Below are 65,547 nucleotides of genomic sequence, written 5' to 3'. Positions count from 1 at the left end.
ATTTTAATTAGGTTTGTGTTTTATAGTGTGCAGGGCGGCTTTAAATCACTCACAAGTGATTAGGCACACACCTGACTTAAACTGTTTGGTAAAAATTGGTTTCAACTGCTCTTTAAGTCTCCTTAGGCAGGGGGTTCACTTACCTATTTTTCCGCCTCCTGTCATTGTTTGCATGCTATCCTCATTAAAATATGAAAACCTATAAATGTTTGGGTGGTTTTAGTTAAAGAAGACATGTTTTTACATCTGTGCGATTTTGACAAAGATCACATCTGATGGTGATTTTATGCAGAAATGTGAGAAATTCCAAAAGGTTCAGATACTTTTTCATACTACCATAACTCTGTGAAATTTGTTATGTACTCTCCCAATGAAAGATTGTCAACCGTTTTTGTTTTTCTGTTAATTTAAACGGTTTTTAACTAAATTTTACATCACACAAACTTGACATTTTAATTGTCACACATCGACTTTTTTTTTTTTTTTATCTACAGAAGACTTTTACTGTATTGTGTATCACAACATTTATTATATTTTCCATTGTATTTTATTCCCTCAATTTCAGTTGTTATCCAATTTAACTCGCTGGAGTTTTTCTGAGTAATTTATGACTAGGTTCTGTACATAGGAATTTAGTTACTGCTTGTTTATTTCTGGTTGTAAAATTGCGCTTGTTAACTTTTAAGCATTTTGTGCTTCAATCTTTAAAGGAATTGCAAAATTTGCAGAACAGGCAAAACTAAAGTCCTGCGAGCTCAGACAATATGGCGTCGACCATGTCCTCTGCAAGTGAGGTGATCACTGACGTATGGGCCAAGAAAAACAAAAAGGGCCTTTGCAAACTGTTGCTTGATGTCCTAATCCATGCCCCTCAGCCCTTCTGCAAACAGGATTCCATCTTTTTCATTTGGGACACTGTCTGTTTTCTTTTGACACTCAGTCTTGAAAGGTTCAAGAGGAGGCATAGCGATAGATATGCTAACTCAGCATATATGATGACATCAGTCTGCGTCAACCGAGAACAAATACATACAAGCACAGCGATAGGCTATTTCACGAGTCACACTTCAGTAGTTTAATGACTGGATGCTGGGATATTTATCATACATTTACGATACAATTCAGAATTACTAATAGGAAAAAAAATAAAAGGTTAAGGCATTTCCCGGTCTTGTTTTCATTAGAAAGAAAGAATAGATAAAATAGTAAAAATGTGGATTGCTTCTTCAGACATTTTTTCTTTTTTTTTTTGGGTGGTAACTTTTCATATGCTTCAACAAACATGAATAAATCACATGCACGAGTCGATTAAATGTCAGACCGTTATTAACATGAATGTCCCAATTGTAAAATTATAATTCCATTAAATGCAGAAATTTGCAAATAATTTAGCATACCTTATTCTTTAGGGTGTCATTCATGGAATGACTAATAATGTATTGTTCTTTTATCAAACTTAAGGAAAATGTTCAATTAAAAATATCCTGTCAGCATGAATTAGACTTCTGGAGCAAGTAGAAGATGGAGAAGACCGAGGCGCTTTGCTCATTTAGACTGTTCTTATTAGACAAAGTTTTTGCCTATTTTAGTCTTGATATGGGTGAAGACAGACCATTCATTCCAAATGAGCCAAATAGCGCTATGGCATTTTGAAGTGATTCATCTCCCTAGATTAGAAGGCATGTGAATTATTTCTTCTTCTAAAGGTAAAGCAGACGTAAGGCTATATGGAAGGCATAAGACCATACAACAGTCAAAATTATGTTTTAGCCTTAGTTTTTAAGTAGGTGTTTGTCCGGGTGTGAAGCATTTTGTAAATTCACCCACTTGTCTTAAGTAAATAAAGTAATATCAATATTGTCACAAGCAAATTATATTTGATAATCACATGCAAGTCTTACCGCTATCTAAAATATTGTTATGTAATGCAAACTCTAGGACAATTGTAATTTAGTCATCTTATTATTAACCGCAATGGGACTATGGATTGAGGAGACACTGTAACAAAGAATCATACTGCAAATGAACAAACTGCTCATTACTGAACTACATAAAAAAAAAAAAAAAAAAAAAAAAATTTTTAAATCTACATTTTTTTTTCAATATGTGGAAGTTGTTTCTTCCAGGTATCTGTGCAATACATTCCTTTGTAGCATATGTATAAAGTTTCCTCACACTCAGGGAATAAATGGTGTCACTCATCTCTGTTCTATATAGAAATTTTATGTTGACGTTGTATTGTTTGTAATAGGCAACAACTAAAATATAACTCAAGCTAAACTGAAGCCATGGCAAAAGGTGCAATGATTTGAAAGGTACACTGAAGCAGTTTTTTTTTTTACATCATTTTTCATAACCTTTCATGACATTTTACAGGTTTGCTCTGAAAGAGCCTATGTCTTTTCCAAGTTTAGTTGGTCCCTTTCTCTTGGTAACTACAAAACCTTGATTAATTCTGAACTAGCAGAATGGCTCGGCATTACCGGCCATGCCACTTATACTGGATTGTTGGGGCCAACACTTGTTATATCGACACAAAAAAAAAATCATGGGGAAGCCCACATTTTGAGGTCAAAATGTGGGCTTCCCCATGATATTTTGTTTTTATGGATGCTGGATGGATTTATTGACCTGTATGGTACTTTTGAGTGAAAAAGTGAAAACTGGCATTTTGTATGCAATTTTTTTTTTTTTTTGTTTCGGATTAAATTTTCCGCACTAAATGGAGAGATCAAACCCATCCAAGAACACTCCTAGACACATAAAGTACAACTGTGTAAAATTCCATCACAATTCACCCATTTCTGAGTGGGTTTTCCCATTGGCAGAGTATCAAATACTTGTTCTCCCCACTGTATGTGGCAGACTGGATCCGATTGGAATATTTAATTATTATAGTTTCAACTCTGCTCTGATTGGCCATCGGCAGAGGGGGTGTGTCACTAGGAAGCTTGTGGGAGTGGCTATCTTTCGCTTCTGGAATGAGTCAATGGCGGCCATGGCAAGCTTTGCCATTTCACAATTACATGATGCTTGCACTCGAAATGAAATATTAAGTCACTTAATGGTGGTACATTCACACAGTGCATCGGTGCTAGACACACTACTTGGTGGTGAAGGGGTCATAGAACCAGGTGAAGAGGACAACTCCTGCGGGCAAGCAAGCCGAGCAAAGTGGCGAACCGTGGCTGGGGGGGGGGGCTGGATTTAAGAGTGGGTCAGTGGGTCCTCATGATGCGAGCACAATCTGTTCCATGACCAGGCTCGTAACGTGAATGTGCTCGAGTCGTATCGTAAATGTATTTTCTCCATGAAAGATAATTGAATTCCAATTAATGTGTGCTATGCGTGATTTTTTTTTAGGCTAACTAATATGACAAAAATATAAAAACAATGTTATTAATATATATACAAGCACTTACCATGAAGGCTTGGAGTCTTCTAGTGACCTAATAAAAGTCCAAAACAGTGGAGTTTATAGTCTTTTCAAAAGATCATTAATATACAGGGTGTTCCAAAATGTTTGACCCCATTTCGTGGGCCAATAATTTTGACAATTTTCGTTGGAATGACCTCAAATTTTCACAGCTTGTGTAGAAACGTTTCAAGTTTTTGTGTGTAACGTTTGGCATTTCTATCTTTTCAGGTTAGGAAACGCCGTTCACTCCAAAAGAAAAGGCATTTTGCGTGTTATAGTTGGACAGTGCAGTGTGCACAAATCTTGCAAAAAAGGCACCAACTACCAAACAAATTAGGACTTGGTACCAAAAATTTCAAGAAGTTTCAGCGAGTTTGGCAGGAGCTCAAATACCGACTCGGCGTGTTCAGTCACAGGCGGCGCTCATATTGAACATTTATGAAAATCTATCATAGAACCAACAAATATTTGTACTTTTCTTTGTAAAATTAACCAATAAAACTTATGACCTTCAACATGAAGTGTATTTAGTTTCATTAAGATCCATCAAGTATTTTCCAAGATATGGGCATTTAGAAAGGGGTCAAACCATTTTGGAACACCCTGTATGTTTTTGTCATGTTTTATTATTTTCTTTCACTTCCTAGCATTATTTTCTTTTTCTCACCACTGTCTTTGGTCAGCATTTTCCATAATGTTCCCTCAAAAAGGACAAATGATTCGGATGCACTTCGATACAAAACAAGACAACAGAGATGAGGCAAGATGTGGGCAGATGGATGGATTATGTTGACGCGAACTGCTCATATGCTCCCTAGTGGGACACAAAGACAGGTCGGCACATAAAGCGAAGGAGAGTTTTTTTCTGGTACTCGTGTGGTGAACATTTGCTCGCATAATGAGACACAATTTTATCCTGTGACAATGCTCGTATAGTGAAAGACTCGTAAAGTGAAGTGCAAGTATCATGAGGGTCCACTATATGCATTTGTAATCAGAGGACGCCTAGAGGTGTATATTTTTACCAAGTGGCTGTCATGACTTCATATGAGTTTGACTTCATATATGAGCCCAGCTTTTCAACCCAAAATTAAAAAACAAAGCACAACAATGGCCTTTACTGTATTCATTGTCAGCTGTTTAAACTGTGAACACTGTACGACCAGCCATTAAGCACAATTTCTGTATATATCAATTAATCACACCTCAAAAATATGGGCAATGGTTTTCATCTATAATGGTGAAAAAGGGCCTTTAACAACAACAACAACAAAAATACAGTAATTCAGACATTTGGAATCATTGCGATTCACAGAAATATACTGTACCTTGAGCAATGCATAACGGCATGGCCCGAGTGAATCGTCGGTTTTAATTCTTTTTGGTAAAAGGTCATACGTAAAGCAGATTATCAATAAAAAATGTGGTAAATTCTTAAAGTGTTATTTTATGTAAAACACTTAAGTCATCTGTGATATCTGTGTTAAGAAAAACGTTGCAATCAAGTTTTTAAATTATTTTAAGTATAACACTTTTAAGTCATTTGTCAATCAAGTTTTTAAATTATTTTAAGTATAACACTTTTAAGTCATTTGTGACATCTTTGATGTAGTCACGCGATGTCACTGGCATACATACTGTTTATAAAGATATATGATTTATAAGGGTAATTTTTGAACCAACTAAGGGAAACTGGCTATGTTCCAACCACACAATAATGATCTTTCAGGGCACACTAATCTGCTGTGGAAGAGTGGTTGGGAATAACTGGCCAACTGAATTGCAAAATACAGGATGTGATCTAATAACCTTAAAGTGCAGCAAGGGAGCAATATTGTTTCAGCAAGGGAAGAACTTTATAACCTTTAAAAGATTTCAAGGAGTAGCCAGGAGCACATTTTCAATGCATTCTTTTTAATTCAGTTTCAAATGAATACACCAAATATGCAGTGTAATCAAATTCGTTGCATAGGAATGATATTTCTTTATCATTTGAATTCGCTAACAGCCTCGTTACAGGACACGCCGTTCTGAGGGAGTACACATGAGGCATATGTGCCATTATTGAAGGGTTTGGGGTTGCTTGGCCACTCTTGCAATGGGAACGCCTCTCTATCCTTGGGTTTTGTTTTTGCTTCACTCCACTGTGCATTTCCCGTTTCAAAATCCCACTAAAAAACAAGATGATGTCCAGATATAATCATGGAGAATCGGCGTAACAACACAGAAATCATTAAACGAACATTCAGCCAAGGTCACATTACTTGATTTTGTAAAGGATAACTTGATACTTGCCCTTGGGAGAGTTAATAACTGGTGCACCTCAAACTACTTTAACATTTTTGGCAGAAACATTTGTTCTTACAATGAAGCACAACTTAATCTTCTAAGATTATAAATTTAGTCAAAGCTCATTGTGATCACTTAAGCTTTAAACACACATCTTTAAACCATATAAAAAGTACAAAGTATTTTTTTCCCACAGATATAGAAAAAGTAACGTTTTTTGTACACAGCATCTGCTAGATAGCTGCGGTATATATCTAACAGCTTGAAGTGACAAATTCATGTGAACGGAAAATGAAATGTTGCATTCTAGCTCTTCAAAAGTTATTGTTCTATTTATTAGCTCAGTGGTTAAAATGCTAAAAAAAATGCTCCAAAAAGTACATGAATTGTTTTGCGAATGTATTTTATCATTGCCAGACGAAACACTCAAATGAGTCCTCAGCTGGAGGTGAAAAAAAAAAACAAATCTAAAATAGCACCGATTACTGGTCCCCTATAGATAGAGGTAATCATTTTCCTATGCAGACGTGCCCTGCCCAGCAATGGTCTTTAATCAACGATCCTTCACAAGAGAACAATTGGGCAGCACAGAAAACATTTCCCGGCCTCAATCCTACCCTGTTTCATCATGACTGACAAACTGTACTCTGCACAATAATTGTGCACTCTGTGCACCCAATCTACTGGCAGAGGCGAGTCAGAGATAGTTAGAAAAGTAACTTCTTAAAAACAGACTGTGATCCTCCTTTACATTGCTTTGACTATTTTAGTAGGCCAACATCCAGGTCGTGTACATCTCATAATAAATAAGGTTTTCTTTCATTGAGATTAACTGGACCAGAGAACTGGCAATATCACAGCACCAGGAGACGCACCCAACAACAAAACACAATTAAGACCTGTTAGGGAGCAGAGGTCAATTGTGGGTTAAGATCTGTAAAGATACATCACCATTTATTTTATATGACCCTCTGATTGTAAGATAAAAACGTCATAAACACACTTGCATTTACAAGTACATAGTGACATACGTGTAATCAAGTCAATTATGAGAAGCTGATTCACTTTAAAAAAAATAAAATTTTGACTGTTCAGGACGGTTTGGGAACCTTTGGTAATTTTCAAGATCCTTTATAAATAATTGGTTCTCTTATTCAGCAATTTCAGTTAAATACATAAAGTACCAGAAAACAGTTCTCATGTACGAGACGGAAGAACCTGTGTGTTTGTGCCTTATACACTGTTCTCAGTTGTTCTTTGAGACATATTAAAGAGTACACAGTCCTTGTGATGCATGAGTGTGATGCAATATGCTAGTACCTGACAACTGTAATATTGGAGAGACCAAAAAAGTTTGTAGGTGCTACAAAAAGCTTGGAATAATTATTTGAACAAAAGAAGCCAGGTGCAAAAATTTGGGCACTCTTTTTGTTTCTTGATTTGAAAACCTTTACCACTAGTTAATGGAAGACATTTTTTGTGAGCTCAATGACCCATGAACTACATGCACACCTAAATCAAATCAAATAATGAGAATAGGTATGTAATAGTTATAGTGGCAATTTGTGGCCAAATGGTTCCTCTCTATGCATCTTCTCTCACATAACCCATAACAAAGCTTGTCCAACTTCATGGTTTATGGGAAGGATACAAAGCGCTATCTCAGAAATGACAGCTGTCGGTTTTCACCTTGAGGAATATAGTGAGGAAATGGAAGACCACAGGCACAGTTCTAGTTAAATCCCAAAGTGGCAGGCTATGGAAAATCTCAGGTAAACAGAGGCAAATCATAGTGAATACAGTCAAACTTAGTAACAAAGCAGCTCCAAAGAGCTAAAACATGAGGTACGTGTACGTGGTTTCATTGTGCATTGTTCAACTATTTAGTAATTTTGCAATTTTGCAAAAGGAGATGCTGTATGGGAGGTAGAGTAAGTTAGGGAAAACACAAATCAGGAGATGGAGGTTGGTGTAACTAGTGTTTTTGTGAACCGTTACTTTGCAAATTATTTAAAAAAATATTAATAATTTGCATTAAAATCAGTTTCCCATACATGCCTTGTGACAGTATGTGTAATACAGTAGCCTAATGCATGTGTGGAACCCCCACCCCTTCCCTCCCAAAAATTAAAAAAAATTCTGGCTCTGTAGTGACCTTTATGTCAGGGAGTTTTTAGCAAGAAATTCTAGCGACTTTCACCCTAAACACCTGCTTATTTTGTTTAAGTAATTATTGCACACTTTCCATGACTTCCATAAACTTATTTTAACTTCTCAAAGATTACCGTTCGCCTATTATTTTATATATCTAACTGAAATTGCTTACCCGTAAAACCAATTATTTAAAATGAAAATCATGAAAATGATCAGGGGCACCCTTTATACAACCGTAAATAATGTATTAGTATCAAAATAGGTTTAACACTTTAAACCGGTTTCAGTCATTCTATGGATCAACTGTGACCAGCTACCTTCACGTATAAAATATATATTTTTTAATCTTACTCACCACAGTAGGATTGCAATGGCTGTACTTTTTTGTGAGTGGCGCTGTCAGACAGAGACAAACTTTGCGTGACGTTTTACCTAACAGTGGTTAAACAGTTTGAGGTGTTTCCATCCCAGTGATTCAGAGTTGAATTATGTCTATGATATGAAATTTAACTTTTGCAGTTACATTGTATCAAGTGTGCAAAGTGACAGAAGTGCATCTTATATTTACTATATCAAAACTATCCTCTATCGACTTATTAAGTTATGAACTGGGTTTGTAGTGTCGCATCAAACTTGCTGACTGTTGTCTGGTGGAAAGGCCTCTCATGACTGTGTTCCTCACTCCCCAATGGTCACGTGAAAGTCTGAATGTTACCTAAACATTGCGAAGCCCTTACACTACCAGATACAATAATATAAGGTGATCTCATACAGGAGATTCGATAAACAATTTAATCTGAAGGTATCAATGTTTAAATACCGCTGTTGAAGTCTGCAGGGATGTACAACTTCAGTATATCATATCATACAGTGGCATGGAAACATTTGGATAGGTTCAGGGTGCGGAAACTTTTGCCTCCTCTGGTACTCTTACGAGACCAAAAGGAACATACAGTGGCATTCAAATGCTTGGCCACTCTGGATATACCCAAACTTAATGATATCACGGTACATATCATCATCAAAAATCAATATAACTAAAATAATAAACACTGGTATAACATTTTTATGCCTCTTGAATTGCTCAGTCAAATTACATTTACATCTCGAGTCGAAACCTTAAGCGTCAAGCCCCATCTAGTGGTTATCCCTGAGTGATACTCCTTAGACTTTCAGGTTACCAATAATTAATTGCCCGCTCTGTGAAATGTTTTAGTTGTGATCATCCAAAGTAATAATACCAATACTTAAATCAGTCCTACCCACCTCTAGATCAGAACTGACAATTGAAGAGTCACATGATGTATCACAACCATCAACTCGTACCATTGGGACTTTCCTGCTCAGAACCTTGTTGTCCATTACTTTCCCACACACTGTCGCCTCTCTGGGGTACATCTGTCAACAATAGGGTATGATATACATCTTCTGAGAGAGTCAGGATCTTTCTTATGAGTAGTTATTATTTTTTCCTTAAAATGTTTTGCATGTACAGTACAACTTACTTCTTTTGTCGCATCTTCACTGACATCCATATAATGACCCATCTCCATCAAATTGAAATGTTTTCCCTTTGAAAAACAGTTAAAAGGATAATGGACTTTCTAAAAAGCAACACTTGCATTAAACAGCGAAAGGTTAATGTTAGTGAAGATGATAATTTCTTTTCTTTTCTTTTTTTAATCAAATCCAACACGCCAACAATGTTAGGCCTACACCTACTTCAGAAAGACTTACTTGTTTTCCATTATGCTTTATGGCAGCTTTGCCTTTGGATGAGTCACCTAAGAGGCTCTCCATTTCTGGAGAAAAGCTCATAGGCTTTTGCCTGGTTTCCACATGACACCAGTAGAGGACTACAATCTGATACACACACACCAAAGGTCAGAAAACTAAGCAGGGTGGCGAAATAGACATACATTACTGTGTGTTTATTTTAGTTTTGATTTGTATTGTCATTGTTTTAGGATACAAAAAAATCCAGCGAGGCACCACAGATTGCACACAGCAGCCAAGGCATAACCCTGAGGAGGAAGCTGACTTGAGTGCCGTGGTGAATTAAGGCGCCAGCATAAAGGGCACCACCTATGGAGCATAGTACTCCAGAGAAAATGTGACCGCTTGACAAAGTCTTCCCTTTGAGCTGCATAAGGCAAGACAAAAAAGTTAGTTTAGCTGAAAGCTCTTTTTTGAGTGGAAACATGGCTCGGTTTTGAGAAAGATCACTTACAACTCGGCAAAGTGTGGGCAACTTTGAGGTAAAGGTGATGACAAAAGATATCAATCCAATTATGTAACCCAGGACTTCAGTTTTGTCCTAGTACAGTATCCAGATGTGAGGAAAGGGAGTAACAATACAGTACATACTTTGACATAATATGCACAATTATTTATTTTGTGTTAATTAATTTACATTTTTATTATGCTGTATAAAATATTTGGTTTCTATAATACATCGATTTATGTAGTCTTATGTTCCAATTGTATTTATGTACAGCAATTCGTTTAAGTTGGGGTTGTTAAAGTCTGATACAAACTACATTAAGTTGAGCGATAAACAAAGCGGACATCTGCGATGTTATGTTGTTTTGAACACACATTTTCTCAGTTTTAGGTTTTGTGGTACAGAAAATGAACTGGAAGTGGTATTTAACCGCTTAAAATCTTTTCTTAATAGTTCAATATTTTCCAAAATATTGCTCAATTCTTATTGTGAAGTGGGTTGAAATAACACCATAAAGCACTTAGCTTTTGTGAAGAAACAAACAAAACAAAAAAAACCAAAAAAACAAACAAAAAACAGGTCGTATTTAAAAAAAGAAACAAACACATGAATTAAGTCCCTTATCTCAAGGCACCACTGTCATATACTTATAAGATTGGAAGATTCATAAATGCTTCATGTCATGGGATCACCATCTTATCACCTCTTCTGTCACTATCTCAATTTAAATTTTGTCGAAGTTATATTAGCCGTAGTGCTCGTAGTTGTAAGCTTACTTGTAGGGCGAGAGAAAGCAGTCTCCTCCTCAGAGTGATCCTGTCTGTTGTTTGGCTGTGGAGGATGCTTGACTTCAAGAAACCTCCAGTAAGTGCAGTCAGAAGACAAACTGCTAGAAAGTGAGATCTTCTGCGCTTTTTGATCATTCTTCGCCTTCTCTCTGAAGAACAAAATAGAAGCAGTTGTTTAGTAACACTTTAGCGTCTCCTGACTATTATGACAGCTACAGTTTGGTTGCTGTTGTCCAAAATCCATGGTTCAATGGAAGGTTAAATTGGCTTTTCAACTCATCCAATAATACAACGTCACATCATACTACTCCTGTATATTCACGATTCAATTTTCTTTTTACTTAAATTTAAAAATAAATAAATAAATAACCTTACAATTTTACATTTTTTGGGAGCTTCTGATGGCACACCACTGTGTTCAACCTACCCGTTTTCCAGTTCTTGCCAAGACACAGTGGAATACAGCAGGATATAACGTTGACCAAATCCAGAGCAGCAGAGAGAATTCCCATTAAAACCTGCACAGAACAAAACCTTAATACCTAAAACTTAATCTTGGTATTTCAATAACTTGATTGTCAGCATTTACTTGAATGTGCAGCTGTCTGGACAAAACAGCGCCTGTGAATCCACACACGTTACCAAGGAAACAGTAAAGAGAAGTCACAGTGTGTCCTGGATGTCTTCCAGGATGTTTGCACCTCTGATACAGGAGACTTGAAAGGTTAATGAAGGAAAAAGGAATAAGTTAGAAGTAGTTCTACAAAATTTAAGTTTCAATTTCAATACAAATGGAATGAATAGGCAGTCACTGAAATGAAGATTTTTGATTTTGTTTTAGTTTTCAGTGTACCTGTAAGCAGTATAATCATGCAACTCCATGAGTGCAAGGCCCAATTCTGAAGAATCAGCCTGAGGTATTTTATTGCGTAGGTTGCATTAAGAGTGATGTTTCCCTCCCCGATCCAGGGAGCTTGTGCTATTGCAGCACACAAATAGGAGACCAACTTTGTGTATTAAATGGATAAAAGAAACATTTTTCCTGACATGTAATCAGACTCAACATTTCCCGTTTCAGGTCAATTAGGATTAAAAGCATTGTTTGTTGCTACAAAGTACTGTGGTCTAAATCCCTGCATACAAACAGAATTGATCTGCTTGCTGGTTTGTTAAGGGTGTTTCAAAAAGAATGTGCCTACATTAGCTCACAAATTGGAATTCTGAGGTGTCGTAAGGAATTCCAGAACACCTGTTGTCACTGGATTGGCCATAGTGAACACGTGCAAAATGTTGGGGTGGGGGGTGAACTTGAGGGTATGTACAACACGTGACCAAAGTGGAGTGTTTTTCTTTTTTTAAATATTGCATGCTGATTTTGTCTTTTTGAAAACCCCAGTTTAACCAAAAAAAAAAAAAAAAGAGCTGAGAAAGCAGTGCGTAGTCCAGCCCAAGTGATCACCATCATTATTTATTTGTTGAATAACAGATTTTGAAAAATGGAGATCCTCCCAATAAATACATTTACATTAAATACATAATTTAAAGAATCAGGAACACTTGAATCAAATCTACCTTTTTCTGATCTTTTAGACATGTGTTAAATATTAACAATGAACATTTTAATAACCATCAGATTAATCTTTCAGAACAGAAATAAAATGTGTCCTTTTAGGTGCACGTCTATTTCCAAAATACTAGTCCTTCTCAAAAAATTAGCATATTGTGATCAAGTTCATTATTTTCTGTAATGTACTGCTAAACATTAGACTTTCATATATTATAGATTCATTACACACAACTGAAGTAGTTCAAGCCTATTATTGTTTTAATATTGATGATTTTGGCAAAAATCTCAAGAAAAAACAAAAGTCCCAATCTCAAAAAATTTGCATATTTCATCAGACCAATACAAAAAAAAAAAAAAAAAAAAAAAAAAAAAAAGAGTGTTTTTAATACAAAAAAAGTCAAGCTTCAATTAATTATATCAGTTTGCACTCAATACTTGGTCAGGAATCCTTTTGCAGAAATGACTGCTTCAATGCGGCGTGGCATGGAGGCAATCAGCCTGTGGCACTGCTGAGGTGTAATGGAGGCCCAGGATGCTTCAATAGCGGCCTTAAGCTCATCCACAGTGTTGGGTTTGGTGTCTCTCAACTTCCTCTTCACAATATCCCACAGATTCTCTATGGGGTTCAGGTCAGGAGAGTTGGCAGGCCAATTGAGCACCGTAATGCCATGGTCAGTAAACCATTTACCAGTGGTTTTGGCACGGTGAACAGGTGCCAAGTCGTGCTGAAAAATGAAATCTTCATCTCCATAAAGCTTTTCAGCAGATGGAAGCATGAAGTGCTCCAAAATCTCCTGATAGCTAGCTGCATTGACCCTGCCCTTGATAAAACACAGTAGACCAACAGCAGCTGACATGGCACCCCAGACCACCACTGACTGTGGGTACCAGACACTGGACTTCAGGCATTTTAGCATTTTCTTCTCCTCGTCTTCCTCCAAACTCTGGCACCTTGATTTTTGAATGACATGCAAAATTTGATTTCATCTGAAAAAAGTACTTTGGACCACTGAGCAACAGTCCAGTGCTGCTTTTCTGAAGCCCAGGTCAGGCGCTTCTGCCGCCGTTTCAGGTTCAAAAGTGGCTTGACCTGGGGAATGCGGCACCTGTAGCCAATTTCCAGCACACGCCTGTGCACGATGGCTCTGGATGTTTCTACTCCAGACTCAGTCCACTGTTTCTTCAGGTCCCGCAAGGTCTGGAATCGCCCCTTCTCCACTCTTCTCTTCTTCTTCTCTTTCTCAGGGTGCAGTCACCTCTTCTGGTTGTGCAGAGTTTCCTGCCACACTTTTTACTTCCCACTGAGTTGCCTTGATACAGCACTCTGGGAATAGCCTATCCGCTCACAAATTTCATTCTGTATCTTAGCCTCTAGCTTGAGGGTGTCAATGATGGCCTTCTGGACAGCAGTCAGGTAAGCAGTCTTGCGGTTTTGAGTAGTGAACCAGGCTGGGAGTTTTTAAAAGCCTCGGGAATCTTTCGCAGGGGTTTTGAGTTAATTCGTTGATTCAGATGATTAGGTTAGTAGCTTCTTTAGAGTAGCTTTTCATGATGTGCTATTTTTATGAGATAGGGATTTTTGTTTTTTCTTGACTTTTTTTTTTTTTTTGCCAAAATCATCAATATTAATACAATAAAAGGGTTGAACTACCTCAGTTGTGTGTAATGAATCTAAAATATATGAAAGTCTAATGTTTATCAGTACATTACAACAAATGATGAACTTTATCACAATCTGCCATTTTTTTTTTAAGAAGGACTAGTATATAATTTTGTGTGAATAGAAGAATGCGCGACATTAACTTCGAAAATCGTTGCGAAGAAGTGTTTTCCCACATCCAATATGGCGGAGGGGCGGTCGTATCGTAGAAACGGCCCCCTCCGTTTCATGAGGCCTGAATGTATGTCTATGATATACACACACCTGTTTGATTATCATGCTTGTTAATCGGTATCTGACGCCTACTGGACATCATTTTGCATAGTTTAGACATTTGATATAGATTTAAATAAATTGATTATTTGACAGATTTAATAAACAGATCAAGATTGACAATCGTACATATATTTAAAACATAGCAAAACCACGGGCGTAACATTTCAATTTGAGTAAAAGGTACTTACAGGAGACTTGAAAGCAATAGAAGCACAGAGGCTAAGGACACTAGCCGAAATGAAGAGCAATTTTGTCCTGTGCCGCTACTAGTAAAACAAGAGGTAGCAGAAGTGATGCAAAACTTGAGGAGACTTGAAGGAAACGAATCATAGTCTCCTATTGCCCAATCTTTCTCCTGGCTCCGTGTGGCCATGTTGATGCCCACTGTGCAGTTTGCAATTGGGCCTTGAACAGGTAAGAAACTGGCCAACGCAATCATGGCATCAATATTTATTTAGGGGTGGGGCTTAGAAAAGCACTTAATAAATTTTGTCTTAGTTGTATGCATCAGCGATCAATGAAACACACTATATAGATATTAGGGCTGTCAAACGATTAAAATTTTTAATCGAGTTAATTACAGCTTAAAAATTAATCACAATTCAAATCTATAAAATATGCCATATTTTTCTGTAAATTATTGTTGGAATGGAAAGATAAGACACAAGATGAATATATACATTCAACATACGGTACATAAGGATTGTATTTGTTTATTATAACAATAAATCAACAAGATGGCATTAACATTATTAACATTCTGTTAAAGCGATCCATGGATAGAAAGACTTGTAGTTCTTAAAAGAAAAATGTTAGTAAAAGTTATAGAAATTTTATATTAAAACCCCTCTTAATGTTTTCGTTTTAATAAAATTTGTAAAATTTTCAATCAAAAAATAAACTCGTAGCCCGCCATTGTTGATGTCAATAATTACTTACACAATGCTCATGGGTGCTGAAGCCTATAAAATCAGTCGCACCCAAGCGCCAGCAGAGGGCGGCAAAACTCCGTAAACAATTAACAAGTGAGCGTCTCACTGTACCGTCATTTAAATGTGTCTGAGCTGGGCATCTGCTTTATTTGAGTCAAATATTTTAACGTGATTAATTTAAAAAATTAACGCCCGTTAACGCGATAATTTTGACAGCCCTAACACACACACATATATATATAAACTATGAAAACGTTTTTAGTTTTGAGAATGTTTTAAAGTTAGGATTAATGGTGCATCTAATAATCTTTAATAAATTATTCATTTCAGTTTATACAAAAGCCCACAAGAATCCCAGGCTTTGTGCCTCCAGTAATTGGCCTGGTAAGGGACTGGATAGGAATATAAAGTTTCCCCTGTAGGTAGTTTAGCCTCCCTTTCTGTTTTAGACAGGAAAGAGATAAAGTTAACCAAGTCTACGGGTTAACATTTTGAACCACGAATATGTTTGTGGTCAATGGGCTAAAATTAAACGTCTGAAATGTTTCATTAAAAAAAAAAAAAAAAAAGTCATCTATATTTATGATACGAATACATCTAAACACAAAGACTAAACATTGGATATGATCATCTTTGGTAGTTCTTAAAGACATTTTGTGTAAAATAAAAAACATTTTAGACTTCAAATTACTCTGGGTGCTTTGTCCTGCCCTGTAAAAGTTTTACTATTTACCAGTCCTACCTATTTTAGAAAAGTTGCTTTTCCCTTTACCGTATTTCATTACTCCTGTAAGTGTGGCATACAACACTTAACATACGTCACTTTGTTACAATGTGAGTCATGAAAATCTACAACTCAATTATATGAACCCAAAACATTTATGACAGTCTCAAAATTTTGTCCAGTACAATGACACATAATTTTTTGCTGTAAAGATATTTAGTCTACATACGTTGATGCACAGGTTGAATTCCTGTTCCTGTTAATTGTTGTAAAAGTACAAATTCCAAACTTTATAATTAGTCATGATCCGTGTGCTCTGATATAAAACCTATTTTCCAGTGGATGGAATGTTTTCCATATATTGACCTACAAACCATACCAGTCCATTATAAAGATTCGTGCCATCAGTTAACATCAGCTTCAGGATTTTCAGGCTTTCAAAGACCTGAACACAAACTTATTATAGGTTTTTTTTCCCTTCATTCAGTTCAAACTCTCTTTGAGATTAAATTTAAATATCAGGCATCGAGATGCTTGTTAAGCCGACGCACTTTCTCCTTCTTGTTTCTATTGCCGTGTTTCTTCCAGGGTTTTCCCACCACCGTCTCTGTTGCAGCTTTTCCAGGAGCCACGATTCCACTGCCTGGTTTGTAGCCCATGACACCTTGGACTCCTTTGGAAAGTGCTCGCACATTCTCCTAAAGTAGTCAACACAGATCCCATTAAAACTCACGAGTAAGGCTTCTAAACATGCTAAATAAAATGATGTGTCTAATGTAGTTTACCGCATGAAAGAAGTTTTTATCCACTGTATTTTCGATCCTCTTGACTTTTCCTTTGTTACTTGCTGAAGTGAGGTCACAGTTTTCCAACTCGTTTCTTTGGAATGTGCGGTGCTGTGGTTGAAAGTCCTCAGCTTGTATGTGAGGAGGAGGATGACAGTACAGAAGTTTTCCCTGCAAAAGAGGCAAGAATAGGTCAATTTGTGACCATGATAGTTTTAAAATGGTGGTTATTTGCAGTTGGTAAAAATTAGCAGCCTTTCTACATTTAAATTGGACTCACATTAACATAATCCTTCAGGATGTAGCGAGCAGATCTGGGCTGATCAGGCTGGCCATGTGATGTCATAAAGCCTCTCATGTCTGACAGGAACAAAAATACAAAGGTTCCTTTGAAAATCTAATGCATCGCAATGAAATGCAATGGAATTTAAATTTAAACTTGTGAATAAATGGAACTTTGTGTGTTCGTTCCCTAAAGACAAATCCGAGCAAAACGACTGGAAATACCCTGTCCACCATTGCTGAAATTTGCTGCCCGCAGCACACAGCCAACAGCAGGTAACATTATCATTTACGTTGACTGACGTTAAGCTGTAACAGGTGTGCAACCACCCCAGTAATGGTGGCCAACCACTAAAGGGCGCCATACACAAATCTCTACTCAGATTAGTTAATAAGATCGACCGATTTTCCTGAAAATTTACACATTTGTAGTGTAAGCATCTGCGAGTGTTCTTGGATGGGTTTGATCTCTGTAAGCTTTCATTTAGTGGGTAAATCCAATTCAAAACTACAAAAATTTGCATGGAAAATCCCTGATTGTGGAGGCGACAGTGCCATCTTTTGGACAAAAGATCTCTCTGATGTCTCTTGTGGATGCAATGTGGCAGTTGGCTTTCAAACATTACGGTTTTATGTACAAACTTAAATGTGCTGTGATGATATGTTGGGGGTTTGAGTACTAAACAACAAGGCGTTAGATTTAAAATAAAAAATTACAATTTTCCAGAATATTACTAAGGAATTCATTTTGGCTCAATATTAATACTGTCAAGTGATGGAAAAACGATTGCACATTAACCCCTTTACAGTGTCCTTTTACGATTACTGCATTACAGCTGCATCTCTAAGTAAAGTATGTTTTATCTGCGATTCGGTTGTACTACGTTCACGTTATAAAAACACAAGAAACTCTTTACCATACAGCTAGTACTGAATTAAAAACTCAAAAGTTAAAAACACGTTTCAGGTCAGTGGTGGTTGAATCTAAGTTAATTTGAGAAGTCACAAGAAGACAAGTTAAGCTTAGTCCATCCAGGTTTGACTAATGCCAATAAACCGCTGCAGTGAATCTTGTAGTCTTACATCCATAAGCTGTAAGCAGCTCCTCTGAGGTGGGGTGTCTGTCAGGGTCTTCATCCTCTCGTGGCCTGATGATGTTGATGCCATATGTGCCCTCCAATACATGCCGGGGGATTGTTTGGCAGACTTGGCACAAATATTAAGGTCATGACACTGCTTTGAGAAGGTGTTTATTTGAGATTAGTGTCATTGCACTTCTAAAGTACTGTGGCAGCGTTAAGGATATGAGAGAGACTGCCGGTACATGGTCTCTCATTTGGTCAATGGGTAGGATCCCACTGCAGATCATATCAGCTTTGGTGGAGACAAAGGACGGCATAACTAGACCAGGACAGTCACAGAGGCACAGACCTTGCTCCACAAACAAAGTCTGTAAAGCAGGAAAAAACACTAACAATAATACCATTTTAGTTTGTTGTGCTTAGTGATAATTGAAGTGGTTGAGACTTGTACCTGAAAGTGCTTTGTGTGTCCAGGAGTTGCAGAAACTGACACTTTTTTGTTTCTTAAAATGGTGTTTATAGTTGAACTCTTCCCCACATTAGGATAACCAACCTAGTAAATGCAAAATTGTGGAGAAAATTATTAATTTGGGATACATTGATGTCCTCAACTAGTTCACTCTGACTCAAGCCTTGTTGCAATCCCTAACACAATGCTTGGTAAACACATTTTACCTACCAGTCCGACTGTCAGCTGTCCGTCTTTACATCTGGGCCCATTGTGAACCATCTTGAACATCTCCAACAACTCGTCCTTATGCAGCAGGCGAGTGGAATTACGGAAGGGGACCTCATTGGATTTGCCAACATCATCCTCCTCTTCCTGCCACTCATCTTCAGAGGCTGTTAACCACTCCTCTTCCTCCTCCTCCTCCTCCTCCTTGACTGTTATCTTATCCCTGTTATCTGCCTTCTTATCCATGCCATCAACCCTATTCAAGCTCAAATCTTCATTATCTGGCTGTGTTCCATCTTCTTGGTCACTCTCTTCAGATCCTGCCAGCTCAATGCCCTTTCAAACACATACAGCTACCTCTCAATACATTACAACATTGTACGAAACTTACTGTTTGAATTAAACTTTTCTATGACTGATCCAAAACTTAAAAATTTAAATACAGGGGTCCTGTCTTTATGATGGCGTTCCGTTCTCATACACTGCTGGCCAAAAGTATTGGCACCCTTGCAATTCCATCAGATAATGCTCAATTTCTCCCAGAAAATGATTGCAATTACAAATGCTTTGGTAGTAATATCTTCATTTATTTTGCTTGCAATGAAAACCACAAATGAGAATGGTTAAAAAAAAATTTTGACAATCACTATCATTTTACACAAAACTCCAAAAAATGGGCCAGATAAAAGTATTGGCACCCTCAGCCTAATACTTGGTAGCACAAACTTTAGATAAAATGACTGCGAACAACCGATTCCGGTATCCATCAATGAGTTACTTACAATGCTCTGCTGGAATTTTAGACCATTCTTCTTTGGCCAACTGCTCCAGGTCTCTTGAGATTTGAAGGGTGCCTTCTCCAAACTGCCATTTTCAGATCCCTCCACAGGTGTTCTATGGGATACAGGTCTGGACTCATTGCTGGCCATTTTAGAATTCTCCAGTGCTTTCTCTCAAACCATTTTCTAGTGCTTTTTGAAATGTGTTTTGGGTCATTGTCCAGCTGGAAGACCCATGACCTCTGAGGGTAGCAAAGCAACCCTAAAACATCAGGGAACCTTCGCTAGGTTTGACTGTGGGGACAGTTTTTTAATTTTTTTTTGAAGGCCTTTTTTCCCCCTACAAACTCTATGTTGATGCATTTTCCCCAAAAGCTCTACTTTTGTCTCATCTGACCAGAAACATTCTTCCAAGACATTTTTGGCTTTCTCAGGTAAGTTTTGGCAAACTCCAGCCTGGGTTTTTTATGTCTCTGGGTCAAAAGTGGTGGTGTCTTCCTGGGTATCCTACCATAGAGTCTCTTTTGATTCAGACACAGACGGATAGTACGGGTTGACACTGTTGTACCTTCGGACTGCAGGGCAGCTTGAACTTGTTTAGATGTTGGTCGAGGTTCTTTATCCACCATCCGCACAATCTTTCGTTGAAATCTCTCGTCAATTTTTCTTTTCCGTCCACATCTAGGGAGGTTAGCCAGAGTGCCATGGGCTTTACACTTATTGATGACACTGCGCACAGTAGACACAGGAAAATTCAGGTCTTTGGAGATGGACTTGTAGACTTGAGATTGCCCACGCTTCTTCACAATTTTGCCTCTCAAGTCCTCAGACAGTTCTTTGGCCTTCGTTCTTTTCTCAACGCTCAACACACAAGGACACAGGACAGAGGTTGAGTCAACTTTAATCCATTTTAACTGGCTGCAAGTGTGATTTAGTTATTGCCACCATATGTTACGTGCCACAGGTAAGTAACAGGTGTTGTTAATTACAAAAATTAGAGAAGCATCACATGATATTTCAAAGGGTGCCAATACTTTTGTCCGGCGCATTTTTGCAGTTTTGTGTAAAATATTAATGATTTACTTTTTTCCCCCATTCTCTTTTGTGTTTTTTCATTGCAAGCAAAATAAATGAAGATATTACTACCAAAGCATTTGTAATTGCAATCATTTTCTGAGAGAAATTGAGCATTATCTGACAGAATTGCAGGGGTGCCAATACTTTTGGCCAGCAGTGTAGTGACACCATTAATGAAAGCTCATCTGTCGAGACTGTCCTTATCTAAGGACACCGTGCATGTTCAGTCTACAATTTGTTTCCTTTCTACTGTGCCTGCTCACCTTTTCTTCTGCCTCCAACCTGTCACTTTCAGCCAGGGCAGACCAAAAAACTGCCCTTAGGCCTTCTTTTTCAAAGTGAGAGGCCCAGGCTTGCCTCTGTTGCTTCGTCAACAGATCTGCCTTATTCACCAGCAGCATGTTCACCTTATTCTCGGACACTTCTTTTACATACAACTCCTTGCAACACACAAACAACAATAAAATTAATCACAAATAACCGACATAAAACCATGACTAAAAATATATGTTGTTATTTTTGGATAAGCCACTACTTTTGCTTTGTCTATGTTTGAACCCAGCAGCTTCTATAAATGAGTGGCTTATTTATGGATTTTTTGGGGGGAGCAACTGGGCTTCAGTCTTTTCTCGTTTGTTAAAAAATATATATATATAGTACTGTGCAAAAGTTTTAGGCAGGACACCTGCCTAAAACTTTTGCACAGTACTGTATATTTTCTTTTTTAATTATTAAATGTATTAGGATCATGGAAGCTTCCACTTGGGGAAAATATATACATACAGTATATCCTGTATATACACAATATAATAAAAATATACAGTACTGTGCAAAGGTTTTAGGCAGGTGTCCTGCCTAAAACTTTTGCACAGTACTGTATATATCATTAAATTTTGCTACATGCCCTGGTGTGTCATAATGCCACTTGAGGTGCATTCATAGTCTTTAACATGTGTTCTACTACTTGTATAACAACACTCTTGACAACAACCATCAATACTTTCGGCTTATAGTCAGGTGCAGCATATTTATGGATTTTTTCCTTAAATTCTGTGAAATTTGAGCTGTATGGTTTATAGCAGGTGCACTCTTTAATGGGCAAATTATAGTATATTCTTACCAGGTCAGGACATCTGAACAATGCTGGATTTCTGGCATCCACAATCTGAACAACAACATCACTGTCAAAACACAAATTGACATCTTATTTTTCAAAGTCTTTCACTTCTTTCACTTCTTGTTTACTTGTCCTTTTGAATTTTTTTTTTCACCTTCTCTCAATGACTCTCCACAGCTGCCTCCAGAACTCTAAATTCTTCTCAAACGGAGTGAGGCACAATTTTTGTTCCTCTTCCAACCTTTGGAAGCAATGAGGGTTACATTCTTAATACATTGGTAGATGCCAAGAATTTTAAAAAAGCATGTTTATGCAGAACATTACTCACTGCGCAAGCTTTCTCCTCCACTCCAAGAAGCTGTCCTTTTCTGCAAGCTGCAGAGCTTCAGGACTGGTGCTTTCATCCCATTTAGGACTTAAAATAATAATAATCATCATCATCATCATTAACAAATTGGTAAATGTTGATTTTACATTTTATGTCAAGTTACCGTCGAGGGATTCTGAGAAAATGCTTGTTGTCTTCTTGAAGGTTCTTCAGCCTCTTTTTCTCCTCAGGTGTCAATAAACCCGCTCTAGCTTCTGCTGGTACGAACTTGATGTTAAGTTTTTCTGCGATGAAGAAAAAATACAATACACTCTGAAAAGTTCTCATAAAGTTACTCTTATATTAAATCATTTAATCCGAACATTATGTAGAGTATTTACTGCCCATCAAAACAATAATTATTAAAAGAAGACATAACAGCATCACCTACCAGCTACAAACTCTGTTCCTGCTAATTCCGCAGTTGCCAAAAAGTCATCCATGGAACTTTGTTCAGTCACTGACTGCAAATTCAACCTTCCCCAGTCATAACCATCATTCAGCTCACTCGTGTGCAGCTAAAAAGATAAAGAGTCGAAAACATCTCAGGAAACACAATTGGCTTACGAAAGCACATTTGCTCCATCTACATGCAACCGATATTTGGGGTCGAAGTTAAAAAAAAAAAAAAAAGTATGTGTGTTTTTTAAAGATATTTAGAATTTTACCTAGATGCGCCACACAGGGTTGTAAATTTAAAATCAAGCGGCATATTCTTTTGAGACGGCAACCTAATCCCGCACAGAGAACGTGATGATAATAATCAGGTAATTTCCTTAGCCTGCAGAACCCAGTCAAATAACTTTTTTTTTTTTGTACATAATGCTATCCTAATACTTTCTACCGCAAATTAAAGACTTAATATTTTGAGGCGTGAGCAACATTGCAATTGAGATGAACCCCAAGATTCCTTGTGAATGGCGCATGCGCAGTATGCTCCTTCAATTGGCGGGTTTACATGGCTTTATAAAAGGGTTAATGGAGTCTTTGAAAATCTGAATATGAGCATTCAGGTTTTTGAATGTGTTTACATGATCTGTTTACTGCCCCCCAAATATGTTGATAGGGTTATTGGGTGCACACAAACATAGCCACCGTTACCATTACATATACCATACACATTATTTGATCCCATCTTTTGTCAGACGATTATTGTCTTTTTTTCCCCAATTTTGATTGACAGTACTGACAGTCATTCAGCAAGGTTAAACATTGTGTCGTGTTGCAGTGTACGGTTTCAAAACTGCACTGTAACTATACTGAGAATTCTCAGTAGTTTTTAATGAGGTTACATACATTATGTATAATATTTGTTATTTTAACTAGCAACATATATTCTGTCAATATGATAGGGTGACCAAACGTCCTCTTTTGCCCGCACAAGTCCTCTTATTACGTGCCCTCCGGAGCGTCCGGCCAGATTTAATAAATTCATGAAAATGTCTGTTTTTTATGATTTTTCACGGGACCAATTTGAAGAGAATCCCTCCGGCCGCTAGGGGGCAACACCTGCCTGCGTTGACGTGGCTCCTACTAGTAGGGGCGGGAGAAGGAGTAGATCTTTTTTTTTGTTGGCAGTTTTACCCCTTGTTTCATGGAGAATTACCACCATCTACAGACGGTTTGGCGAGAGATCAGACTACAGTAAGGAGTTCAATAAGGAATTCTAAAAGACGTGCCTCCATACACCTTTCTGTAAGTTTAACTCCTATTAATGTCGATCACTTGTCTTCTGTTGTATTTAAGGTTATATGTGTACACAGAGATGCAGTATATTGTGTGAGTCTTGTAATTGTTCTGCGTTAGTTTATTTGGTAGAATGCTAGTGTTATATTCTAAATAGCTGTGTTTCTTATGAGTTTTTTTTTTTACGATAAATACGTATATAATGGCAACTGTTGACTTCTGTCGGAGATTTGTACTGGTGTAATCTGTAAAATCCCGTTTGGTGTCGCATCTTTGCGCTGCCGATGATTGTAAACTTTTAGAGCAAAGTCTGATTTTGGCTCCCGTACTCACTAATAGGGTAGCAATCAGTGAGCTCAGCCGCGCTAGGCATTATGGGCAATGTAGTTTTGAACTGCTGCATTTGGAAACATGCTGGTTGAATAGCTTGTCAGTTTATTTTGGCTATTGTTTGCGTACATTCTAGAATATTGAATGAGAATAAAAATCTAGTGGGAATAACAATTTGTCAACGACAATTGTTGTGATAGTAATTTTAAAAAATAATAATTTTGATTTGGCACATACCCTACTGTGTATGTGTATTGATTGGACTACATTTCCATGAGTCTGTATTATATATATATACATATATATATATATTTTTTTTAAATCATTTGGCACATAGCCTACTGTGTATGTGTATTGATTGGACTACATTTCCATGAGTCTGCATTATATATATATATATATATTTATTAATTATTATCCTTTTTTTCCTCTCCATTGATTTTTTTTTTTTTTTTAGGAAGAATAAAGCCTGTTTAGTAACCAGTTGAGTAAAAAAGTGGGTGATATAGGCATCTTTGACTGATCTTCGAGTAAAATTCAAGTATCTCGAGGCCGGGCCGAGTGTCCTCTTTTTTGGAAATCAAAATACGGTCACCCTATGATGAATATATACACTACAAAGTACAAACCAACAACATGAACAATAGAGATTTATTTTAATGTCTTACTTAATCTAAAACGTATTTTTTAGTTTTACAAAATGTAATGGCAAACAAACGTTAAAATCAGCTATGTTTTTGTGGATCGAACTGACAACAATCGACGGCACTGAAAAGAACTGGCAAGCTTTCACTGGCATACACAAATGTTATATGTGTAACGGTGTAGCTATTCTCATAGTTTCCAACTACTTGAATTCTTGAAACACAACTAAAGACGAATCCAGGACTGCAGAAAAACGTTAGGTCGTACCCATGTGTCCCCCTTCTTGTTGCCTCGTCCTGTCTGAAGTCTCTCCTTTATCAGAGCTCTGCCAAGTCCTGCTCCTCCTCCAGCCTTCTTCTTCCCCATAACACTTCTTAGAGTAAATTCGTCCCCCCAAAATGATTGTATATGGTCGTAATCGGTAAATACGCGAGAAGTCACCACCTACGGTGTTACATGTGCCCTGAGTTGTTGTGAGAAAAACCGGAAGTGGAACATACCAATTCACGATGAGATCAGCAGGTTCAACTTTGATGTAGTATAAACAAGTTGTAAAAACCCGTATTTTGAGGGGAAAGGTAGTGTTAGATAAATACACAGCTATATTAAATGAAGACACATGTATAATGTATTATTGTAGGAGCCCCGTGTCATTTACATAGTAATGGAACGTTCCAAATTTGAGTCCAACTTTTAAATATGTCCTGAAAGAAAACGAGACCATAGCTATTTGTTCCACGTGGCTGACAAACGCAGACATTCAACTTCATACTTACATGATTTAAAATTAAAATTTAATTTTGAAAATATGTCAATTTGAGCTATAAATTGCATGTATAAAAACACTCAGATGACTTGAAGTTCCGCTCTGACGCCTCCAATTTGGCCAAATTTCAAAATTGTCCTATTTGCATGTGTGATACTGATACATCATTGGAATGCTTAAAATGTCTATTTTCTGGGGGAAGAAAATTTTTTATACAGGAGGGCATTTAAAAAAAAAAAAAAAAAAGATTTTTTTTTTTAAACAGCAAAACCCTAACTGGAGGTGAGAGCACGCGAGACAATAATTAAAGACGCCAGGATTTTAACGAGATATTATCGCATACTTACCTCTTTTCGATCCAAAAACTCCATGTAGCATGTATCACCGAGTGTCAAGACACAGCTGTATATGGCCACAGCCAGATTTTGGGGGGATTTTATGGGTGAAACATGGTAATATAACAAGGGCCACGATGCAGAAATCACAGACATCAAGGAGTGGTTGAGATTTTTGTTTCATATATTTACCCTTTTTTTTTTCTTCTCTGTTTGGATCGATTATCTATCATCTCAAATAACGGGGAAAATGTGACAATAACACAAAAATACAATTAAGCAATAGTTATGAGGTAGATATCCGTGACTTATTCACAGACACCGTTTTTTTTCTTTGTGACGTAATTTGTTTAAAAATTTAAAATGTGCGCTTGAATAAATTTTTAAAGTCGTTTTTTTCTTTTAAACTAAATACTAGACATCTATTAACGATTCTAATCTTAAAATGACAGACATTTCAAATGATAAATATAAGTACAGTATTGGCCCGAATATAAGACGGTGGTTTTTGCATTTAAATAAGATTGAAAAACAGAGAGTCGTCTTATATTCGCGGTCTATACGTTATACCCATTCACGACACTAGATGGCGCCAGATATCATTGAAGCGATGTTCTGTCATGACAGATCTCAGTTACTCTGAAGTTTAACCTGTTTGCATTATTTTATTGCAATGTTTTTCCTTATTCAGATTTGTTTCAAGACACCAGTTACAGTTAGACTTCACTTTGATGGTTAATGCAGTTATTGCAATTTTGTTTTTTTTATCCCAATAGATTGGTTTATTTACATTTCAAAAACCAGAAGCCATTCATTTACGAATGTGATTGCACTTTTGTTTACATATGTAACAAGGTGGAAAGTTGGGGTGCCCAATTTGCCTCAGTCTCAAATGCATCATGATCAATTGACTGCCACTCCTCCAGCAGGCACTATAAATTAGCTCATGCTCAGCACCTGTGCATGAGCCTGGTTGTTTGCCGTTTGTCCAGGAAGACTTGAGACCTGCTGAGAACCAGTTTGTGAGGGGAGCTGGCCTAGGATGAGGTACTTTTACATTTCTGGCGCTAAATTGTGTTGAATGTATTAACATTTTTCTGTGCTGAGCAGTTGCCACCGGGAGTGAGGAGTTTGTCAACTGCTGTTTAATTGAGTTCCCTTTTCCCAGTGTTTATTTGAGTTCCCTTTTCCCAGTGTTTAATTAAGTTCCATTTTTGGCAATAAAATCGTTTTAAAGAATTTGACTGGGCGTATAACTTTAGTTGGAATTTTCCTTTGTTTTGCCTTTCTTGATTTGGGGTATTTTCACTGGAGTTGTTTGCAGTGCAGTGATTTTGTTTTTTTCCAAATATTCACTGATTTTTATGACGTTTGAATTAAAGAGTGTTTTTTATTAATGATTTGTTAAAATAAATTCGCCAAACCAAAATAAATTGTTCATTGTTGCCACCACATCTGCCTCATTAATTTTGCCAGACCTGTGTTTTATTTGTTACCAAGGGGCTTGCCTTGCCCGACCCGGTTACACATATTTAAATGTTCAGATATTAAGATTTGAATGAGGCAAAATAACATGCTTTTTCTCTCAAATATATTGTTATAATCATTTGTTTCGGATGTACTGTAATTATTTTCTGTATAAAAATTAATTTGGTGTTCAAAAAGTCTTTTTTCAAACTTGCATCTTGAAAAAGAGGGGCTCGTGTTATAACCAGGGTCGTCTTTTATTCGGGCCAATACGGTACTTACCTTCTGTTTATGGCTGGGTTGAAACAAAAGTTGTTGCGCAACGTCTGTAAATGGGGGTTTCCAGGGTAAAACAAACTAAAAATAGTTTGGGGGCTTAATGCGCCATGAATCTGCTATGGCAGCATATAGACGTATTGTTCGATCAAACACAGTTCTTTTGGCTTAAAATGCAGAAGTTAATTTTAAAGAGGGGTGCAATAGCAGAAACTGCTTTTTCTCCTTTGTGTTTTCCCGTCAAATGTTGTTTTCAAGCAGTCATCGAAAATCAACTCTAAAATCATGTGGAAGGACCTAATTGATCAACAACACCGTGTCAGGTAAAAATATGAATCACAGGTGAAACTAGTAAACCTTCATGCGCAGTGGGAGTAATAAACTATACTCCCATGTGGCACTTTTAAACTGATTCAGCCTTTAAAGACACTCATATTTACCATTCACTGTGTCCGAGCAACTGGACAGAACCGTTTAAAATATTAAATATTTAATTTCATTATTTATGATTTACGGAAGCGTATTGCATTCACATGAAAAATTTTAAAAAGGGGGGCTGTTTTTTAATTTTTTTTTTCAACTCTGTGTTTCTCAGTAATTTATTTTTGGGTTTGTTTTTTAAAAATTTTTTTTTCAAACTTTGTTTTTCAAAATAATTTAATATGGGGTGTTCCCCCCCCCACCCCCCAACTTCTGAGTAATTTATTTTCGGGTTTGATTTTTTGACATTTTTTTTCCAACTTTGTTTTTCAAAATTATTATTATTTTTTTTTTCAAAAATAATTTATTTTTGAATGTTTTTGTATTATTATTTTTTCCTAAGCTTGGCTACCAAGGAAAAAATATTAAGTAATCAAGATACTTGGGAGCTTGGCTAATGCTAATGGCTACCAAGTAGAAAAAAAATATTCAAAAAACGAACTCCAAAATAAATTACTCAGAAAAACGGAGGGTTGAAAAAAAATAATTCCTAAAATAGCCCCAAAAATATTTTTTCAGAAAAACAGAGTTGAAAAAAAATAACAATTGAAAAAACAGCCCCCCTTTTTTTCCCTCATTTTTCATGTTAGTGCAATACGCTTCCGTAATCATTGAATTCGTCGTAGTGAATTTAATATTTTCTTTAATCAATAAACTTCCTGTTCTTGACAACTTCTGGAAAAGGCTGCATCGTAATGACCGGAAGGTGGCGTCATAATACACAATGAGAAAGACACAGTTGCTTTTATGAGACTCTTTGACGTTTCATACATATGCCAACGTTTTCGGTTGGTGCGGTCCCCCCTACGATGCCGAAATGGTTTGTCCCAATATATATTCCCCAGCGCTTGGTCGGCTCGTCTCCAGTTGAGAACTCCACGCGCAGCCTGCTGCTATGGACGACTTTAGAGGATGGACACATGAAGTACGGCGTCTTGTAGTGTAGCTCACACATGACTTGACTAGGATTAGAAAGCACTAGACATTTACTAGACATTAGAAGTGCTCCAAAAAGTTCATTTTCCGCTTCTCTCTCAGCCGAGGTGCTCGCTGCCAAAATGCTGCCTTGGAAGAAGAATAAGTTCGACCTGATCGAGGAAGACAAGCAGTCCAAGCAGAAGGGCTATGCGGTGAGTCTGAACTACTCGACGCTCACCTCCTTCGCCAAGTCTTGCCCAGAGAGCGCGCTCAACCGAGTGGGCAATATGTTTAAGTCCAAGCGGAAAAAGATCAAGATCACCAGCGACGACCCCACGTACACGGTGCTGTACCTGGGGAACGCCACCACCATCCAGTCCAAGGGGGACGGCTGCACCGACGTGGCTGTGAGCAAGATCTGGGGCAAGAGCGACATGGGCAAGAATGGTACCAAGATGCGGCTCACCATCAGCTCGCAGGGCATCCGCATGGTGCACGTGGACGACAAGGCAAGGAGGCCAGGACACTTGTACTTGCTGCACCGGATAACCTACTGCGTGGCGGACCCCAGGCTGCCCAAGGTGTTTGCGTGGATTTACCGGCACGAGATGAAGCACAAGGCGGTCATGCTGCGCTGCCACGCCGTGCTCGTGTCCAAGCCGGAGAAGGCGAAAGCCATGGCGCTGCTGCTCTACCAGACCTCCGCCACGGCTCTGGCGGAGTTTAAGCGCCTAAAACGAAGGGACGATGCCCGGCACCAGCAACAGCAGCTCATCGGGGAGCAAACCATCCCCTTGGCGCCCCTCAGGAAGCTGCTGAACGGCCAATGCTACTACAAACCGCCGGTGGAGCGCAGCCGGAGCGCGCCGAAGCTGGGCTCCATCACAGAGGACTTGCTCGGGGAGGAGGAGGAGGAGCGGGCCATGCACTTTGAATGCGAGGACATTCTGGACACGGACGAATGCGTGGCCAATGGCAAACAGGAGCTCACCCAGATTATTAACGATTTGGGTGAGATGAGCATAGGCAACGATTTGCAGACACTAAAAGCTGACCTCAAAGTCACTAGACTACTATCCGGAGAGAGCACTGGGAGTGAATCGTCCATAGAAAGCAGCCACGAGCTCCACTCACTCTCCAACGGCTTTGAACAGATCAAAGTACAGTGAATAGCTGACATTAAAGCCATTGTCGTGCGTTGAGCCAACATGTCTTCTAGACACAACCCACCTGTTGACAGCATGCAGACTTTCTTAAAACTGTGCCTCTTAAACACTGAGTACCGGTTAGATAAACATCCACACTGTTTGTGACATATTATTTTTTTGGGACTATGTTCATGCAAAAAAAAGTGTCATTTTAGGAGTGTGTTAATGCAAAAAAAAAAAAAAGTGTCTATAAGGGGATGTCTGCATTTAACCTGCCAAAGCTTGGTGCTCTAAAGGAAGCACACGCAGGACTAATTCCCATCTCTTTTATTTAAGAGGATTTGCCTCAAGACTTGTTTACGCCAAGTTTTTCCAGTGGTGAAAATAACATCATCTGTTGAAAACATGCCCTCTAGCATCCAAAAATAATGGTCGTTAATTATTTTATTCAGCAACAGGCCATATATATAGCATATGGCATGACAAGTGCATTTGGTCCTACTTGCCATGCATTTAACCCACTCACAATATAATTTGGTGGGTTGTGTTTTTTGTAGGATTCCCCATCCGTTTTAGTGGATTCCAACCATTAAAAAATGTCCACCTCTTTTATTTGTTAATTTTGCACTGTCATGGACTTTACTGAAGTATCACGTTGGCTGCCATGTGCAGAATGTTTGTTTTGTTATGTTGTCCAAAACATAAATGTCATATTTTTGCTGTGCAAAAGAAAAAAAAAAAACATTTTATGTTGCTGTAAGTTCAGATGTTTTGAATAAATGTGTAATTTTTCTAAATAATACAAAAATGTGGTTTGTTTTGTGAACCCATTAATGATAATAAAAAAGCGATGCAATGTGTCAATGAGTTTTGTCTGTGAACAAGTGCTTTCAAAAGCATGTATTTCCACTTTTTTGTTAGTATCCAATTAAACAATTACAAAATATACACAAGTTTAGAGGCACATGATTTTCTTAGGAGTGTAATAGTTGTATGAAAACAATGTGGGCTATAGAACAGACACAATGTGTTAATATTTATTCAATTACATTTCTCTTAAATATATGTGTTTTCCCCAGTGGGAGCAGGCTGCTGTTGACAAGTTATTTAGACCACTGACCACTGAGGTTGCATTCATTGGCAATAGCCTCAGGGCAGGCAGAAATCACGTCACAGGCAGTTTGAACATCACATGGCCGTAATGGACAAGGCCACAAAAACACTGAAAGTAATAGGATGTTTTATTTTTTTTAAATTGTATAATGTGCACAAACTCATGGATCACATGTCATTATTGTACAATACAAATCAAACAAAACATGCCTTCTCGAGTGGAATTTGACTGCAACTCAGAAATGATAAAAGTAAAAAACTCATGATTTGTGATCAAAAATTCGGAAAAGTTTTAAATGTGCAATCGCAGTAGGAGAGCCAACACATAAAAGCAAGCAAGCGTAACAGTTACCCCTTATTAGACTCAGTGATATAACCATAATAGCACATTCTCTATTGATGTATTGATACATGTGGCGCGGCTCACAGTGCAGAGTTGCAGCGATCAAGCAGTGAACAGGCAAGCAGAAAAATGCAGGGGTGGGGGTATAGAGCTACAAGAAGATATGAAATTCTTTATCTTGCAATGACAGCTGATACAATCCCATTGGCTACGTGAATTTGGATTTAGGTAAATATTCAAAGACAACCACTGGTTTAGAGTACAAGCAAGCCCAGGAGTTGAAATTCTGCTGCCTTGCATGACCTCAAAGTCATTCATTCTTGGCATGTGCTGTGCTTTGTCTGAGTCCTTTTTGACCACTTATTGCAACAAGATTGAAATTGCTCAACATATTTTGCCTTCCTAGTGCAATGTGACTGTGGTTGAAGCCAACCTGCACATGCATCTTCGAAGACGGGGGTCACATCGTCATGTGAGTGACCAGTGGCAGTGGCCTCACACAATCAAACACTCCAACACATAAACAAGCCACTTTTCGTCTCCTGCCATTAAAGCCGCTCGATACATTCTAGGTAAGTTCATTTCTCCCTGACCTACATTCTCACAGCAGCATCTGCTTCACCCCAGCGAAAATGATCAGTTTTCGCACAGTCACCTGGGCTTTGCTTTGAACAGTGTGTCTGTTTAAATCTTTGATAGTGTTTACAATGACGAGTGCTTTCCAAACATCCAAAGGTGACAATGCATGCACTCCCTTACTGATAAGGAGCGATCATTGCTGTTTACTTGTCAAACACCACCTGGGTGTTTGCTCAACCCACTATGTAGCATGGCAGCATGAAAGGGAGTGCTAATCAAATATGAATCACTGGCTGGATCGACTTGTGCTGCTATGTTTTATGTTATGGCTCTCAGTAGCGTCTCCAGAATAACATTTATGTGACAGGACACATATGAAAAGTTAGACGCTGGCATGTGATTAATTGTATGCACTGTATATTCGGGGTTGAAGGATGTTTGATTTTTTTTTTTTTTTGTAGTCGACTAAAATTTGATGATAGTTGACTTGACGTCAAGTAATCGGCGTCGTCTTCATGTTGAATTTAGGGTGTTTTTTTTTTTTTTTTTTTTTGCCAACTGGCCATCTTAACCAGCACCCTGCCACTTGACTGCTTCTTCATCCAAATTCAGACACATCGCAAGAGCAGAAACTGGCGGAAAACACAAACAAGGCTGAAAAAGCAGTTTCTGCTCTTGCACCCCTCTTTAAAATAAACTGCTGTATTTTAAGCCAAAAGAACTGTTGTGTTTGATCGAACAATATGTCTATATGCTGCCATAGCAGTTTCATGGCGCATTAAGCCCCCAAACTATTTTTACTTTGTCTGTTTTACCCTGGAGACCCCCGTTTACAGACACCGTGCAACTGCTTTTGTTTCAACCAGGCCATAAACGGAAGGTAAGTAAATATATAATTATTATTATTATTCGAATCATTAATTTATGTTTAATATTTAGTTAAAAAACGACTAAAATTATCCACTCGCATATTATAAACTTTTAAACAAATTACGTCATAATGAAAAAAATTACGTCACAATGAAAAAATAGTGTCTGTATCTACCTGATATCGGATATCTACCCCATAACTATTGCTTAATTGTATTTTTTTTGTTACTGTTGCTTTTTCCTTGATATTTTAGATGATAAATAATCGATTGAAACAAAGAAAAAAATAAATTTTAAAGGGTAAATATTTGAAAAAGAAAATCTGGACCGCTCCTTGATGTCTGCGATTTCTGCATTGCGACCCTTGTTATATTTTCGTGTTTCACCCATAAAATCCCCAATAAATCCAGCTTTGGCAATCCACAGCTGTGTTTTGACACTTGTCAGACATGCTACAAAGAGTTTTTGGATCGAAACAAGGTAAGTACGTGATAACATCTCGTTACAATCATGGTTTCTTTAATTATGCTCTCTCATGCTCTCACCTCGGGTCAGGGTTTAGGTGGGGTTTAATTTTGTTTTTTTTTTCATTTAAATTCCCTCCTGTTTAATTTTTCCCCCAACAGAGTTTCGAGATTTTAAGCTTTTCAATGATGTATCACACATGCATATAGGACAATTTTGAAATTTGGCCAAATTGGGGGTCTCAGAGCAGAACTTCAAGTCACCTAAGTGTTTCAGCGCAGGCAGAGTGGGATAATTACCACTCAATGGGGGTTTGATTGTGGGTGGGAGTAGTTGTTGATTTCTTTGTGTGCCCTACAGCTGACTGGCTACCAGTTTAGGGTGTGGTCCGCCTTTCGCCCGAGGTCAGCTGTGATAGACCCTAGCACCCTGCTACTCTGACAATGATTGATGGTGTTGAAAATGGACAAATGGATATATACTATGTGTATATACACTGTATAAATGATGACACTGGAGATGTTACTGGGGGCGTTGTCAGAGCTGTCAAAGAAATTCACTGGAAAAGTGCCAGAGACTTGTGACAAGATCGTGCACAGCCAGAGAACATAATTAGACGTTTGGTAGTCGCTGCCCTGAAGCACTCCTGGCAGGTGCTGCGCTTGACACAGCTATTCATGACGATGCAGCATGTAATTAAGCGGCAGACGTTAATTAAAGACACTGGAGGTGATTTCGATGAGTCACAGGGTAGAATTAGAAGAGGAATTGCCATCTCATAAAGAGTGCTGACGCCAGACAGTTTGACACTATGAAATTCATTATTGAGACAGCTACTCTTTTTAGTATACACTCTGACAGGCATCCTCCAGAACGTTTGTGTGTGATTTCATTTTTCAGTTTTCTCAGCGATTCAGTTTTTTTGGGAATATTTGTTGTGCATGGAAAAGTGGTGCAGTGAATGAATTCCTGAAAAGTGACACATGCAGAGAATACTGTTCCATTTATATTCTTAATAATGTGTGGGTTGCCTCAGCAGTCATTATACGATGCTATTGCTATAGGTGGGTGTGTGATTTGGCTGAGCTCTGCATGGTAAAACTTGTTGACATAATAAAAGCCTCGGAACACATGTTTTGGGACACCTGGCTATTGCACATTATGGTAACTGGAGGGAGACAGTATACCTGTACACACATGCGGCTAAATAACATAAATTAAAGCTCAATAAATTAGAGTGCTATTAGTCAGTAGATTTTTCTTGCCAACCCACAATATTTTTAGGGATTGAGATCGATTTGAGGACATTTCTTTGTGTGCCAATCACTTATATACAGTGAAGAAAATAAGTATTTTAACACCCTGCTATTTTTCAAGTTCTCCCACTTAAAAATCATGGAGGGGTCTGAAATTTTCATCATAGATGCATTTCCACTGTGAGAGAGTTAATCTAAAGAGAAAAATCCAGAAATAACTATGTATGATTTTATTATGTGTGATACAGCTGCAAATAAGTATTTGAACACCTGAGAAAACGAATGTTAATATTTGGTACAGTAGCCTTTGTTTGCAATTACAGAGGTCAAAATTTCCTGTCGTTTTTCACCAGGTTTGCACACACTGCATAAGGTATCTTGGCCCACCCATTAGTCAGGTTTCTGGGCTGTCGCTGAGAAACACGGAGTTTGAGCTCCCTCCAAAGGTTTTTTTTATTGGGTGTATGTCTGGAGACCAGCTAAGCCATTCTAGAGCCTTGTTATGCTTCTTTTGGAGCCACTCCTTGGTCTTCCTGGCTGTGTGCTTTGAGTCATTGTCATGTCGGAAGACCCAGGCACGACTCATCTTCAATGCTCTGACTGAAGGAAGGAGGTTGTTCCCCAAAATCTCACAATACAGGGCCCCAGTCACCCTCTCTTTGATAGAGTGCAGTCGTCCTGTCCTCTGCACAGAAAAACACCCCCAAAGCATAATGCTACCAACCCCATGCTTCACAGTAGGGTTGGTGTTCTTGAGATAGTACTCATCATTCTTCTTCCTCCAAACAGTTAGTGTAATTATGACCAAAAAGTTCTATTTTACTCTCATCTGAGCACAAAACTTGTTCCAATGACTCCTCTGCATCTCTGCATCATATGCTGGTTTAAGCAGGTAAACCTTCTGTGCCATGCATGATTTCAAACCATGATGTCTTCGTGTAATATCAACAGTAACCTTGGAAACGGTGGTCCTAGCTCTTTTCAGGTCATTAACCAACTCCTGTCGTGTAGTTCTGGGCTGATTCCTCACCTTTTTTAGAATCTCTGAGACCCCACGAGGTGATATCTTACATGGGGCTCCACTCTGATTGAGATTGACCGTCATGTTTAGCTTCTTCCATTTTCAAATGATTGCCCCAACAGTGGACCTTTTTTTATTTTTTACCAAGCTGCTTGGCAATTCCTTCATAGCCCTTTCCAGCCTTGTGGAGGTGAAAGATTTTGTATCTGGTGTCTTTGGACAGCTCTTTGGTCTTGGTCATGTTACAAGTTTGAATCTTACTGATTGTATGGGGTGGACAGGTGTCTTTATGCTGCAATCGACTTCAAACAAGTCCATCTGATTCAGGATAATACATGGGGTGGAGGTGGACTTTTAATAGGCGGACTAAAATGTGTTTCAGGGTCAGAAAGCTAGCTGATAGACAGGTGTTCAAATACATATTTGCAGCTCTATCACACAAATAAATTATTTAAAAAGTCATTCATTGTGATTTCTGGATTTTCTTTTTAAGATTATCTCTCTCACAGTGGACGTGCACATACGATGAAAATTTCAGACTCCTCCATGATTTCTAAGTGGGAAAACTTTTAATAGAATATAGAAGGATGTTCAAATATTTATTTTATTCACTGTATAAAGTTTTTAATTGAATCAATGTGAATCAGGCTATTTCAAAGAATGAGGTTCTTGTAACCGTGGCGATGGTGGCACATAGTGGCAGAACCAACTATTTGCGTATGATTCAGATCATATTTTTAGTGATTTTGACCAATTTTGACCTTCATTTGTTGACCAATCGCTTAAAAAATATAATCTCGTTCTCCCTCTGAATAAAATCAGATTCTGGTGAATTATAGTATGATTATCAACAGTGGTAAAATTGTCAGTTCGACTTAAAGGTGTTTGAAAGGGTTGAAGTCAGGATTTTTGACATGACCACATCATTCATACATGGCTTTATGGATCTTGCTTTGTAGATTGGGGCACAGTCATAACAAAGGGCTTCCACATACTTCTACATACAATTATCTAAGAATGTTGTTAATCTTGACTCGCTGTGGGAAATGTATGCAGGTGCAAAGTGGGTTCCACTTCCTCTCCCAGTCAAGCATGTACTTCTCTTTACAGTGCACACAGTGTTTTTCCGCTGTCCACATTGTATGAATGGCTGACTTCTGAGAAGCTCTGACTGTGCCCCAGGTTGGTTACACTGAGCAGTATTATGCACAGGGCTAAGCCCTATGGATGATACAATATTATGACATTAAACCCTGGGAACATACTTTAGATGTGCTCAAGTGGCAATGTCAACAATGTCAATGTTATCTTCAGTAGTTGCAATTAGTTAATTAATTAATAATTAATTATTTTTTTATAATTGAGTTAATCACAGCTTATAAATTAATTAATCGTAATTAATTGCAATTCAAACCATCTCTATAATATGCCATATTTTTCTGTAAATTATTGTTGGAATGGAAAGATAAGATACAAGACTGATATATGCATTCAACATACGGTACATAAGTACTGTATTTGTTTATTATAAAAATAAATCCACAAGATGGCATTAACATTATTAACATTCTTTCTGTTAAAGGGATCCACGGATAGAAAGACTTGTAGTTCTTAAAAGATAAAATGTTAGTACAAGTTACAGTAATGTTATAGTAAAACTCCTCTTAATGTTTTCGTTTTAATAAATTTTGTAAAATTTTCAATCAAAAAATAAACTAGTAGCTCGCCATTGACATCGCCGAGCAGTGACGTCACATGGGCTCCCTTCCGTTCTTCCACAGTGTCTTTAACTGTGTAAGGTAGTGATTGAAATACACCACAAGGTGTCAATAGTGAGTTTTAAATTATTTAAGAATCAAGCCAATGAGTGTGTTTTGTCCCTCGATTGACGCCGTAGTTCCCTGTTTACTGGTCCATCCAGTACTCACAGTCATTTGAGTGCTGGCATCACAACGTACAAGACCTCTGATAGTTTGTATATTGTGACTAAATATTGCCATCCAGTGTATTTGTTGAGCTAAACGAAATGTTTGAATAATTTGTCCAAAGTCTGAGTAAGTTTTATGTGTATTTTGCATAGCTATTTTGATTGGGAATGCCAGTTGTCTTTGCATCGTTGTTTAACTGTGTGAGAATAGGGCGTCATTAATACAGATTGAAGAGCTTTTCTTTTTGTGAACATTATTTTTTTTGAGAGATAGAAATAGTATTTTTGTTTTGCTTTCACTAAATGATACTTATGATTGTTGTGAAGGAGTTGGCGAAGCTTATGCCAGTAAATGGCGCGGCCCAATGAACGCCTGTGTCCACTCACTCTTCTCTGCCTCTTAGCTTTCAATGTGCAAAAAACCGGCGTCATTGTAATCTGTTTGAGGAAATCCATGAGCAGGTAATTCCGTGCATGCGTTAAATGCGTCAAATATTTTAACGTGATTAATTTTAAAAAAATAATTACCGCCCGTTAACGCGACAAATTTGACAGCACTAGTTGTAATAGATTACATTGACCTTTCCCCTAAGATTCCAATTGTATTCTCAATTGCTAGAATTTTGTTGTTGTTAAATGTGTTCCATTTTAATCAATTATTAATTTTTGGGTTGTCAATGTGGCCCTTTCACTCCTTAATATGCTGTGCATACACTGTATATACTGGATGTTGCTAAAATCCTGACATTGCACCCCATTACCATTAAGTTTGAGACAACGTGGTGCCTTTGAAAAATCCTGCTAAGTGTCATACTCATCATTGGCTCTCCTTACAGAGTGCATGGTGAAATAAGTGCGCTTTTTGTTCATACACTCACCCCCACAAGGCCGTGAAACTTTATATCTCACAGTGTCCCATTCAGCGAGTGGCGCACTTGTTTTCCACTTGCTGCAACACAAAAGCTTTGCCCCTGGAGAGCCATAGATTTCAGCAGGGTTATTTTGGTCTTTCCGCTCACAGGGAGGAAATGGAATAATAACCTAGCATAGAGAGGAGAAAAATTCCAGGGTGACCTCTCAGACACTGACTGTCTCGAGGCGATGCAGAGAAGGGGGATCCGTTTGAAGAGTCTAATAAGATACCTATCAGTATTTTTCAGCTTATGTTGTTCTGACAGCTTGGAGGGAAAGTAGGCTGTTTGTGCATTACCTTGTTACCAAAAAGACTGGCCCACTTTTGTCATGTCGAAATCCCCATATGTAACTTTCCCGTTTCAAATAGAGAGAGGAAACACATGCAATGTCCAATGAGAGGTTTGTCAGTGTTATCCCGTAGGATACACTGTCACAGTCTTTTGTTTTTCTGTTGAGCAATAACAAGTCAGGGGCAACACTTCAACTGTGGATCTGAAAGTTTCATAAGCAGCTTGCACAGATAATCTTGCGTAATTTAAGCATGTATTCTATCTTCACATTAAAGTCAGCAAAGGACTAAATGTCAAATGTCTACAAAAACGTCTCCTGAACGTTTATCGTATGCTGTGTGGGTTGTTAAGTGTTATTATGTTCATCTTAAGTAGACTACGAAGATATGGATCCCTCCCCAAAAATTTGTTATTATGTTCAGTTTAGAGACATGTAAAGGTCCACACTGCTCTAAAACGTGACTTATCCAAGTTGTGATGGCATTATAATATAAAGACTATCATTGCAACACACTCATGAATGCATTTAAATGCTTTATGTTCAATGTCTTCTGAACAAGTTATTCCTCAATTGCTTTTTATCAATAAGGCTGTACTGTCTGAGCTCACTGACACGTTTAGTGACACACTTGGAGAGTGCCAGTGATTAGATTGGCATTGGTAATCAATTATGATGTTTTTCCATGCAGTGAGCGGGCTGTAAGCCACAGACAAGCTGTCACTGATGGATGGGTACCATTCGGCAGATCCCGCACACTGCATTGCATATTGGGTGAATGCTGGCTGAATGGTGTCAATTCTCTGTGACTGTGATAAGGGATTCAGCATCGCTCTTTCTGTTACTGTAAGTGGATATTTCAGTCACAATATTTGGCTCTTTTTGCATCCCATCAAGAGTCTGGCTCACCTCTCATTGATGCAAAACCATGCAAACTACTGTAGGTGCTGTCAACACAGAAATACTATAAAAACCCCTTTTCCCTGCTTATATTTACCACACACACAATTATACACTGTAGACACAGAAAGGTGGGATTTAAATTCACTTTTGGTCAAAGACCATTGAAAAAAAAAACTTTATCGACATACTGTACAGTGGTTTAAAAAAGTATCTGAACCTTTTGGAATTTCTCACATTTCTGCATAAAATCACCATGAAATGTGATCTGATCTTTGTCAAAAACACACAGATGAAAAAACAGCGTCTGGTTTAACTAAAACCACCCATTTATAGGTTTTCATATTTTAATGAAGATAGTTTGCAAACAATGACAGAAGGGGGAAAATAAGTAAGTGAACCATCACATTTAATATTTTGTGGCCCCCCCTTAGGCAGCAATAACCGCAACCAGACGCTTCCTGTAGCTGCAGATCAGTCACGCACATCGATCAGGACTAATCTTGGCCCATTCTTCTTTACAAAACTGCTGTAGTTCAGTCTGTTTTCTGGGATGTCTGGCATGAATTGCTGTCTTTAGGTCATGCCACAGCATCTCAATGTGGTTCAAGTCTGGACTTTGTCTTGGCCACTGCAGAACGTGTATTTTTTTCTTCTGAAACCATTCTGAAGTTGATTTACCTCTGTGTTTTGGATCATTGTCTTGTTGCAGCATCCATCCTCTTTTTAGCTACTACTGTAGGCCACAGGTTTTCCTGCAAAACATCCTGATAAACTTTTGAATCCATTCTTCTATTAATGATTGCAAGTTGCCCAGGCCCTGGGGCAGAAAACAGCCCCAAATCATGATGCTCCCTCCACCATGCTTCACGGTGGGGATGAGGTGTTGATGTTGGTGAGCTGTTCCATTTTTCCTCCACACATGACGTTGTGTGTTACTCACAAACAATTCAACTCTGGTTTCATCAGTCCACAAAATATTTTGCCAAAACTTCTGCGGAGTATCCATTTGCCTTTTTGCAAACATTAAATGAGCATCAATGTTTTTTTTTTTTTAGACAGCGGTGGCTTCCTCTGTGGAGTCCTCCCATGAACACCATTCTTGGGCATAGTTTTACATATAGTTGATGTGTGCACAGAGATATTGTACTGTGCCAGTGATTTCTGTAAGTCTTTAGCAGACACTCTAGGGTTCTTTTTTTTTACCTCTGAGTATTCTGCACTGAACTCCTGGCATCATCTTTGGTGGACGGTCACTCCTTTGGAGAGAAGCAACAGTGCAAAACTCTCTCCATTTGTAAACAACTTCTCTGACTGTCGATTGATGAACATGCAGACTTTTAGGGATGGTTTTGTATCCTTTCCCAGCTTTATACAAATCAATAATCCACGATCACAGATATTCGGATAGCTCTTTTGACAGAGCCATGATGCACATCAGACAATGCTTCTCATCAGGACAATTCTTACCAGTTTTGTGTTTTATAGTGGGCAGGGCAGCTTTAAACCACTCATAAGTGATTGGGGACACACCTGACCTAAAATGTTTGGTAAAAATTGGTTTCAATTGCTTTTTTTTTTTTTTTTACCAAATATATTTTTATTCATTTTTTCAATGTACATAGACGGATGAAAAATTACAACATAATACTTGAAGTAAACAGAAGACAAAAAAAAAAAAAAAAAACAAAGCAAACAACCAAAAAAAAAAAAAAACACACAAAACAGCCCACCCCACAACCCCAAGTGTCGCAAATGGCTGTATTATTTAGGCAAACCATACATAGCAGTGATGAGATTAGCATGCATCACACAGAGTCAAGGCTGTTATATCTCTCAGTCAGTTGAGTAAATGAACAAAATGTCCATCTTCAAACATGTCGGCAAAGGATTTGATACCCTTAACATACCATATTCGAAAGTTACAGTCAAAGGAGGAAGGAATGAAAAGGTGGTTAGAGGCAATTGGACTCAAAAGAGAGAATAGTCTGTAGTTAAAGAATCTCCTAAACTGGACCCATATCCGAAGGGTATGACGTATCACTGGGTTAAGGGAGTTTGGTATATGACAGTCGGGTGGTGCAGCAAGAAGTGTTCAATTGCTTTTTAAGTCTCCTTAGGCAGAGAGTTCACTTACTTATTTTCCCCCTTCTGTCATTGTTTGCATACTATTCTCGTTAAAATATGAAAACCTATCAATGTTTGGGTGGTTTTAGTTAAAGCAGAATTTTATTATTATTATTATTATTATTATTATTTTACATCTGTGTGATTTTCACAAAGCTCAGATCACATTTGATGGTGATTTTCTGCAGAAAAGTGAGAAATTCCAAAAGGTTCAGATACTTTTTCATACCACTGTACAGTAATTTTTTTTTTTTTTTTTTATTTAAAGTATGATCACGTGACAATGTAATAATTACCACTATTTGTTTTATAATGCATTTGTATTTCAATTTTGTATGACACCGTCCTAAATGTTTCATTGTGTCGTCATTTTTTTCCCATTAAATTTGTTAGTAGTTTACACAATCTTCATAAATCATATCAATTTTAATTTCTCTAATGTGTGTCAGGAAAGACTGATTGGTGTCACAAAAAAAAAAAAAAAGAAATCTAAACAGCAAGCTACACATTTTCTGCTTCAAAGTCCTTTTTACTGGTGTCGAACACACAAAGCCTCTTCTGGCATCTTTTTACAGATTTTAATGTCATTCACTTTCTCAAAAAGAGTTCTCTTGATGACCCATTTTGAGTTTTTAAGTGGCGAAAAAAATCTCGCTGAGCCAGAACGAAGCAAACTGGTTAAGCACAGTTTTGATTTAAAATACATCGTTTGTGGCACCAGTCCTGGAATTTTCCCAGCATACCTTGATGGTGCTCTAAGAAAGAAAAGCATCTTTTTCAATTGTGTAACATCAAGAGGTGGAAAGTTTTGATACAATCTTCCTTCCCCAACCACAAGAGCAACTGGACTGAAAGTTCGGTGTTGTCACATGAAGGGAGCAGAGAAAGATATTTGCTGGAAGGAAGCGCTTCCAAAAATGTGTCCCACTGCAAGGGGGAATGCAATAAAAGATCTTTTGATTGCAGGGATCCTTGCAAGTTGCTCCTTCATAAAAAGAAGCACTGAATGTGTGAGCATGAAAGATTTCCTCAGGTGTCATTACATAGAACAAATGAATGAATCTGTATTACAGTAGTACTTCTCAAAAATAGCATGTCATATAATATTAGCACTCACTTTATTACAGTATGTAAGTGTTTGAAAATGATATAGAACACATTAAAGAGATAAAGTCAAATATAAGGAGGGAATTTTCCATGGAACCTGTTCCTGCTGGAGCCTGTCCGAGGTGACTTTGGCTGTATCATTTATTGACCGTTTTTAAAGTTTCCTGCTGTTAGGTTTACGGTAAAAATATTTGAACTTGTGTTATGATTCTTACTCATTTATAGTTGTTTTAATGTCACACAAGATCACACATCTTTTCCCAATTTTATTTTACAATTTATTTACATCAATACATAGTTGAAATGAAATGAACTAAAAAAATAGTGTATATTACTTATGATAATTTTTAGTAGTTTTACTGGTTGAAGTAGTTAGTAGAAGCAAGTGAAGTAGAAGTAAGTGAAGTATTCCATAGTTGTTTATGATTAACATACTCCGACTATAAGCATTTTTTTTTTTTTTTTTTTAACGTAATTTGGCCGGGAGTGAGATTTATAATCTGGAGCTGGTTTCTCCAAACTATTCCGCATAGGGCCGCATTTTTTGCTGGATTTCATTCCAACAAAAGGAGATGAAACCTTTTCACCACTCTGGTGCCGATTGGAAGGAACAAAACCAGGACTCAAAACGGCCCTTGAAGACTGGTTTGGAAGCCCCTGCTCTGGAACGACGTATATGTGAAGGTATTAAAGGAGCGACCCGACTAAAATGACATGTTGGTTCTATATTCTTTATTTTAATGTTGGTAACAGCAATTATTTATTCATTCATTCATTCATTCATTTTCCAAGCCGCTTATCCTCACGAGGGTCACGGGGGAGCTGGAGCCAATCCCAGCAAACAATGGGCAGTAGGCGGGGTATGCTCTGAATGGCGTACCGCACGCAGGCTATTTTTAGACCGTGACGTCGCATCGTAAAGCGGAAGTAAAGCCGAAGTGGGACATTATAGACCTGCCCTCGCATAGACTCAACGTAATTTGTGCTACTTTTCGCCGGTAATCTTTCAAAAACGAACATGCCGATCACGCATTGCTTTTTGGGAACTTGTAGAAACGACTCTAGATATTACGACACATGAAGGATGTTTTCTTCTTACGTTTCCGGAAACCAAAAACTTGGGAGGAAAAAATGTGAAGACCGAATCAACTTGCGCGGACTTTAACACCAGCTCGGTGAATCCATTCACATTTCATATGCAGTAAACATTATGTTGGGTTGGCATGGTCTTTCAGAGGACAAAGAGGTAAGCCATTTTTATATTTTTAACTTATTCTTTTAACGTTGAGCTGTACTGCTTCTGTCTGACAATGAATGACCTGAAAAGAATTACAATGGTATCTGACTGCCACTGTTACCGTTTCTGTATATATATATATATATATATATATATATATATATATATATATATATATATATATATATATATATATATATATATATATAAACAACTTTAGTAAGGGGGAAGTGTAAATAAATTATAGAATTAAGATGTGTTATCAATGAAAAAATTAAAAGTGTTCGTTTGCTGACACTGAATAGCATTTGCAATCACTACTCAAAGCTAACCAAAATTACCCCCAAGAACGGTAAGAGACGTAGGACAACCAGAGGATATATAAGAAAGACAGGGCTGATGGTAAAGGATAGCTTGTTGAAACAGGAGAATGTCATTGTCATGCTTAGGTCGGCTCGTTTTTTTCCATCTTTTTCAGTCTTCGACACTCAAGCCATCTCTTTAACTGAACATTTTTATGTTCTTCCACATCTTTGCCAGTGAATTTGGCACCAGGCAGGGAGAGAATTGGTAGTTTTAGCTCTGTAAACATCTCCTTCGTACACAGTTTCCATTCATTTCCTATTAGGGACAAACGGTGGCTTGTCCCTACTTAGCAACAGTAGCTAATATCATGAATATTAATGAGCAGAAGTGACGTGTTTCTTGCGGTACGCCATTGGTTGCCAACCAATTGCAGGGCACGATGAGACGACCAACCAAGCTATTATTTACAACTTTTGAAAATAATTCACATTTTAATATCACATTAAAAACTATTTCCGTGTAAGTCATTGTTGTTTAGGTTGCAATGTGTTCTGTGTACTGACGTACATGCATACGCGGAGTAGAAGGGGGGGGGCCGGGTGGCCGGGTGGCCGAAAAGTGTCATTGCATGTAACTGACTTTCCTATATACGATTTTAAAATTAAGAGTTTTCCGGTAAAATATTGTCTATAAAAGTTATAAAGCAATAAAAATAAAAATAAAAAATGAATGAAATGAACCCAAAAAATATTTTTATGATGGGTCAAAATAATTTTTCGAACAGATCACGTGACTAGCACCTTAGACGGTCATTTGCTTTGCTTAGCCAAAACCATCCAAGGACCGAAGAGGCAAGATAGATATACGTAATTTTTTCAAACTTAAGCTTTCAAAAGCGACAACAACTACTGATCAAGAACCAAGGATTGAAAATGAGTTTAAATTTGCCCCACGAAAGACGCAAATTGTCTTGCCAATGTAGTTACCCTCATCAAAAATTGTATCCCCTGGCTACGGGAGCCCACACTCACACATTAGTTATGAGTTCTGTCGACTTCAACAAATAATTGAAGCCAGAAAAGAAACACAGTTATATATTTGGGCCATGTTTTAAAACCTCGTAGGTAACTACATGAAAAAAACATGGGAATCAAGCAAATAAGTGCAGCGCGGTGGCTCCGCCCAGAGGATACAATTTTTGACGGGGTTAACTACGTTGGCACGACACCGGCGGGCATACCATATTCAATGGATGACGATCTTGGCGAAAAGTATAGCTGTCCTAAGCAGCCTGATTCAGAACTCCCCTCAAGAATGATGGGAAACAAAAACGCTCATTTTCAACTTAATATTATAAATATTCTTGGAAGTTAATTTTTATTGCTGACCTGCGATCGGGGTCATCAACATGTTGTACCCCTCTGCCCCCAAAGTCAAACTCCGTCGATGCATGAATGGTGCCGCTGACTTCAGCGGCTATCTGGAGCGATGAGCTCAACTGTTCAGCCCTCCCATTTTGAGCCAATACGAAATGAAAATAATGAAGATTGTCTAAGAGAGAACTGAGAATGGAACTGAAAATGAAGACAAAATGTGGGAGGAATCTTAAGTTGGTCGCGTTCGGTGGTGTGTCCGTAGTAAGTGTTTACCGATCCCAACGCAGATGGAAAACGTCAGCTGCACTTAATTTTGTCGCTACTAGGCTACTATTTTGACTTGAAATGTTCCATTCATATATAGGCAACTACATTTGGTTTAAGCCATCGTTTTGAACAAGACACACCAGTGAGTGCATTCATGAACTCAAGGTGATGATAAGCATTGATATCAACCGGGCTAAAGTGTTGCCACCACACTGGATTCATCCAACCGCATTCTCCCACTTTTTCCTCAACTTTTTGTCTTTAAGAACAACTTGCAGGCTTCCCTCACTCCCTTTATTTCCTCTTGACTGAAAAGTGCATCGGCCACCGAGTATCATTTTCTACTGTCAACAAAAACTATTTTCATCTCTGGAATACGTCTTCATTAACTTCTAACACCATATATTGATAGTAAAGGCCAACGGTTGCGCTTGTAGATCTCTTCTCAGTCATGGCATCATGTAACATTAGCTGTCTGTTCCACCCGCAAAGGTTGATGGGTGATTTGTCAGAGCACCATTACTTAGAGTAGTGTTGTTCACTAATGACCTGCCTCTGTGTTACATTACTGATAGCTAGGTGTTTTTTTTTTTTTTTTTTTTTTAGTGCCGTGTGGTGTATGAAGCACAAGAGCAGCCAGTAAAAATAAAGTGGTGTATCTTCTAATAGTTTACTGTTATTTTACATACTGTAGTTATTGGTACATCACACTTTAATTTATTCCAAGACAAAATATTTGAGCCAATACCTCTTGTGAACTTGATGCAAATGTTTTCAACCAGCTGTTTTTGCCTCATTAAGAGCATAGAAGGCAGTCCCAAAGTTGAAAGCCTATGGCAAGTCCGTGTTCCGTGTTTCTTTTCAAACTCCCAGTTGACATCATCTGTGTCGAAAGCATGTGTGAGTGGCTGCAGAGGGTTTAGCCAGATGGCCGTTCATCTCTGTGAAGCTTCTGAAAGCCTCTTAAGACGAAGGCCGCAAGCCCCAGTAGACAACGGAGCAACCTCACCGCCCAACTCTAATCTCCCTGCAATTCGCTGCCACCGCCGTGGAATTAGCATGTCTTCGGCTCTCGGGAGCCAAACACCGTCCAGGAAATGCTCAATGACTGTGCCTGTTGCTATGCCCGCCTCCCTCACCTGGAATAGAGCCAGCTTGTGCTCATACAATGTGGGGCCATGTGTTTCACTTGGGCTTTTGATCGCAAAGGGAACATGCCCAACTTTATGACACAGCGTTTTGTTTGTTTAAAGATAGCGCTGCTGGGAATCACACGAAACAGTGTACGCACACAGCTTATTTCTCTGAGTCATTTCACGTGATTTTTTATTTATTTATTTTTGATTAAAACCATTATCATCATCATGTGTAGTCAAATGAAACTTGACCTAAGTGGGTGGTATGGCGCATTTCAAGGTAGCTTTTTGTGGATGTTGTCAGGCACATTGGTGTAGTAATCATGCAACACCTGGAAAAGGATCATCCTAATAAAGAGAAACATGCAGAAATATAGGGTACTTTTTTGTGTAGCCATTCACATTGCAAAAACATATGCAACTTGCAGAGTGAATCAATACAGCCACAAAGTGAGACTCATGCATACTGCTACATGTGACGCCTCGCAGAGTTTACAGAAATTAATAATGGTATTTTTGGTTTTTCTCTGTCATCACTTTTTTGTGGCAATTTTCACGTTTTTATGCTGATTGCTTAATATGTGGTATCAAGAAAGAAAATGTATTTTCTGCATCTTCGCCTTTGCTCATTCACGTTTGAGGACATAGCGGATCTACATTCATACTGCGGAGGAGTCGGAAAGACATTCGATTTTCACCCACATACGAATTAGCCCAGTTTGGATTTGGAAATTTTCAGAGAGAGAAAAAAAAAAGAGATAAGTGTCACATATGGACAAAGAAATCATAATTGACGTGTGAAAGAAGCCTTGTGAACCGTGTTTTAGAAAAATAGGCCTTTTTAAAACAAAATATTTTATTTGCTCATTATTTTGATAAGAAAACACGTCCATCTGATGATTTTAACATGAGCAATGTAAGGCCAGCGTTGTTGTTAAAGGGAACCTCGGTCTTACGAAAATATTTAAACGTAGTAATATCAAATAAGGTTGGTTTAAATACACTACATGACTGATGGGGTCAACAGATCAACAATCTGCTTTAAAGCTACCACAAGAAAACACAATGCTTAAAAGAATGAGAGGGAAACACATGCAAGAAGTATTTTGAGGCAATGAAAAGATAATAAAAGACTCAATAAAAACACAAATAGTAAGAAATTACCACGTTTAACCAATGTGCGTATGTGTTGGACGTCTCGCCGCGTAGAAGGAATTGCGGTAACCTGGTAGTGTTCGTTTAGTGACAGTGACAAACTACTTCATCATCCCGAGCGTCCATTACGCGCATAAAACATGGCGCCCTCCGTAGCTCAAAACATGCTCTAAATATTATAGATTTTAAAATCAAAAACAATATTTTATGTGTTTCTAATAACATATTTTAGTAAGAGAAACAATTGTGGCTTATTAGAGCCTACAAGTTTAAGGCATCTTTAGTATGTTCTGTCTGTATGCATCTAAACAAAACAAGCTAAAAGCGCAGAGTAGTATTTTGAGTGTCAGATTCGCCTCTTTCGCCACCACGCTTCGCCGTTGTAGCACATTTTGGCAGAACAGCAGTTTTATCGTACTCTTCCTCTCGTCACATCCCGTCTTTGCTGTTCATTATGTTTTTTCGGCTCGTTTTGTGAAATATCGACAGTGCTGTCATGCTCATTAATGTTCCTCTCTGGTTCAAATTGAAAGGGTTGAACAGATTACATGTTTATGTCGCTAGAGTCATACTCTGGAAGCTTGGCAGCGTAACCCAGTGACGTCACGACCTGTGACGTCAACAAGAATTACAACCTACCAGTAAAACAAATTTTACAAAGTGTATAAAAACAAAAACACCAGGACGGGTTTTCATATCAAATTGTTTTAACTCATAATAACGTTTATCATTAAGATCTACAAGTCTTTCTATCCGTGGATCCCTTTAACTAACACCGTCTAGTTCCAGACTTGAAGCAGCATTGATTAGTCTGATAGTTCCCCAGCTGGGAGTCAACGGAACAAAAAAGGTGTCATGCGTGTTTGGCGACCTCATGTTAATTAGATCAACATTGTACAGAACACTTATAAATTAGTACTATTGAGACGAAATTGGTAACAAATAATTGACACATTATGGCAGTAGTCATACTGTACTATAGTTATTTTACCAAACACTATACATGATTCCCCACTGACATATTTTTTCCCCCTCCAGCTTCATTCACCTTGGAAAATGATGGTTCCCGGCCGTAATTCAAATTGAATGACACAAGACCCCCTCCTCCACCCACCCACCCACCACCACCACCAACACCCAAATTATTGAGCAATGCATAATTAGTAGTTTTTGTGTGGGTTTTTTTTTTTTTTTTTTTGTATTTCATGCATGGCAATCAAGAATGTAAAATATGTACTAAATTATGCCTGGACAATATAAGTTGACCTGGGAACCACATTTCCATTATTCCTGAAGGGAAATAAATTGTAAAATAATATACAATCACAGTATTTAGAATGCCATAAACCTACCAAGTGTGTGTATGCGTTCCTACACATTAGGCTGCTTGTGTGCAAATATGCGATAACAAACACACCAATGACATTCTTGCAGTGGCCTTTGACCTTCCTTTGACATTCCTTACTTGTTTTTGTGTCTCTTCCTTTCGGATGAATTATAATTAGTACTTCAGAGCAACTTGTTAAAGTGATCTTTATACACAAACTCCACTTTGGAGGAAAGCCAATGTTGAATGAACACAGGTTGAAACAAACAATGGGAATTGTATAGGTCAATGCAGGTTGTTTGTACTGTAGCGCTGATTGTTTGAGTTATCTTTGTAAAAAGTAAGTGTTAAAATACTTAAGTTGACTAAAATATTTACTTATTACTCTTATTAACTGAAGTACAAATGAACTGATGTATCATTTAAAGTCTCATTACTTGCCACCTCTGGTATTACGTATTCGGCCACATCGTTCTCCTCAAATGTTCATTTTTTATTCTTTCATATTTCATTCATTCACAATGTAACAAATGTTCACAAGATGTTTGTATGAATCCTCATGGCATAGTCAATCGTCACCCCCCCCCCCCCCCACACACACACACACACACAACTTTTGTTTATCTCAATGCTGTTTTGTCTGTGTCCCCAACTTTTCATTCTAGTCACAACAACAACAACATACCTTGCATGCACATGTTTGTGTGAGTCCAAGTTTCCACACAGGATGACAAAGGGAGAGTGGTAGTTGTGAGGGTTCAGAGGAAAGCCTTCGTCATTTCCTTCCCGTTTCCTTCATTTTATTCTCCGGTCTCAGGCTGCAAACTGCCCCCTCTTTCCTCCACCTGGAGACACACATACACAGACGGATTCAAAATAAATTGCACAAATAATGCATAAAACTGAACGTACTGATGTTCAAAACAGTAACATGTCTTGAACAATTAGCCCTGAGCAACCACCAATTTCAATTCATAATTATATTGCCTTTCACAGTAACCTTTCATGTCATGGGCAGGTGTGTTACTCCAATAACCTTTCAGGTGCACTAATGGAATGAGCATGACACAACAATGTAGCCTTTCAGGTACAGCAAGCTCTGATAAGGTTGGGGGGTATGTCTTTGCTGAGGTTTTGGTCTCCAACTGTAACATTAGGACTTGGCCATACATCAGATTTCTACACTCAAAAAATGCACATTCACTATTTTAACTTTCGAATAGGTTTTTATTCATTGTATATACACATTAGTTTTGTGTTTCTACACATTACCGAATCATTGTATTTATCATGTAAACGTGTGTATATGTATACGTAACATGTATACGTAATGTGATTTTAACTTTTAAATTAGTGTTTTTTTTTTTTTAAATTATTTTTATTGTACATACCCATTAGCTTTGTGTTTTTACACTTTACTGAATCCATTGTATTAATTATTGTATTAATTATTTAAGAGAGTTAATTAAAACACTTGAAAAAGCATTGCTTAATATATATGTAACGTGATTAAATTAAATAAAATCAATTTTAAATAGGTGTTTTTCATTGTATATACCATAGACTTCATAATATATTGACGGGACACGGGGCGCTGGGCCAATTAATAGGGGGCCTATCTCCCGTCAAAGCTGACCGAGTGGAAACACAGACAAAGAGCTTTTTACTGTGAAAATTCTTGTGAATAAATGCTTAAATCCCTGAATTCTTTATAGATGTTAACGTAAAACAGTCTTGATTCTTGGTTAAAAGCAAAAAAAAAAAAAAATAAATAAATAAAGGGCAGTTAGCATTTATTTTACATAAATATTTTGAATTATGATGCTAATGCCGTAGAGGTTGATTTCTCCCTTTGATTTTTTTCACAATGTTTCATGATGCACGTATGATACAAAAAATATAATAATTACCTTGAATCCTCAAACAAATCACTTCTGAGACAATCCTTCCTGTTTGTATGCGGTACAGCTTTTGTACTTTTTCCAACTTAAATACGACGTTGGATCACTGCATGTGTTTGAGAATAACTGCGACCGACTTCGACTGACTGAAGCGGAGTGTGGGTCGGCTCCCTACTTGAAGGCGGGGCACAGTGTCTGGGGGATGTGTCCCGTCAATATCATTATGGAGTCTATGTATATACATATTAGCTTTGTGTTTTTGCAAATTACTGAACCCATTGTTGTATTTCTCATTTAAGATGGTCAATTAAAACACTTATGAAAAGCATTCCTTAATATATATGCAACATGATTGAAGAAATTGTATGACTTTGGTTCCTCTAAAGTTGCCATGCATAGCGAAATTTGTGGAGTTGATGTTTTGGTGTAAATTATTTTTGAGTTGATTGGTGTTGATTTGGCTGTTGTTTTAACACTAGCAGCATTAAGATTGCTCTTGGCACGGTGTCAATTAAGTGAGTTAAATGTACTAGCAGAGTTAATCAGCCACACCCAGTTTAAGTGCACGTGTCACAAAACAAAGAAGGTGCAAAGACTTGAGGGTGAAGTGACACCACGACTATGGGTAGTGTTGTCTATAAATAGATGGAGTGTGTCCGGTTGAAAAAACACATAATAATGAGCCTGACTTCTGTGCTTACCTAATGAATGCAAAGTCCATCTGTTACCTCTCGCTAGCGCAACAGTAGGGTACTATTGCCAGTGAGGCCCATGTTCTGCATTCAGGTCCCCCACTCATCCAGAATATTAGCAAAATCACAATGAATATTCAAAATTAACACTCCTATTGTAAGAAAACAAAAATGCGATTACACATTTTGCATGTGAAAGGTTTGAATAGGAGTTACTGAACTTGTTCAAGTCGTTTAATAAGTCTTACTTAAATCATTTAGGCATTTTACATTTAACTGCATAATTGAATAGTTACTTAAAGCAGTTGTGTGAAACCACTTGAAATAAGGCTCTTGCATTAATACCATGTTTCATTTTTTTTTTTTTGAGTGTAGCAAGATTTTAGAATAACCAACCGACAACAATGCACTTCTGTATATTCTTTACAGGTGAACCTAATTTAACCTTTTGTCTTGTCAAGCTTTACAGTGTTTCAAAAGTTTTTGTAATTTGCTGTTCTCTAATTAGAAGTTGAAAGACAACCTTCACAACAGGTGTTTGATCCATCAATGGAAAAATACATTTCCTGGTTCAGTTAGAATGTATATTTACCATAAACATTCCCTATTTAAAATGCTGATAAAATTTTAAAATCATCACAGCAAGTCAGCACTTTAACAATTGATCACCAGTACTGTACTCTTTCAAGGCTTCAAACAGGATGTTCTCAGAGGGAAGTGGTCAATGAACTTCTCGTGTCTTCAACATGTTGCGAAAGTGATACAGAGGGATTGGAAGAGTCACACAAAAAACAGCAGTCAATTATTTATATTGGTCAGATTTTGCAGAGCATCTTATATAGTTCTAATATCATCGCTTTTCATCTTTGCCATCACTGGCTCAGACCGATTCGGTTTGACATCATACACATAAAAAAGGGAAATTTTGTGTGACATTACAAAAATATATTTTTCACACAGTGCCAGTGAAATTTTGACCAGGACATGTGAATTTACACAACTTCGTGTAAGACCAATAAAGATAGGGTGCGTATCCATGTGACGAACCGGGTTACCAATCACATCATGTACAAGGTGGTGCTGATCGGACGTGGGAACACAGAGGAATTGCGGTGCACTGGCCTGAACACAAAAGATCAACAGGAGGCCCTATAATCCTTGGGTTTATGAAAATGAAATGGACAGATACCATTGTTTGCTCCAATAAGCAAAATACACAGACTTAACATGGCAAGAATGCTCCCCGTCAGGATACATTAGATTAAATGGCATTGTACTTTTTGCCAATGTGTGTGAGTGAAGGCATGTGTCAATGCTGAGAATATTTACACTTCGGCTGTTATTACATAGTCTGGAATGAAGAAATTTATACACATAAATATCTACTGTACATGAACGGTAAAACACACATGGAAAACAGTGCGCTGTTAATATGTGACACAACAACATACGTTCCATGAAACACTTTACAACAGTATAAGAAACAGTTAAGTAATTACAACTAAGAAACAACCCTGCTGGGTTACAAACTACACTTAATAAGAAATATAAGAGGCTTTAAAATGAAACCAATTACACCAAAGTGCTTTTTTTAATCCTCCTCATATTTAATCCCAGCAATACAGACCTAATAGGATTAAGACTGTCATTTCATTTCAGCTAAATTGGGCAAAGTATATGATGGCAAGATCAGACATAACACTACAATAGAACCTGAAGCATCACTGCTTTGGGGGGCCAAAATCCATTGATCCATCCATTTTCTATTTATTATCCCATTTAGGGTCTCAACTCTTTAGCACCGAACGTGTCGGCGGCGACATTTTTAGGCATATCATCTTTAAAGCCTCGTCACGCTGTAATTACATCACCCAAGTGCTGCTGGTTCATCTCATTTGTTACTGTTGTCCCAGCTCTCTGTAGGTCATTCACTAGGTCCCCCCGTGGGGTTCTGGGATTTTTGCTTACCGTTCTTGTTATCATTTTGATAACGGGGTGAGATCTTGCATGGAGCCCCAGATCGACGGAGATTATCAGTGTTCTTGTATGTCTTCCATTTTCTAATAATTGCTCCCACTGTTGATTTCTTTACACCAAGCGTTTTACCTATTGCAGATTCAGTCTTCCCAGCCTGGTGCAGGTCTACAATTTTGTCTCTGCTGTCCTTCGACAGCTCTTTGGTCTTGGCCATAGTGGAGTTCGGAGTGTGACTGACTGAGTTTGTGGACAGGTGTCTTTTATACCGATAATGAGTAAAACAGGTGCCATTAATACAGGTAACGAGTGGAGCCTCGTTAGACCTCGTTAGAAGAAGTTAGACCTCTTTGACAGCCAGAAATCTTGCTTGTTTGTAGGTGACCAAATACTTATTTTCCACTTTAATTTGGAAATAAATTCTTTAAAAATCAAACAATGTGATTTTCCCCCCACATTCTGTCTCTCATGGTTGATGTTTACCCATGTTGACAATTACAGGGCTCTCTAATCTTTTCAAGGAGGAGAACTTGCACAATTGGTGGTCGACTAAATACTTATTTGCCCCACTGTATATATGGCGGAAAACACTCAGGTGACCTGAAGTTCTGCTCTGAGACCCCCAATTTGGCCAAATTTTAAAATTGTCCTGTATGTATGTGTGATAAATCATTAAAAAGCTTAAGATCTCAATTTTCTGGGGGAAGAAAAATTTTGAACTGGAGGACATTTTAAAAAACAAAACAAAAATTAAACCCCTAAAGCCTAATTCAAGGTGAGAGCATAATTAAAGACACCATGATTTTAACGAAATACTATCACTTACCTTATTTCGATCCAAAAACTCCGTGTAGCATGTATCACCGAGTGTCAAGACACAGCTGTGAATGGCCACAGCTGGATTTTTGGGGGATTTCATGGGTGAAACATATAATGTAATATAACACGGGTTGCGATGCCGAAATCCCAGACATCAAGGAGTGGTCGAGATTTTCTTTTTCAAATATTTACCCTTTTATGCCTGCAACATGAAGCAATTGCCAGAGAATCCCAAAACTTAAAAAATAAGGTCCTAATGGTACTTTTTTAAAAATTTGTAGAAAAAGAAAAATCAAAATGAATATGAGTATTAAGCGCTGTAATATCTATAACCCTAGCTAGATCCAGATTCTTTTTCTCATGAAACCTGCAGATGCATGTGTTGACTTGCAGCCATCATTTTTTCCCCTTTTTTTTTAATTTCAAAATTCTAAATTTGTTTCAAAATAATGAAATTCTGAGTGTATCAAATGTGATACACTATGCTAGAAGGGTTTTTTTCCTCCAAATTTTTCTTTGTTTGGATTGATTATTTATCTAAAATATCGGGGAAAATGCGACAGTAACAAAAAAATACAATTAAGCGATAGTTTTGAGGTAGATATCCGTGACCTATTTACAGACACAATTTTTTTCATTGTGACGTAATTTGTTAAAAAGTTTAAAATATGCGAGTGAATTATTTTACAGTCATTTTTTTAAACTAAATATTAGACTTCAATTAATGATTCTAAGTTAAAATAATAGACATTTCGAATAATAAATATAATTACTTACCTTCTTTTTATGGCTGGGGGTTGAAACAAAAGCGGTTGTGCGGTGTCTGTAAACAAGTCTCCAGGGTAAAACGGACAAATTAAAAATAGTTCGGAGGCTTAATGAAATTGAGCCATGAAACTGATAAGGCAGCATATAAACATTCTATCAAACAATATTTCTTTTGGCTTAAAATACAGTAGTTTATTTTAAAGAGGGGTGCAAGAGCAGAATCTGCTTTTTTCAGCCTTGTCTGTGTTTTCCGACCTATATATTCACTATTTTGTGTTATGAATGGCAAGCCGTTGATGTGGACCGTCAACACAGACCGGGGATAGTGAATGTTTGTACTTAATGAGTACAACAAAAGGGAGCACGGCAAAAAAAAAGACGTGAGTATAACAAAATACAACTAAGGGAACATGCCAAAAAACGCGAGTGTAACAAAATACAACTAAGAGAGCACGCTAGAAGGCGTGAATATAACAGAGTATAAAAATCTAACTACAAAGTCCAAAAGAGCACAAAAGTAAAAATGATCAGACCAGAACACGACCATAGAACGTCGGGAAGCATGAAAGATGATGAGGAACACGCAGTAGTAAGCAAGGCAAGTAGCAAGCAATAGTCCGACACTTGTAGATGGTGACAGGCTTCCTTAAATATTGAGCTTTCCTGATCAAGCACAGGTGTGTCGCATTACCCCGCTAATCTGGCTCAATCAGGTGCTTAATAAAGAAAAAAGAACTGAGAACACACACAGACATGACATTTTGCACTGTATATAACCTGTTTTGACCATAGTATGTGTAAAGGCCAAAAACACTTGACCATACCTGTTGTTTGTGTTGAATTGTCAAACATAAAACTACTCAGTCTTATTTTTTCTGTTGAATGTTTATCCTAACAAGTTGTATAGCCCGTTGGATAGTTGTAGCCTGCCCTCCCTCCCTGGGCTGGCTGGGTGGGAGTCGTGGCCCTGGGTTGGCTCCCGCGTGGTGTCTCCGCTGGTCGGCGTGGCTGTCGCGCCCTTGGTGGGGCTCACATGCGGCTGGATGTGATAGGGCATGCTCGGGTAGGGGGTCCCGGTGCCAGGAGTGGTGATGGGGCGGCGTAGGGTTAGTCACCAACGGGCTTACACTCACAAAATCCCTATCTCAAAAAAAAAAGCATATCATGAAAAGGTACTCTAAAGAAGCTACTAACCTAATCATCTGAATAAACAGATTAACTCAAAACCCCTGCGAAAGATTCCTGAGGCTTTTAAAAAACTCCCAGCCTGGTTCATTACTCAAAACCGCAATCATGGGCATGACTGCCGACCTGACTGCTGTCAAGAAGGCCATCATTGACACCCTCGAGCAAGAGGCTAAGACACAGAAAGAAATATCTGCGTAAATAGGCTGTTGGGCAAGACTGCCGACCTGACTGCTGTCAAGAAGGCCATCATTGACACCCTCGAGCAAGAGGCTTAAACACAGAAAGAAATATCTGCGTAAATAGGCTGTTCCCAGAGTGCTGTATCAAGGCACCTCAGTGGGAAGTCTGTGGGAAGGAAAAAATGTGGCAGGAAATGCTGCACAACCAGAAGAGGTGACCGCACCCTGAGAAAGATTGTGGAGAAGGGCCGATTCCTGACCTTGGAGGACCTGCAGAAACAGTGGACTGAGTCTGGAGTAGAAACATCCAGAGCCACCGCTCACAGGCGTGTGCTGCAAATGGGCTCCAGGTGCCGCATTCCCCAGGTCAAGTCACTTTTGAACCTGAAACAGCGGCAGAAGCGCCTGACCTGGGCTACAGAGAAGCAGCACTGGACTGTTGTTCAGTGGTCCAAAGTACTTTTTTCAGATGAAAGCAAATTTTGCTTGTCATTCGGAAATCAAGGTGCCAGAGTTTGGAGGAAGACGAGGAGAAGGAAATGCCAAAATGCCTGAAGTCCAATAACAAGTACCCACAGTCAGTGATGGTCTGGGGTGCCATGTCAGCTACTGGTGTTGGTCTACCGTGTTTTATCAAGGGTAGGGTCAATGCAGCTAGCTATCAGGAGATTTTGGAGCATTTCATGCTTCCATCTGCTGAAAACCTGTATGGAGGTGAAGATTTCATTTTTCAGCATGAGATGGCACCTGCTCAACAGTGCCAAAACCAATGGTAAATGGTTTACTGACCATGGCGTTACGGTGCTCAATTGCCCTGCCAACTCTCCTGACCTGAACCCCATAGAGAATCTGTGGGATATTGTGAAGAGGAAGTTGAGAGTCACCAGATCCAACACTGTGGATGAGCTTAAGGCCGCTATCGAAGCATCCTGGGCCTCCATAACACCACAGCAGTGCCACAGGCTGATTGCCTCCATGCCGCATTGAAGCAGTTATTTCTGCAAAAGGATTCCCAACCAAGTATTGAGTACATAGCTGATATAATTAATTGAAGGTTGACTTTTTTTTGTATTAAAAAACACTTTTTTGTATTGGTCAGCTGAAATATGCTATTTTTTTGAGAGAGTGATTTTTGTTTTTTTCTGGAACTTTTTGCCAAAATCATCAATATTAAAACTGTAAAAGGCTTGAAGTACTTCAGTTGTGTGTAATGAATCTAAAATATATGAAAGTCTAATGTTTATCAGTACATTACAGAAAACAATGAACTTTATCACAAAATGCAAATTTTTTGAGAAGGCCCTGTACAGACTACCAACCATTCACAGTCATATTTACTCCATCAATTAGTGCACACGTGTCAAACCGGTCCTCAAAGGGCTGCAGTATGTGCAGGTTTTTGTTCAAACCCATCAGGAAGACAGCCTTTCACCAATCTGGTGTCTTGCAGTTGATTGCAGTCAGTGCTGCTTGTTTTAGCAGAAACATAATTGGTTAAACTCTCTATGCTAGATCTAATGGAACAAAGACCACGACCCACTACAGCCCTTTGTGGAATCGGTTTGACACCTCTGAATCAGTGGGGAAACATGATGCTTGTGTGGAAGTCAAGTAAGTGCACTCCCTAGTCACCAGTAATTTTGCGTAAAAGCAGAACTACTGTATATACTGGATATAAATGCCAAGCAGGTCACAAAGAGACTGACACTCTGTTATAATGTTGATAAATGAAAACATCTACAGATGCTTGGCACAGATTCACAAGGTGTGTGCAGAACTCCAGTTTCAGCCAGATGGAATGACTTTAATTTATTGTTCCAGAAATGTTCAGTGACAGTCCAAAGATGCCATTGAGCACCGACCGATAATCAGATTTAAAAAAGCTCGACAATTAAGCTAGAGATTTCATGAGGCAAATGGAGGCAAAAAAACAGTGAGTGAGTCAAGTGTGTGTTCTGTTTTAGAGCAATTAAATGAAGTGTGTCATTGGAATTGCCAACAACAATAACAAGCAACAGGGTGGTGGATTGAGTTTCTGTTCAACTACATGAATAGTGAATTATTCCTGCCAGTTCAGTTTCTGGAAACTAATTCACACCTTCAATCAGTGTTGTACCTGAATGAGTACACATTTTGTGAATAGGCAGGTTTCTTCCTTGCCCTCCAACGAAACCTGGAACTCTTGGATGAGGAGGAAATACTGTCGATAATCTGCTCATTAGCATGAGAATGATTTCATTCACAAACATGTTCACGAAACCAGAATATACTACTTATAGTTCACATTCAGCCAAAATATGAACTAGTTCAAGAACTTTCATTAGTTACTTTACCTTGCAATTGACTGCCGACCAATGAAGATGTTTTTAGACTCAACCGCTGTCTTAACGATGAAAAGAGCAATACCTAAGAAAAGGGATGACCGGATTGGTTTGTTAGTGGGATAATGCAATGACTCTTTGAGGCAATTACTAGAAACTTCCAAAACATCGTGAGATTGATTTAAATCCCCACTGAATAATGCATAAACCTTAGGTTTATTTACAAGTCAGGTTGAAGTGCTGAATTCCAAATTGGTGCCTAAACTGGTGCATTGAACAAATGAATGCTGGTTTGCCTCATTGTGTCAACGCAGTGATTGACAGGAACACGGTGTACCGTGCCTCTAGCTTCCACGTGATCCAAAAAACAGCATACGGTATAGACACGGATGGAGTGTGCTGAAAAGTTTGTAAAACTACTTTACACAACAATGAGCAATTATCTTGTATTCAAGAGACTATTCTCCCTTTACGAGCCAATGCAGTGTAGCATAAATGGTCCCAAAGCTGCAGCAGTTTTGAGGGCTTTGCTATATGTATGCATATGCACAAATGTGAACATGAAAGAATGCGAGCGGGAATGCGCATGTTTGTTTTGCATCTGTGTCTTCAGTGTGGCTCATTGTTGTTGTGCAAGGACTTCCTGTCAACCAGAATAGGAGAAAATCTCTTATCTCCGTGAGTGGATGGGAAACACAGCTTTACAGCATTTGTGTTAGTAAAGCCAGAGCTCAGCGCGGTGTAACACACAAAGCTGACTCTGTCCAATGTACAAGCGCCGATTTATAAATAGATACATGACTGTATCTGTTGACTGTCTTATCATCGGCTCGTGCTTGAGAAAGATTGTGTAGGTGTGAGGGTTTGTTTTGTCTCTCATTTGTTACTACATCCATTGTGAGAACCAGATGTTTTTCTTGAATTCTGAGCCATTGAAAATTGAGTTCCTCAAAGTTCTTACTTCTCATAATAAATGTAGTTGAGAACTTATTACTGCCTTCACTGGGAGCAGTTTTTGACAGGGTTGCGATGGCTGCAACTTAAGCTGAATTTTTAGAATCGGTCTGTGATAGGAGTAGGCATGTGCCGGTATGATATTCTGACAGTCTGATAACCTTAAGCCATAATATCACGGTTTCACCGTATCATGGTATTGCAATTAATACTCTAAAATGTGTTACTTTGAGATATCTGGGTTAAAACAACAAACAAAAAACTTTATCCCATTGAACAGGATTTTCATTTTTCAAAACATATTGGCAAATTTGAATATAAGTATAATGTTAAGTTAAAATTACTTTTAAAAATATAACAAAAAATAACCTAAATATTCTAAATTAAAATAAATGCAGTCCTTTAGGTGAGCCTAAACCCACAGCCACAGCAGGCCCAGGCCCTTTGGGGGCCCTAAGCAAAATAATGCAAAGTGGCCCATATTTTTGGCCCACCATTTCGTCACAGTGTACTGTGAAACCCATACATGCAATCCAACCCATACGTCCATATTTTGTATATTATTCAGATTTTGTTGCATTGCATACTTCAAACTTTCCCCCCCAAATGATTGTTAGTACTTACAGTAGATAGTGCCAAACCTTTTTCTAAAAGAGGAAAGAAAGAAGTTAAAGAAGAACTTTAATTTTTTTAAGCTTGTAATCAAGTATCAAAACTCACAAAAGTCAAATAAAGCAAACTGTAGTAAACAAAATAGAATATAAATTAAACAATTACCAGATTGGGGGCCCCTTAGTGGTCAGGGGCCCTAAGCAGCTGCATAGTCTGCGTATAGGCTGGGCCGGCCCTGAGCCACAACTCAGCATTGCTACCATCAGAACAAAAATAATTGAATTATTTTCCATAAAAAGCACATGTGTATGACTCGTGTTATGTTTACATTATATGCACACTCTCTTTTTCAACACAGACAGTTGCTAGAGAGGAAAAAAAAACGTTTTACCACAGCGAGACACACAAAACACGCTGAAGTTAACTCACGTCGCTGGTGGGAAACGTTCATGACAATGTTTACTAACCTTTCGTTTTGTATGAACGCGAAATCGTATTGGAGTTATTGCCTCCTCGGCAGCCCCCCTCTGCAAACATGTTTTACATGTCGGTTGGCCCTCCTCCTCTAAGCCGCAGCAGTCTGAAACTTTTCTGTAGCCGTAAGTATTCCCACACCAGCAAATTTTGTTGTCTTCGATGGGGAAAAAGTTTAGGAGTTTCACCTCTTCCAGCCATTGTATTGCACAGCTGACTCAAAGACACTGAGCAACAACTGGCGGGAGAGGGTGGAGCCTTGTAGCTGCAAGCGATGGATTTCTCCATGCATTTTGGGACATAAAAAATAGCTAATACAATACTTTTGGGACAGTATGAAGGAAAAGTTTTGCGGTTTTGAAACCTTGACGTTTTCATACCACGGTAAACCTTGAAACCAGTAATCGGCATATGGGAGTCGTAACTTTTTAGGAATGTTGTTGCACTGATCATTTGAAAATGGAGACAATGGCAGAGAGTTATAGAAATTAAGTGTTGTGCATCTAAGAATCTCTGCTTTAAGGCTGCACCCACCAAATTCTACAAGATAACAGTATTTGTTCATATTTAGCCGACTATTAGCCGCAGGGGTCCACATTGTGTATGGGATAGCTACATCAAAAAACATGCATCTTATTAGCCTGTAAAATCCATTTATAAACCACACTGGACTATAAGTTGCTGTATTCAAAGTGAAGGTAATAAGTAGTGTTTTATAGTCCTAAAATTACGATATTGATCGGTTTCCCAATTACAGAAATTTATCTGTTTTCATGCATTTTATTATCTGAAAGAAACGTTTTCATCTGTGTTTTATAAGTACTGCTAGAAATATTCAGGTTATTATTGCAGTATTTACTTCAAAAGTTTGTGTCAACTACTTTGCTAAACTCATAATAATAATACAGTAGAACCTTGACTCGCCATTTGTTTCGATTCGATTTTTGACAGCATCGCAGTTTGTTTTCCCGCAAGACAGACGCAAGGCGGATTTTCTTGTGAGAGAAATCGAAATGGGTTCCAACAAGGTTGGTGCAGGTGGTGAAAAAAAAGGAAACTTACCATTGAAATGAAGATGGAAATGATAGAAGAATATGGAGCGTGGTGTGCACGTCCGTGACAATCCGGCTGTAGAATTTCAACGATCTCGACGGTCCTCCAGCGACCTCCGTTCGGCAGTCTTTATAAGTTAAGGTGACAATTAATATTGTGGTAACATCGCCAAAAAAAATCAGCAGCTTCTTCAGGTTTTTAATAATTTATTTCAGAACTTGTGCAACACAACACGCCTACTGTCCGCCGCAGTTCACGTCAAAAAAACAGGACATTAAAAGAGAAAGTAAAATGTCAACCGCACCTATCTCATTCTGACGTCAGCCACGCGGTGCATTCAGGTACAGCACGCAAAACACATTTGCCACATTAGAACCCGATTAATTACATTATTGCAGGAATTATTATTACTAATATTATATTATATTCCGATTTTCATTAATAATTTATTTGTTTAGCTATGTGTAATTGCCATTTGTAATGGTACCAGCAGTATTTATCAAGGATTTAGTGTTGGTTTTAGGGCTGTGGAACATATTAATGGAATTATAATGAATTGTTATGGGAAAATCCTGCTCGACATACAACCATTTTGACTTACAAACAAGGTCCTGGAACGAATTAACTTCTTATGTAGAGGTACCACTGTACATTTACCTTTTATATACTTAGTAGTAATCCTAATTTTCAACATGTCATGTTAAAATTGTGCAGCACCGGAGCACCTGTGCTTTTTAGATGCTCATTGATCTCGATAATTTTGTATTTGATGAAGTTGGGATTTGAGTTTGACCTTTGAGGCACTACTCTTCAGCAGAAAAAGATTCCTGCTTGTTTTTCAGTCTTCCTTCTGCTCATTAGAGAATTAAGGGAATCCTCCTGGGCCATAGCTGACACAATGACAAAGTGTTTTATCTTTGGGTCTATGTGTAGGTGTGCGCGTGTGTGCCATTTTTATGTTTGGCTAAGAGATAGATTATTAAAAATAGATGCGTAATGGGTAGACAAACAACAGGGCCAATTTAAAGAGAAAATTTAGGGCACACAAACAGAGAGCGAAGATGTGAAATAGATAAACAGGCGTCAGGCTAGAACAAACTAGCCTACTTAATTTTCTTGATGAGGTAACCAGCACTTGTTAACCTCTCACATTAACTTTGACACTTTTCAAAATATATTCAAACTTAATAACTTTCCTTCTCTTAATGCTAAAACTATTAGCACATTCTTAATCGGAACATACCGTAATTTTTGGACTATAAGCCGCTACATTTTCCCCTCATTTTGAATCCTGCGGCTAACAGTTGTTGACAGCGGCGTCATACACTGCTGGCTAAAAGTATAGGCACCCCTGCAATTCCGTCAGAAAATGCTCAATTTCTTCCAGAAAACCATTGCAATTACAAATGCTTAGCTAGTAATATCTATATTTATTTTGCTTGCAATGAAAAACACAAAAGAGAATGAAAAAAAATCATGATCATTTTGCACAAAACTCCAAAAATGGACCGGACAAAAGTATTGACACCCTTTGAAAATTCATGTGATGCGTCTCTAATTAGTGTTATAAACAGCACCTGTTACTTACCTGTGGCACATAACAGGTGGTGGCAATATCTAAATCACACTTGCAGCCAGTTAAAATGGATTAAAGTTTACTCAACCTGTGTCCTTGTGTGTACCACATCGAGCATGGAGAAAAGAAAGAAGACCAAAGAACTGTCTGAGGACTTGAGAAGCAAAATTATGAGGAAGCCCCCTCCTGGAGTCATCACCTTATCGTGGTGGAGGGGTTTGCGTGTCCCAATGATCCTAGGAGCTATGTTGTCTGTTGGCTTTAAGCCCCTGGCAGGGTCACCCATGGCAAACAGGTCCTAGGTGAGGGGCCAGACAAAGCATGGCTCACAAGACCCCTTATGATGCAAAACATTACAGGATTTTAGTTTCCCTTGCCCGGATGCGGGTTACCGGGGCCCCCCTCTGGAGCCAGGCCTGGGGGTGGGGCTCGAAGGCGAGAATCTGGTGGCCGGGCCTTTTCCCATGGGGTCCGGCCGGGCACAGCTCGAAAAGGCAACGTGGGTCCGCCTTCCCATGGGCTCACCACCTGTGGGAAGGGCCAAAGGGGTCGGGTGTGTAGCGATTTGGGCGGCAGCCAAAGGTGGGGGCCTTGGCGGTCCGACCCCCGGCTACAGAAGCTAACTCTTGGGACATGGAATGTCACCTCTCTGGCGGGGAAGGAGCCCGAGCTGGTGTGTGAGGCAGAGAAGTTCCAACTAGATATAGTTGGACTCTCCTCCACACACAGTTTGGGTTCTGGTACCAGTCCTCTGGAGAGGGGTTGGACCCTCTTCCACTCTGGAGTTGCCCACGGTGAGAGGCGCCGAGCAGGTGTGGGCATACTTATTGCCCCCCGGCTTGGTGCCTGTACGCTGGGGTTCACCCCGGTAGACGAGAGGGTAGCCTCCCTACGCCGTCGGGTGGGAGGGTGGGTTCCTACTGTTGTTTGCGCTTATGCACCGAACAGTACCCACCCTTTTTGGAGTCCTTGGAGGGTGTGCTGGAGAGCGCCCCCTCTGGGGGCTCCCTCGTTCTGCTGGGGGACTTCAACGCTCATGTGGGTAATGAGAGTGAGACCTGGAGGGGCGTGAT

The 65,547-nt window shown here is 38.4% G+C and overlaps 3 protein-coding genes across 4 annotated transcripts; 1 reads left to right on the top strand and 2 right to left on the bottom strand.

Moving 5' to 3' along the window:
• Window positions 1-5,329: 5,329 nt before the first annotated feature.
• Window positions 5,330-14,997, bottom strand: tmem44 (transmembrane protein 44). Of its 2 annotated transcripts, none has more exons than XM_057842127.1 (10): window positions 14,565-14,997; window positions 11,463-11,589; window positions 11,301-11,391; window positions 10,862-11,022; window positions 10,092-10,178; window positions 9,834-10,004; window positions 9,599-9,724; window positions 9,367-9,432; window positions 9,188-9,259; window positions 5,330-5,589 (listed from the first exon to the last, which is right to left on the bottom strand). In XM_057842127.1, the coding sequence occupies exons 1-10, from the start codon at window positions 14,813-14,815 to the stop codon at window positions 5,407-5,409; spliced, it is 1,335 nt and encodes a 444-aa protein (XP_057698110.1). In that variant the 5' UTR covers window positions 14,816-14,997; the 3' UTR covers window positions 5,330-5,406. The 2 variants fall into 2 exon arrangements, with proteins under 2 accessions (XP_057698110.1, XP_057698109.1); XM_057842126.1 differs by having other exon boundaries at window positions 9,128-9,259; window positions 14,565-14,983.
• Window positions 14,998-15,246: 249 nt separating this feature from the next.
• lsg1 (large 60S subunit nuclear export GTPase 1) lies at window positions 15,247-25,465 on the bottom strand. Its single transcript, XM_057842125.1, has 14 exons — window positions 25,126-25,465; window positions 22,589-22,715; window positions 22,322-22,442; window positions 22,159-22,245; window positions 21,985-22,071; window positions 21,834-21,894; window positions 20,977-21,153; window positions 18,861-19,193; window positions 18,633-18,734; window positions 18,406-18,549; window positions 18,183-18,306; window positions 17,098-17,177; window positions 16,818-16,988; window positions 15,247-16,730 (listed from the first exon to the last, which is right to left on the bottom strand). The coding sequence occupies exons 1-14, from the start codon at window positions 25,222-25,224 to the stop codon at window positions 16,551-16,553; spliced, it is 1,893 nt and encodes a 630-aa protein (XP_057698108.1). The 5' UTR covers window positions 25,225-25,465; the 3' UTR covers window positions 15,247-16,550.
• Window positions 25,466-29,055: 3,590 nt separating this feature from the next.
• Window positions 29,056-31,108, top strand: fam43a (family with sequence similarity 43 member A). The gene is made up of 2 exons (XM_057842128.1): window positions 29,056-29,107; window positions 29,221-31,108. The coding sequence occupies exon 2, from the start codon at window positions 29,241-29,243 to the stop codon at window positions 30,267-30,269; it is 1,029 nt and encodes a 342-aa protein (XP_057698111.1). The 5' UTR covers window positions 29,056-29,107; window positions 29,221-29,240; the 3' UTR covers window positions 30,270-31,108.
• The last annotated feature ends 34,439 nt before the right edge of the window (window positions 31,109-65,547 follow it).

The sequence above is a fragment of the Corythoichthys intestinalis genome, chromosome 7 (assembly GCF_030265065.1).
Source record: "Corythoichthys intestinalis isolate RoL2023-P3 chromosome 7, ASM3026506v1, whole genome shotgun sequence".
In the NCBI taxonomy this organism is placed as follows: domain Eukaryota; kingdom Metazoa; phylum Chordata; class Actinopteri; order Syngnathiformes; family Syngnathidae; genus Corythoichthys; species Corythoichthys intestinalis.
The sequence above is the reverse complement of the archived record's forward strand: the minus strand, read 5'-3'. Positions and strand labels throughout refer to the sequence as shown.

Excerpts from the sequence above, each read along its gene's own strand:
- lsg1 (XM_057842125.1), bottom strand. The coding sequence starts at position 25,224 with ATGGGGAAGAAGAAGGCTGGAGGAGGAGCAGGACTTGGCAGAGCTCTG. Across the intron at positions 18,307-18,405 it reads ATGTACCGGCAGTCTCTCTC|GTCTGCCAAACAATCCCCCG; the intron begins ATATCCTTAACG and ends TATTTGTGCCAA. Across the intron at positions 17,178-18,182 it reads GCTGCTTACAGCTTATGGAT|ACATGAGAGGCTTTATGACA; the intron begins GTAAGACTACAA and ends TGTTCCTGTCAG.
- tmem44 (XM_057842126.1), bottom strand. The coding sequence starts at position 14,815 with ATGATTGCGTTGGCCAGTTTCTTACCTGTTCAAGGCCCAATTGCAAAC. Across the intron at positions 9,260-9,366 it reads GTGAAGATGCGACAAAAGAA|ATGTACCCCAGAGAGGCGAC; the intron begins GTAAGTTGTACT and ends TATTGTTGACAG. Across the intron at positions 5,590-9,127 it reads TTGTCAGTTCTGATCTAGAG|TGGGATTTTGAAACGGGAAA; the intron begins GTGGGTAGGACT and ends CTTGTTTTTTAG.
- fam43a (XM_057842128.1), top strand. The coding sequence starts at position 29,241 with ATGCTGCCTTGGAAGAAGAATAAGTTCGACCTGATCGAGGAAGACAAG.